Source organism: Solea solea, chromosome 9 (genome assembly GCF_958295425.1).
Source record: "Solea solea chromosome 9, fSolSol10.1, whole genome shotgun sequence".
Classification (NCBI taxonomy): Eukaryota; Metazoa; Chordata; class Actinopteri; order Pleuronectiformes; family Soleidae; genus Solea; species Solea solea.
In genome coordinates this window covers 4,618,465-4,690,553 of record NC_081142.1, presented here as the reverse complement: position 1 = coordinate 4,690,553, position 72,089 = coordinate 4,618,465, and the positions used below count along the sequence as shown (strand labels likewise).

At 37.9% G+C, this 72,089-nt stretch overlaps 2 protein-coding genes across 2 annotated transcripts in view; both read right to left on the bottom strand.

The window, feature by feature from the left end:
* Positions 1–14,663: 14,663 nt before the first annotated feature.
* hcn2b (hyperpolarization activated cyclic nucleotide-gated potassium channel 2b) lies at positions 14,664–66,468 on the bottom strand. The gene is made up of 8 exons (XM_058639155.1): positions 65,603–66,468; positions 63,369–63,792; positions 58,247–58,408; positions 44,856–45,074; positions 29,796–29,942; positions 29,049–29,289; positions 24,706–24,870; positions 14,664–19,647 (listed from the first exon to the last, which is right to left on the bottom strand). The coding sequence occupies exons 1-8, from the start codon at positions 66,424–66,426 to the stop codon at positions 18,677–18,679; spliced, it is 3,153 nt and encodes a 1,050-aa protein (XP_058495138.1). The 5' UTR covers positions 66,427–66,468; the 3' UTR covers positions 14,664–18,676.
* A 2,594-nt stretch (positions 66,469–69,062) lies between these two features.
* The window catches only part of bsg (basigin), a 13,415-nt gene continuing 10,388 nt past the window's right edge, over positions 69,063–72,089 (bottom strand). Inside the window, exons 6-8 of the mRNA XM_058637786.1 lie at positions 70,559–70,583; positions 70,400–70,472; positions 69,063–70,194 (exon numbers count right to left, since the gene is read on the bottom strand). Of these exons, the coding sequence (XP_058493769.1) occupies positions 70,412–70,472; positions 70,559–70,583 (86 nt within the window). The 3' untranslated portion in view covers positions 69,063–70,194; positions 70,400–70,411. The remainder of the gene's footprint in view (positions 70,195–70,399; positions 70,473–70,558; positions 70,584–72,089) is intronic.

Here is a 72,089-nt window from a genome sequence, read left to right as displayed (position 1 = left end):
TTTTTGACCGATTTAGGACGACAAACTATACTATGACTTTTTTGACCAATTTTGGACGACATACTATACTATGACTTTTTTGACTGATATTGGACGACATACTATACTATGACTTTTTTGACTGATTTGGACGACATACTATACTATGACTTTTTTGACTGATATTGGACGACATACTATACTATGACTTTTTTATCTCATTTTGTATGACATACTATACTATGACTTTTTTGACCGATTTTGGACGACATACTATACTATTACTTTTTCATCTCATTTTGGACGACATACTATACTATGATTTTTTAAGACAAAATTTGGACGACATACTATACTATGACTTTTTTGACCGATTTAGGACGACATACTATACTATGACTTTTTTGTCTCATTTTGGAAGACATACTATACTATGACTTTTTTGACCGATTTTGGACGACATACTATACTATGACTTTTTTGACCGATTTAGGACGACATACTATACTATGACTTTTTTGACCAATTTTGGACGACATACTATACTGTGACTTTTTTGACTGATATTGGACGACATACTATACTGTGACTTTTTTGACTGATATTGGACGACATACTATACTATGACTTTTTTGACTGATATTGGACGACATACTATACTATGACTTTTTTGACCGATTTAGGACGACATACTATACTATGACTTTTTCATCTCATTTTGGACGACATACTAAACTATGACTTTTTTGTCTCATTTTGGACGACATACTATACTATGATTTTTTAAGACAAAATTTAGACGACATACTATACTATGACTTTTTTGACCGATTTAGGACGACATACTATACTATGACTTTTTTGTCTCATTTTGGACGACATACTATACTATGACTTTTTTGTCACATTTTGGACGACATACTAAACTATGACTTTTTTGTCTCATTTTGGACGACATACTATACTATGACTTTTTTAGACAAAATTTGGACGACATACTATACTATGACTTTTTTGACTGATATTGGACGACATACTATACTATGACTTTTTTGACCGATTTAGGACGACATACTATACTATGACTTTTTTGACCAATTTTGGACGACATACTATACTATGACTTTTTTGACTGATATTGGACGACATACTATACTATGACTTTTTTGACTGATATTGGACGACATACTATACTATGACTTTTTTGTCTCATTTTGGACGACATACTATACTATGACTTTTTTGACCGATTTTGGACTATATACTATACTATGATTTTTTAGACAAAATTTGGACGACATACTATACTATGACTTTTTCGACTGATATTGGACGACATACTATACTATGACTTTTTTGTCTCATTTTGGATGACATACTATACTATGACTTTTTTGTCTCATTTTGGACGACATACTAAACTATGACTTTTTTGACCGATTTTGGACAACATACTATACTATGACTTTTTTGTCTCATTTTGGACGACATACTATACTATGACTTTTTTGACCGATTTAGGACGACATACTATACTATGACTTTTTTGACCAATTTTGGACGACATACTATACTATGACTTTTTTGACTGATATTGGACGACATACTATACTATGACTTTTTTGACTGATTTGGACGACATACTATACTATGACTTTTTTGACTGATATTGGACGACATACTATACTATGACTTTTTTATCTTATTTTGTATGACATACTATACTATGACTTTTTTGACCGATTTTGGACGACATACTATACTATTACTTTTTCATCTCATTTTGGACGACATACTATACTATGATTTTTTAAGACAAAATTTGGACGACATACTATACTATGACTTTTTTGACCGATTTAGGACGACATACTATACTATGACTTTTTTGACCGATTTTGGACGACATACTATACTATGACTTTTTTGACCGATTTAGGACGACATACTATACTATGACTTTTTTGACCAATTTTGAACGACATACTATACTGTGACTTTTTTGACTGATATTGGACGACATACTATACTGTGACTTTTTTGACTGATATTGGACGACATACTATACTATGACTTTTTTGACTGATATTGGACGACATACTATACTATGACTTTTTTGACCGATTTAGGACGACATACTATACTATGACTTTTTTGTCTCATTTTGGACGACATACTATACTATGACTTTTTTGTCACATTTTGGACGACATACTAAACTATGACTTTTTTGTCTCATTTTGGACGACATACTATACTATGACTTTTTTGACTGATATTGGACGACATACTATACTATGACTTTTTTGACCGATTTAGGACGACATACTATACTATGACTTTTTTGACCAATTTTGGACGACATACTATACTATGACTTTTTTGACTGATATTGGACGACATACTATACTATGACTTTTTTGACTGATATTGGACGACATACTATACTATGACTTTTTTGTCTCATTTTGGACGACATACTATACTATGACTTTTTTGACCGATTTTGGACTATATACTATACTATGATTTTTTAGACAAAATTTGGACGACATACTATACTATGACTTTTTCGACTGATATTGGACGACATACTATACTATGACTTTTTTGTCTCATTTTGGATGACATACTATACTATGACTTTTTTGTCTCATTTTGGACGACATACTAAACTATGACTTTTTTGACCGATTTTGGACAACATACTATACTATGACTTTTTTGTCTCATTTTGGACGACATACTATACTATGACTTTTTCATCTCATTTTGGACGACATACTATACTATGACTTTTTTGACCGATTTTGGACGACATACTATACTATGACTTTTTCATCTCATTTTGGACGACATACTAAACTATGACTTTTTTGACCGATTTTGGACGACATACTATACTATGACTTTTTTGACTGATATTGGACGACATACTATACTATGACTTTTTTGACTAATATTGGACGACATACTATACTATGACTTTTTTGACTGATATTGGACGACATACTATACTATGACTTTTTTGTCTCATTTTGGACGACATACTATACTACGACATACTATACTATGACTTTTTTTTGTCTCATTTTGGACGACATCCTATACTATGACTTTTTCATCTAATTTTGGACGACATACTATACTATGACTTTTTTGACCGATTTTGGACGACATACTATACTATGACTTTTTTGACCGATTTTGGACGACATACTATACTATGACTTTTTTGTCTCATTTTGGATGACATACTATACTACGACATACTATACTATGACTTTTTTTTGTCTCATTTTGGACGACATCCTATACTATGACTTTTTCATCTAATTTTGGACGACATACTATACTATGACTTTTTTGACCGATTTTGGACGACATACTATACTATGACTTTTTTGACCGATTTTGGACGACATACTATACTATTACTTTTTCATCTCATTTTGGACGACATACTATACTATGACTTTTTCATCTGATTTTGGACGACAAACTTTACTATGACTTTATTTTGACTTCTCTTTCTATCACCAGGTGGCTTCTATACTCAGAGAGTGCCCTACAATGGGCAAAGGCGATGCATAGGATGACGTCACCTACTCTAAAAGGCCAGAGTTGTTCAGAGATTCAGCTGTAACACACTCTCAAGTAAACTGAAGTGCTTGATCTGATGCTTGACCTGTGACAAATAAAATCCTCTTTATTCGGTATGCAAGCCCTTTGTCTGTGGAGTTTCTTTCTGCACCATCATCTCACCACCATGTTGTTCTTTAAAGATGGAAGCCTGACTAAAAGACAAAAGTCATGCTATAATATGTCGTTCAAAATCGGTCAAAAAAGTCATAGTATAGTATGTTGTCCAAAATCGGTCAAAAAGTCATCGCATGTATGTCGTCCAAATTTTGACATGAAAGTCATAGTATAGTATGTCGTCCAGATTTTGATAAAAAAGTCATAGTATAGTATGTCATCCAAATTTTGCAAAAAAGTCATAGTGTAGTATGTCGTCCAAAATCGGTCAAAAAAGTCATAGTATAGTATGTCTTCCAAATTTTGACAAAAAAGTCATAGTATAGTATGTCATTCAAAATGAGACAAAAAAAGTCATAGTATAGTATGTCGTCCAAAATCGGTCAAAAAAGTCATAGTATAGAATGTCGTCCAGATTTTGATAAAAAAGTCATAGTATAGTATGTCGTCCAAAATCGGTCAAAAAAGTCATAGTATAGAATGTCGTCCAGATTTTGATAAAAAAAGTCATAGTATAGTATGTCGTCCAAAATTGGTCAAAAAAGTCATAGTATAGTATGTCGTCCAAAATTGGTCAAAAAAGTCATAGTATAGTATGTCTTCCAAATTTTGAAAAAAAAGTCATAGTATAGTATGTCGTCCAAAATGAGACAAAAAAGTCATAGTTAAGTATGTCGTCCAAAATGAGATGAAAAAGTCATAGTATAGTATGTCGTCCAAAATCGGTCAAAATAGTCATAGTATAGTATGTCATCCAAAATGAGATAAAAAAAGTCATAGTATAGTATGTCGTCCAATATCAGTCAAAAAAGTCATAGTATAGTATGTCGTCCAATATCAGTCAAAAAAGTCATTGTATAGTATGTCGTCCAATATCGGTCAAAAAAGTCATAGTATAGTATGTCGTCCAAAATGAGACAAAAAAGTCATAGTATAGTATGTCATTCAAAATGAGACAAAAAAAGTCATAGTATAGTATGTCGTCCAAAATCGGTCAAAAAAGTCATAGTATAGAATGTCGTCCAGATTTTGATAAAAAAGTCATAGTATAGTATGTCGTCCAAAATCGGTCAAAAAAGTCATAGTATAGAATGTCGTCCAGATTTTGATAAAAAAGTCATAGTATAGTATGTCGTCCAAAATTGGTCAAAAAAGTCATAGTATAGTATGTCGTCCAAAATTGGTCAAAAAAGTCATAGTATAGTATGTCTTCCAAATTTTGAAAAAAAAGTCATAGTATAGTATGTCGTCCAAAATGAGACGAAAAAGTCATAGTTAAGTATGTCGTCCAAAATGAGATGAAAAAGTCATAGTATAGTATGTCGTCCAAAATCGGTCAAAATAGTCATAGTATAGTATGTCATCCAAAATGAGATAAAAAAAGTCATAGTATAGTATGTCGTCCAATATCAGTCAAAAAAGTCATAGTATAGTATGTCGTCCAATATCAGTCAAAAAAGTCATTGTATAGTATGTCGTCCAATATCGGTCAAAAAAGTCATAGTATAGTATGTCGTCCAATATCAGTCAAAAACGTCATAGTATAGTATGTCGTCCAAAATCGGTCAAAAAAGTCATAGTTTAGTATGTCGTCCAAATTTTGTCTAAAAAATCATAGTATAGTATGTAGTCCAAAATCGGTCAAAAAAGTCATAGTATAGTATGTCGTCCAAAATGAGAAAAAAAAGTCATAGTTTAGTATGTCGTCCAAAATGAGATGAAAAAGTCATAGTATAGTATGTCGTCCAAAATCGGTCAAAATAGTCATAGTATAGTATGTCATCCAAAATGAGATAAAAAAAGTCATAGTATAGTATGTCGTCCAATATCAGTCAAAAAAGTCATAGTATAGTATGTCGTCCAATATCAGTCAAAAAAGTCATTGTATAGTATGTCGTCCAATATCGGTCAAAAAAGTCATAGTATAGTATGTCGTCCAAAATGAGACAAAAAAGTCATAGGTATGTCGTCCAAAATCACATAAAAAAGTCATAGTATAGTATGTCGTCCAAAATCGGTCAAAAAAGTCATAGTATAGTATGTCGTCCAAAATGAGACAAAAAAGTTATACTATAGTTTATCGTCCTAAATCGGTCAAAAAACTCATAGTATAGTATGTCTTCCAAATATTGACAAAAAAGTCATAGTATAGTATGTCGTCCAAAATCACTCAAAAAAGTCATAGTATAGTATGTCGTCCAAAATCGGTCAAAAAAGTCATAGTATAGTATGTCGTCCAAAATCGGTCAAAAAAGTCATAGTATAGTATGTCGTCCAAAATGAGACAAAAAAGTTATACTATAGTTTATCGTCCAAAATCGGTCAAAAAACTCATAGTATAGTATGTCTTCCAAATTTGACAAAAAATTCATAGTATAGTATGTCGTCCAAATTTTGCAAAAAAAGTCATAGTATAGTATGTCGTCCAAAATCGGTCAAAAAAGTCATAGTATAGTATGTCTTCCAAATTTTGACAAAAAGGTCATAGTATAGTATGTCATTCAAAATGAGACAAAAAAAGTCATAGTGTAGTATGTTGTCCAAATTTTGAAAAAAAAGTCATACTATAGTATGTCATCCAAAATGAGACAAAAAAGTCATAGTATAGTATGTCGTCCAAAATGAGACAAAAAAGTCATAGTATAGTATGTCATCCAAAGTGAGACAAAAAAGTCATAGTATAGTATGTCATCCAAAATGAGACAAAAAAGTCATAGTATAGTATGTCGTATAAAATCGGTAAAAATAGTCATAGTATAGTATCTCGTCCAAATTTTGACAAAAAATTCATAGTAAAGTATGTCGTCCAAAATGAGACGAAAAAGTCATAGTATAGTATGTCGTCCAAAATGAGACAAAAAAGTCATAGTATAGTATGTCGTCCAAAATCACTCAAAAAAGTCATAGTATAGTATGTCGTCCAAAATCACTCAAAAAAGTCATAGTATAGTATGTCGTCCAAAATCGGTCAAAAAAGTCATAGTATAGTATGTCGTCCAAATTGTGACAAAAAAGTCATAGTATAGTATGTCGTCCAAAATTGGTCAAAAAAGTCATAGTATAGTATGTCGTCCAATATCACTCAAAAAAGTCATAGTATAGTATGTCGTCCAAAATCGGTCAAAAAAGTCATAGTATAGTATGTCGTCCAAAATCGGTCAAAAAAGTCATAGTATAGTATGTCGTCCAAAATGAGACAAAAAAGTTATACTATAGTTTATCGTCCAAAATCGGTCAAAAAAAACATAGTATAGTATGTCGTCCAAAAGGAGACAAAAAAATCATAGCATAGTATGTCGTACACAATCGGTTAAAAAAAGTCATAGTATAGTATGTCGTCCAAAATCGGTCAAAAAAGTCATAGTATAGTATGTCGTCCAAAATGAGACAAAAAAGTCGTAGTATAGTATGTCGTCCAAAATGTGACAAAAAAGTCATAGTATAGTATGTTGTCCAAAATGAGACAAAAAAGTCATAGTATAGTATGTCGTCCAAAATCGGTCAAAAAAGTCATAGTATAGTATCTCGTCCAAATTTTGACAAAAAATTCATAGTAAAGTATGTCGTCCAAAATGAGACAAAAAAGTCATAGTAAAGTATGTCGTCCAAAAGGAGACAAAAAAGTCATAGTATAGTTTGTCATGCAAAATGAGACAAAACAAGTCATAGTATAGTATGTCGTCCAAATTTTGAAAAAAAAGTCATAGTATAGTATGTCGTCCAAAAGGAGACAAAAAAAATCATCGTATAGTATGTCGTACACAATCAGTAAAAAAAGTCATAGTATAGTATGTCGTCCAAAATGAGACAAAAAAGTCATAGTATAGTATGTCGTCCAAAATCGGTCAAAAAAGTCATAGTATAGTATGTCGTCCAAAATCGGTCAAAAAAGTCATAGTATAGTATGTCGTCCAAAATGAGACAAAAAAGTTATACTATAGTTTATCGTCCAAAATCGGTCAAAAAACTCATAGTATAGTATGTCTTCCAAATTTTGACAAAAAAGTCATAGTATAGTATGTCGTACACAATCGGTAAAAAAAGTCATAGTATAGTATGTCGTCCAGATTTTAATAAAAAAGTCATAGTATAGTATCTCGTCCAAAATGAGACAAAAAAGTCATAGTATAGTATGTCGTCCAAAATGAGACAAAAAAGTCATAGTATAGTATGTCGTCCAAAATCGGTCAAAAAAGTCATAGTATAGTATGTCGTACAAAATCGGTAAAAAAAGTCATAGTATAGTATCTCGTCCAAATTTTGACAAAAAATTCATAGTAAAGTATGTCGTCCAAAATGAGACAAAAAAGTCATAGTAAAGTATGTCGTCCAAAAGGAGACAAAAAAGTCATAGTATAGTATGTCGTCCAAAATCGGTCAAAAAAGTCATAGTATAGTATCTCGTCCAAATTTTGACAAAAAATTCATAGTAAAGTATGTCGTCCAAAATGAGACAAAAAAGTCATAGTAAAGTATGTCGTCCAAAAGGAGACAAAAAAGTCATAGTATAGTTTGTCATGCAAAATGAGACAAAACAAGTCATAGTATAGTATGTCGTCCAAATTTTGAAAAAAAAGTCATAGTATAGTATGTCGTCCAAAAGGAGACAAAAAAAATCATCGTATAGTATGTCGTACACAATCGGTAAAAAAAGTCATAGTATAGTATGTCGTCCAAAATGAGACAAAAAAGTCATAGTATAGTATGTCGTCCAAAATCGGTCAAAAAAGTCATAGTATAGTATGTCGTCCAAAATCGGTCAAAAAAGTCATAGTATAGTATGTCGTCCAAAATGAGACAAAAAAGTTATACTATAGTTTATCGTCCAAAATCGGTCAAAAAACTCATAGTATAGTATGTCTTCCAAATTTTGACAAAAAAGTCATAGTATAGTATGTCGTACACAATCGGTAAAAAAAGTCATAGTATAGTATGTCGTCCAGATTTTAATAAAAAAGTCATAGTATAGTATCTCGTCCAAAATGAGACAAAAAAGTCATAGTATAGTATGTCGTCCAAAATGAGACAAAAAAGTCATAGTATAGTATGTCGTCCAAAATCGGTCAAAAAAGTCATAGTATAGTATGTCGTACAAAATCGGTAAAAAAAGTCATAGTATAGTATCTCGTCCAAATTTTGACAAAAAATTCATAGTAAAGTATGTCGTCCAAAATGAGACAAAAAAGTCATAGTAAAGTATGTCGTCCAAAAGGAGACAAAAAAGTCATAGTATAGTATGTTGTACAAAATCAGTCAAAAAAGTCATAGTATAGTATGTCCTCCAAAATCCGTCAAAAAAGTCATAGTATAGTATGTCGTCCAAATTGTGACAAAAAAGTCATAGTATAGTATGTCGTCCAAAATGAGACAAAAAAGTCATAGTATAGTATGTCGTCCAAAATGAGACAAAAAAGTCAAAGTATAGTATGTCGTCCAAAATGAGACAAAAAAGTCATAGTATAGTATGTCGTCCAAAATCACTCAAAAAAGTCATAGTATAGTATGTCGTCCAAAATCGGTCAAAAAAGTCATAGTATAGTATGTCGTCCAAAATGAGACAAAAAAGTTATACCATAGTTTATCGTCCAAAATCAGTCAAAAAACTCATAGTATAGTATGTCTTCCAAATTTTGACAAAAAAGTCATAGTATAGTATGTCGTCCAAAATGAGACAAAAAAGTCATAGTATAGTATGTCGTCCAAAATGAGACAAAAAAAGTCATAGTATAGTATGTCATTCAAAATGAGACAAAAAAAGTCATAGCATAGTATGTCGTCCAATTTTTGAAAAAAAAGTCATAGTATAGTATGTCGTCCAAAATGAGACAAAAAAGTCATAGTATAGTATGTCGTACACAATCGGTAAAAAAGGTCATAGTATAGTATGTCGTCCAAAATCGGTCAAAAAAGTCATAGTATAGTATGTCGTCCAGATTTTGATAAAAAAGTCATAGTATAGTATGTCGTCCAAAATTGGTCAAAAAAGTCATAGTATAGTATGTCGTCCAAAATCGGTCAAAAAAGTCATAGTATAGTATGTCTTCCAAATTTTGAAAAAAAAGTCATAGTATAGTATGTCATGCAAAATGAGACAAAACAAGTCATAGTGTAGTATGTCATCCAAATTTTGAAAAAAAAGTCATAGTATAGTATGTCGTCCAAAATGAGACAAAAAAAATCATAGTATAGTATGTTGTACACAATCAGTCAAAAAAGTCATAGTATAGTATGTCGTCCAAAATCACTCACAAAAGTCATAGTATAGTATGTCGTCCAAAATCGGTCAAAAAAGTCATAGTATAGTATGTCGTCCAAAATCGGTCAAAAAAGTCATAGTATAGTATGTCGTCCAAAATGAGACAAAAAAGTTATAGTATAGTATATTGTCCAAAATCGGTCAAAAAACACATAATATAGTATGACGTGCACAATTTGACAAAAAGTCATAGTATAGTATGTCGTCCAAAATCGGTCAAAAGTCATAGTATAGTATGTCGTCCAAATTTTGCAAAAAAAGTCATAGTATAGTATGTCGTCCAAAATGAGACAAAAAAGTCATAGTAAAGTATGTCGTCCAAAAGGAGACAAAAAAGTCATAGTATAGTATGTTGTACAAAATCAGTCAAAAAAGTCATAGTATAGTATGTCCTCCAAAATCCGTCAAAAAAGTCATAGTATAGTATGTCGTCCAAATTGTGACAAAAAAGTCATAGTATAGTATGTCGTCCAAAATGAGACAAAAAAGTCATAGTATAGTATGTCGTCCAAAATGAGACAAAAAAGTCAAAGTATAGTATGTCGTCCAAAATGAGACAAAAAAGTCATAGTATAGTATGTCGTCCAAAATCACTCAAAAAAGTCATAGTATAGTATGTCGTCCAAAATCGGTCAAAAAAGTCATAGTATAGTATGTCGTCCAAAATGAGACAAAAAAGTTATACCATAGTTTATCGTCCAAAATCAGTCAAAAAACTCATAGTATAGTATGTCTTCCAAATTTTGACAAAAAAGTCATAGTATAGTATGTCGTCCAAAATGAGACAAAAAAGTCATAGTATAGTATGTCGTCCAAAATGAGACAAAAAAAGTCATAGTATAGTATGTCATTCAAAATGAGACAAAAAAAGTCATAGCATAGTATGTCGTCCAATTTTTGAAAAAAAAGTCATAGTATAGTATGTCGTCCAAAATGAGACAAAAAAGTCATAGTATAGTATGTCGTACACAATCGGTAAAAAAGGTCATAGTATAGTATGTCGTCCAAAATCGGTCAAAAAAGTCATAGTATAGTATGTCGTCCAGATTTTGATAAAAAAGTCATAGTATAGTATGTCGTCCAAAATTGGTCAAAAAAGTCATAGTATAGTATGTCGTCCAAAATCGGTCAAAAAAGTCATAGTATAGTATGTCTTCCAAATTTTGAAAAAAAAGTCATAGTATAGTATGTCATGCAAAATGAGACAAAACAAGTCATAGTGTAGTATGTCATCCAAATTTTGAAAAAAAAGTCATAGTATAGTATGTCGTCCAAAATGAGACAAAAAAAATCATAGTATAGTATGTTGTACACAATCAGTCAAAAAAGTCATAGTATAGTATGTCGTCCAAAATCACTCACAAAAGTCATAGTATAGTATGTCGTCCAAAATCGGTCAAAAAAGTCATAGTATAGTATGTCGTCCAAAATCGGTCAAAAAAGTCATAGTATAGTATGTCGTCCAAAATGAGACAAAAAAGTTATAGTATAGTATATTGTCCAAAATCGGTCAAAAAACACATAATATAGTATGACGTGCACAATTTGACAAAAAGTCATAGTATAGTATGTCGTCCAAAATCGGTCAAAAGTCATAGTATAGTATGTCGTCCAAATTTTGCAAAAAAAGTCATAGTATAGTATGTCGTCCACATTTTGACAAAGATGTCATAGTAAAGTATGTCGTACAAAATCGGTCAAAAAAGTCATAGTATAGTATGTCGTCCAATATCAGTCAAAAAGTCATAGTATAGTATGTCATCCAAAATGAGACAAAAAAGTCATAGTATAGTATGTCGTCCAAAATCGGTCAAAAAACACATAATATAGTATGACGTGCACAATTTGACAAAAAAGTCATAGTACAGTATGTCGTCCAAAATGACACAAAAATGTCCTAGTATAGTATGTCGTCCACAATGAGACAAAAAAGTCATAGTATAGTATGTAGTCCAAAATCGGTCAAAAAAGTCATAGTATAGTATGTCGTCCAAAATCGGTCCAAAAAGTCATAGTATAGTATGTCGTCCATATTTTGACAAAAAAGTCATAGCATAGTGTGTCGTACAAAATCGGTCAAAAAAGTCAAAGTATGTCGTCCTAAATCGGTCAAAAAAGTCATAGTATAGTATGTCGTCCAAAATCAGTCAAAAAAGTCATAGTATAGTATGTCATCAAAATCGGTCAAAAAAACACAAAGTTTAGTATATTGTCCAAAAAGTCAACGTGGGGTTAAGTGTCCAGTTACATGTTATTGGATCTTGACTCTACATAGAGTAGGTAAACTTACTCAGCATTCAGATCCAATGACAAGAGACAGAACTAAACAGAACTGTAAAATCCCAAAGTGCAGGACGACATTCGGAAAATCAGCTTCAGTTCAGTGTGACAGTAAAACTTTGTAGCAGAAATGTGAACATAAATGACCATACCACACATCACACATGACAACACCTTAACTCACCATTTAACCTCTGTTTTATTGTATTTATGTTATTGTTTCCATGTATTCTATGTTTTATTCATGCAAAATCCTGGCCAGGGACAAAGAGCTGAAGCTAGACGTCTTGTACACCCATCACGTTTCGCCACTTTGTGGCAGTGTAAGATGTATTGACACTGCTAAATGAACAATAAATACAGAAATTCATTATTTCAGAGGAGACATTTTTTGCAATAGTTTACTGTATTTATTTTTCTTAAACGTAAATAATGAAATTCTACTAAATCAGTAAGTTTGTAAACACCTTGAAAAGCAGAGACAGTCAACATCACGTGCCTTAAGAAGTTCTGCTTCAGTGAAAATGATGTTTTTGTGCTTTTCCAAACATGCAAACCCAAACTAAACTACATACAAAATGAAAGGAGTGGAATCATGCTGTATTCAAATACAGTTTATTGGTTTTCCTTATTATTATTTTTTTACACGTATTGCAGTGGGATATAACCAACAATGATGTTTGCATTGTGAGGAGCTTGCATTTATTTTTTACAACCACACACAGAGAATATAGTACATGTATGTGAAGTCTACAATATATGCTATAGGCACTAGGTATGCACAGTACATTGTAACAGCATGTGACGACTGAAGTGGCCCATTAAAAGAAAATCAGGTCCCAATATGGAAACACTTGACCAAGAGTGGCTTCCTGTGATCACCTTGCTTGCTTGTAGGGCGTCATGGTTACTGATGAAGGTTAGCTGATTAGCTGCTGTGTTAAAGGTCCAGTGTGTAAGATTTAGGTGAAATTATTTTTCATTTGGCAGAAAAAGAAAAGAAAATATTTATACTTGAGGGTGAGGTGAGGGATATTCAGCTGCAACTTCATCAATAAATGTATATTTTACACAGTACCTTTAAGGTACTGACACACTTGGGATGTAAAGGAATTAAATCAATGCTGACTGATGTTGGTACAAATGATGCAGTATTATATTATGTAAAATACTACGAGAATAAACTCGTAATATTACAAAAAGTCTTAAAAACGAAATATAGTCGTAATATTACGAGAATAAAGTCGTAACATTATGAGAATAAGTCGTAACATTACGAGAATAAAGTCGTAACATTATGAGAATAAGTCGTAACATTACGTGAATTAAGTCGTAACATTACGAGAATAAAGTAGTACTATTAGGAGAATAAAAATGTAATTTTATGAGAATAAAGTTGTAATTTTATGAGAATAAAGTTGTAATATTATGAGAATAAAGTCATAATTTTAAAGAATAAAGTCGTAATATTATGAGATTCTTTTTTATCATGATCTAACGTATTATTAATAAGTAGCAGCAGCACACAGATGTAACCAGTGATAGCCTGCAGTTGACCAGCCATTTCCTCCTCCGGTCCACACAAGAAATTGAAGTCTCTGTGATTCTTTTTTTCCAAACAGACTCAGTTTCGTTCACAATATAAGTCCTGATGCTAAATAAGTTCTAAAATTAAGTATTTCTTTATATGTGAAGCCCCAATCAAAATTTCTAATCTTGACGCAGATTGCAGCTCTTCATCTGAGATTTTGCTTGAATAATAATTACGACTTTATTCTCATAAATATTACAACTATCGCTATTTGCGAAAGATGTAAAAAAATCAAATTCTTCAGTTTGGCCCAAATACACTATACTTTGTATACTGTTTTCACATTGTTTAGTCATTATGGGTCAGTAAGAGATCTGAACCTATGAACATTAATGTACACGTGTGACTTAGAGAGACACAAAAGTCCATTCATATGTTCTCGCTCGATTCAAATGAACAGCCCTTGTAAATAAACATTTTAAAACACGCAGTATCTCCACCACCACGTTTCACTGTCGCTGATGATGAACCCAGAGACACCATCGAGGACACACACACACACACACACACACACACACAAGTCTTGAAAGCAGACAGATTGGCTGACACAGATGCTTGTGTTGATCTTGTGTGTGTGGCACAGATTCCATCCTTACCAAACAGCTGAGTTCTAACATTTACATGACACTAAATGTGTTTGTAAAGGAGGAAAAAAAGAAGAGGGGAAATGCTTCTACAGAGTCCTGTGCAACATGCTTTTACTTAGCCAAAGTAATGCTAGAGAAAAACAATGAACCGACAAGCAGCAATGGTCAAAGTTGTGAGAATGCAAATAGTTTTGTTCTGCTTTACTAAGTCATATCAGTTCATATCGTGTGATAATATGCATTATGTCTAACATTAAAAAGACGTTTTCTTTTTTTACCAACCTATTATTTTTGTGTCCACATTTAGAGTAATCTATATATAAGCCTAATAACTAACTAACTAACTAAATAAATACATAAATAAGTAGTCTGGTTTACAAGATGCACACTACATTTACACATAAAGACATTAACCAATCATGTGTTTAAATCTGCTAATGTCTGCTTATATTATTCTTCCATTAAGAGACTTTAAAGGAAATCAGATGTGAAATATTGCATCTCCATTAACACAGAACAGAACATCATTTGCATATAGTCACCACTCTTTTCAGTTATTGCTTTGTATGACAAACTTCGCTTTCTGACAACATTAAGTCATGAACACGCGTGTTTTGTTGTGTCGTTGTTCTCTGATTTGTACATTTAGCCAGAGTGAATGGTTCAGTCTGAATTATGTCTGGTTTGGATTTGATAAAAAAAAAAATATCCGTGGCCTTGAAACTTTTTGGTTTTACTCTTCATTCAGGGTTGATTTGTGTCATTAAAATAAAAATGTGACAACAAAAACAAACTCCTGTTGTGAAGCTTCAAGACTCATGACCTGACTGCCACTAATTCACAGACGTCACCTGTAACCAAGCACCTGTTGAACAGCTGTCACTCACACTGGTGTCCACTCATGTACTTTATCACTTTATCGTCTCTTTTTCTCTAAAGGGAACATTATTTACCAAATTAACATCATGTTCTATTGATGAAGACCTGAAACTAGTGATTGAGAAGATTAACTTGATTAAAAGATTACAAGATTATTAATCAAACAAATACATAGGCTCATTTTCCCATAGACATCTATCCATTCATTATTTTAAACCTTTCAATTATTTATTTTCAATTTAGAGTGTCCAATTTGCCTAATCCCGGAAAAGAACTAAATATAAAAAACAGATATAGTCTCCTGAAGCCAACCAGGAAATAAGACTATATTGAATAGCCACTAAGGGACATGAAAAGAACTATGTTTGAATGGAAGTATAAATCTAACGGTGATTTAAAATGTCAGCAAACATTTTCCTGTGAAGTTAATGGGTCTCAGTCGGTAGCTTCAGGTCTTCTTCAATAGCACATGATGTCAGTGTTGTAAACTATGTTCCCACTGAGAGGAAAACAGACAATAAAGTGGACACCAGTGTGATTGACACCTATGGGTATTTCCCATAGGTGCCTGATTGCAGCTGATGAATTTCAGTTTGCAAAACATCAACAATGCACCAGTCAAATTTTAATTATGGAGGCTTCATAAGGGGAGTTAATACTCTTTAGCACGACGTCACGGCCGGTTGCCACTTGTCTAACGCCTGATTTTTTAAATTAAATGCACTCGTCCAAAGACGGTGCCTCCAGGACACCGTGCAGAACACAACTCTCACTGCAGGCCTCTGTATTAATTTATGTTTAAGCAGCCGAGATAGATTGCACAGGGAGTCTTTTTTTATTTTATACTATATAAAAATACTTATAAACCTTCACCTTTGTCTCAAGCTAAATGACAACAACAGAGGGACTGAAACTAAACAAAATGAAACTGCAAAATGACCATACTGTATGCCAAGAACTCATTATTGGGACTGTATAATGGAATCCAATTGAAGAAGAATAGTTACAGCTCCAAACAGACCCGAGGGATTCCAATTTCCACTCTCATTATGGAGTAATGGTTCAGACATTAGTGAAATGAGGTGAATAGAATGTCAGGTTAGGAGAAAGGGTTCCCTTCTGAATGCTTCTGGACACAAATCATGAACTCTTATTGGGGCAGTAATGACAGAGACACACTAAAATATACTGTACATCCTGCACAGTATCTGCACTCTCCTTGGCTGTTGGTCAAAATACATTTTTATTTAGCATTATTAAGCTTGAGCTGCGCCAGGAGTTTCATTATCCCTATGAATTGACTTTGGCATAGTGATTGCCCAAACTGCTGCTGTATGAAGCTTCGGAGTTCGAAAAAGGATGGATTTACATTTTGATTGTGTGCATTTGAATGGTTTTACATAAATCTTTGTAATTAACTGGCAGTGAATTATAATTTCTACTATATAATACTTTCACAAAGTGTGGATAATTACTACTCACTTAATAAAATACCATACACCCAATACTTTAGAAATCAAATCTGTGGTTTAAAGTGTCATATATTCCATTGATTTCTTTCTTCATATACATATAATGTTGGGGACATATATCTGTTGAGTCATTTTGCTACTACATTTTTTAAGGAAATGTACAGGAACAAACCAAATCATTAACCATCAGCTTCAGACCACACAATGGTCAGTGTTTACATTAATTTAACTGTTGTGTGCAAGCTAAAGAGCAACAGCTGACATTTGCATTTATGGTGAGATCTGTCATCAATACCAATTTGTTTTTGTTTTTTTTGTTTTTTTAAAGGTTCAATGTGTAAATAAACATAAAATATTATATTAAGACATAAAATGAGCAGGATGTGTCACCAGAGATGGAGGCAACAACCATTAAATTAAATACTGGCTTCACGCATGGTGCTGCCATTGTATTCAGAAAATACATTTTCATTACATGTGTAAGGGGTTTGTCTGTAACTGAATTGCAGATATCAGGTTAGGTTTGGTATAGTAAGGTTACATACCTATACTTTTCCCATTAGGAATAGTGCCAAAATAATCAGCCCCTACCATTTTTTTGGCACCCTTCCCCTAGGGAACCAGAGTAAAATGGTATGGTAAGGTCACGGTATAGTCAGCTGAGTGACAGAAAAACGTCATTCCCTTGTGACTGGTGTAAATATCTCATGGAGGTTAAGGCAATTTTAAATAGCACTCTACCACTAAGAAGAAGAAAAAGAAGTGTTGTGTGATTCACATGATGACTCATTATTTCCGAGGTGTTGTGGGAGGATGGAGGAAATATTTAAAAGCTCTGCTGGTGGAGTAATTGTGGATCTTATCACCAAAACAATGAGTACTAGAGGATACAATTGTCCATTTACAAAATAAATGAGTAATCATTCTGGGCAGGTTCATTCCGGTTGCATTGCATGTAGTAGCATTTGATTCACTGTTGATTTAAAAATTATTGACGAATGCAGCTTTAAATAAAAAAATGTTCCTGTAGAAATCAATGGCGTGGCTGGAACAAAGTCATTTGTCCCACAGATGTAATTTCAGTTTGAAGGATATTCATCGTATGTTATCTGAGGATTCTACAACCTCACACATTTATCTGTAGGGAGGCTGGGAAGACTTACAAAAGAGGCAAACTAGATCCTACTAACAACACACTCTTGTTAATAACGTCATATCAGTGATCTCACAGAAATATGGCTTAAACCACTGGAGTCTCTCTTTTTTAAAAATTGTTAAATTTTGTGCTTACAAATTTGGTCTAATGAGCTACTTGAATAAATATTTAAAACTGTGAAAACCAACACCAATTAGCATTCAAACATTATGCAATCACAATAATTATGCATCTGTGAGGAAAGGAAAGGCGGCCAGAATGAAAAATATGGTAGAAGCGGTGGTTAAAATTAAAGTGCTAACTTCTGATATCTGAAGGAGGTCCCTGATTTTCCTTTAGTCCAATCTGACCCAGAATCACATGAGTTCAATGAAAGGGTAAGTGAAGCAGGTATGCCCATCTGTTGCTAACTATGTTGTGAAATACAATTAATAAAGAGATGGCAGATGCTACTTTACTGTATAACCACTGTTCTGTGCATCTTCTATGTCTGAGTAGAAACATATCAATGCTGCAGCTTCCAAAGTCATACAGACTTTATGATCTTAAAACAGTTAAATTATCCTTTCTGCCACTCACTCAACATTCATACATTCGTATAGTCAAACTGGAACAGGTAGAGTGACGAGGAACTGTAGAAAGGAGAACAGAAATCCTCCCTGTGATCCTGCAGTGAAGCCCCCATTGAGTCACTCCCTCCCAAGAGTCTAATTAAGATCACAAGTTTGAGGATAACCTGGATCTAACTTTGATGTGGTCAGTCTCAGGAAGGCTCACTATAGAGTCCTTTTTGGGTTGTCCTGAGTCTCCATGACCTGTTCCCATCCCCCCTACTGACAGCCCAGCAACGGCCCCAAAACTCTGTCCAGAACCGGGCAGTGATGCTAAGGGGAATGCCCCCATAGACATTTGATGCGGCAGAACCACCCTCTGTGGTATACCACTCCGAACGGTTGTGTGACCTGATGGGGTCTGAGGGGGTCCGATGGACGAAGAAGAGACTCGTGTAGACTGTGGTGGACTGGGGGCAGCTGGTTGCACCCCGTCATGAGGCAGTGAGGGCTGAGAGGCAGACAGGGCCCTGGCGTCTTGGCTCAAACTGCCCATTTGCAAGGAATGGGTGCTCTTGAATGTGCTGGGCCGGTGTGCAGGGCTGTATAAGTGCTGCTGGACTAGAGAAAGCTGGGAGCCTGAGGTGGGACCTGCCATGGAACTGGACCCATACTGGAACGATCGTCCTCCAGCTACAAGTGGGCTCTGGACTGGAGGGCTGGACAGGACTGGAGCAAAGGCACCAGAAGCAAGGAGCTGAGACTGCATGGGAGAGGCTGCCACAGGACTGGATACGCTTTGCACCACCGGGAATCTCCTCACCATCCTTGGAGACTGCATATTCCCCGCTCCCAATGAGTTCCCTTGCATCGGGGGACAAAAGTTCATGGCTAAGGCCTGCTGCAAAGTGCCAACCGCTGAATTTTGAGGCTGGGTGGAGGAACCCATAGTAGTGAAGATCCCACCATGAAGAGAAGGTGTCAGGGACATGGCTCGTGGTCGTGGTACATCCACCTGTTGAACCATCTCTCTATCGTACTTCACTATCTCCTGGATCATCTCATTCTCACGGTTGTTGAAAACACCCGAGTTTAGGTCATGTTGAACTTTGTGCAACAGGGTTGAATTCTTCTTGCCTGCAATGACACAGAGACACAGTTGGTTGAAACAAAGGTAGAGATAATTACTTCATCATATATAATTGTTAGCCTCATGAAGAAAGTTATGTTTTGGCTTTGTTTGTCTTTATGTTTGAGAGCAGCATAACGTAACGCGGGTTTGGTCTCTCTGAATTCTCTCTCTAGCCATCTGTCAAGTCTCATTATTGCTTAAACTCAATGGAGTGACTTTTACTTCAGAAGTGTATTAGCAACTTATTAAGTACTGAAGAAGTACTGAGAGGTCATCTGTCTTCAGCTGGTTGCCTATATTTAAACTCCTGAAGACCAGATCATCAGTTGTGTGGGGTCATGGATCAGCTATTTGCCTCTCAGTTTCCTTAACCCTAATGCATTTATAATAAGCAATTATAGAACCACATAGTCCCTCAATATCCAAATAAAAACAAAAATAATAATAATCCTCATTCAATTTGGCACTTCATGGTATACTGCTGTGCCCTCCCAAGCATTTTCACACCAGTTCACACTTGAATTCGTGTGACTTCTCTCTCTCTATCTCATGGCAGCCACATCAGCTTAACAACACAAGTGACCTCAGCAACTCTCATGTGGCACCAAGCTGTGAATGATGGCTGGGAGATGTATGTGACTGTGACTTCTCACCCAGTGAGAAAAACAAGAGGAGGAGATTTGCCCTTGAATGCAGATGACATGTCATTGAATTGCAGCATACCGCTTCACCCTGAGGGAAACAGTCTGCACACCTACAGCCAAGCGGAGATAAGAGCCTGAAACCAGATGCACATTTGAGCAAAAAAAAGTTTCAACTTATCCCCAGTTACACTTTCAGAATCAGAAAACAGCTTTCTTGACGCATAAAAATGGTCACAGGGAGAAACGTAGTGGGAGCTCATGAACCATTATTAACAAAACACATTGCTGCACTGTCTCATCTCCACAGTAAAGCCCACAGAAGTGAGATAAGGGAAGATAAGGTGGGGAAGGAGTCTTCACAGCTGTCCTTACATGGTTTATTACTGACCAAAGTGCTTGTGTGTGTGTGTTGAGTTTCAAACTCACTGCAGAGTCAGTGCTGTCAGGTAAGAACGACAAGATCTCACATCTCTTCAGATACTGTTGTGTCCTAAACCTGCTGAGAGTTGAATTTACGAGATCCTACTCACTGACATCATAAACAAGCAGATGGAGGATGTAAACAGAAACATACGTCTTCTCGATATACACACAGGAAAGGCCTTTTCGGTAGGAGAAATTCTATCAAATTCTATTCTATCTTCTACTATCTTAACAAGTGAATTTCTTGCTTTGACATGTGAAGAAAGTCAACTCATGATTTCTTGAACACCTTCTTATATCGGGTCCTTGCGTGGCCTTCAACAAGATAGATGAAGTGACCACCTTACTTATCTGGAGAGGGTGCACACTGATGAAGATATTGATGCTAAAAGCCAGTCACAGGGTCACTATCTGTTGAACAATTGCTGCTGAGGAAAAAAAATGTAATCCTGGGTTTAAATGGGTTTTTCTCGAGTTAGAAAGTGCGTCATCGACATTCACTGATAGTACAAGCAAGGCCCAAGCGAATACTCTAATTTCTTTTCCCCCTGCTTCATTTTTGGCAGTGATCGATTTCCTCAATCGCATCAACTGCGAGATTGATTGAAAGAGAGACCGAAGTTTATGACAAAAAAAATATGGTCACTGAGCTACATGATGGTTTTTGGGTCTGATACATCACAAATTCACACTGGGCAAAGGAGTAGATTAAATGTTAACCCCCTTTTTTTAATGCAGCTTCATCCAGGTTCAAAATTCTGGGTAGACCTGCTCATTTTTTAATGTGGGAGAGGCTTTAGAGACAAACTGGGACACATGAGAGATGGAAACGTACAGAAGACTGTGAGGGCAGCTGAAGTAGTTCGATGTATGTCTCCTGCACAAACTCTGGCAGTAAACTTGATTCACTGAAGCAGCAGGTGGGCTACAGAGCTGGCAACAAAAGCAAGGCTATTATTCAGCTGGAGTGATACCTACATAACAAAGAGGTAAGGAAAAACTGGTCATCACTTTGTCCGATAAGCATATTCAATTATTTGGTATGGAAGAAAATGGAGGCTGTTGACCATGAAGAAAAGAAAATTAGTGAGGCGGTAAAAGGAAAATGTCACACAGTTTTGTTTTTTTCTTTTAGGTTGCTTTACAGCAGTGGTCTCAAACTCATGGCCCGTGGGCTGCACGTGGTCTCCCAATTGATTTCATGTGGCCCTCCAAACGATGATATAACATAATAAGTCATGTCTGTTTTCTTTTAAATTAATAGATTAATTTTGCAGCATAAATGCATGTTTTAGTGTGAACTAAATATTGTTACATATTAAAACAGAGACTTTTATTTTAAAATTCTCCAATCCAGGCTCACTTTATTTGTGAAGCACTTTGGACAGAAGTGTACAGAATAATATATAAAAGCCGCAGAAGCTCATACGAGGCAATAGAATACATGTAAAAAAAGGAATAAAATAAATATAAAACATAAATATAACAATAAAACAATGAACATGTCTATGAAACAGTCACAAATATTGTTATTTTAATATCAGAATGGCATATTGTTATATTATTCAAGCTCATATCGTCCACGCCTAATGAACAGTTGCTTTCTCTCCAATGTCCAAAGCTGCAAATTTTAGATTTTAGAATAGACAAACATTAATAATCCAAGCTCCAGTGGTTCAAAGGATGTGAAACTATTTTGACATTGCATGCTCAGGGACTCTTGGAGAAACATTGAACATAACTGGATGTATTAAGGTTATGAAAATGTGTAGGGAATGCAGCAAGCTTTGTTCAATTAAGGTCTGATGGTCTGTCAGCACCAGGTTTTGTCAGGGAAGATGGTTGTAGAGGAATCCATCAAGTTCATTCCAACCACTACTCTTTACACTGAACATGAACGCAGTGACTGTTGATGAAGCCAAACAAAAGAAGCCATTATTACTGATTAATATGCATTGAGTAAACATGGAGTCCAGTGAGAATATCTAGATGGTGCTTAGGTCTTGAAGCAGACAGGTCAGCTTCCCTCCAAATATGTGAGCCGACAGACAGATTCATGTGAGGAATGTGGCTGCTATGGCAACCACTGTAAGATGCAGGGCTTTAAAAAAACATGTGAAGTGTAGTCATGTGACAGCGGGATGTGACATCAGCCGCACTGCTGACCTTGGGGGGCATGACAGCAGCGAACATGTTTTGTTTACTCCCTAACAATGAGCTCCCAAGGCTTGGCTCAGAAGAAGCAGCAGCAGTGTCTGAGTGTGTATGTGATGCTCAGACGCTCATGTTCAGACAGAGTCACTGCTGAGTAATCGCTTTGAAAAATCACTACATTAATCTAGTGAGAGAGATTATAGAAATACAAAAGTAAGGTGAGCTTGCTCAGCAGGTCTGTCATATTTTTCAGGTGTCACATTCAGTTAAATTTGTATTTATTCTTTATTTTAAGTGTGATGCAGGAAAGTGATTAACCCTCATAGGTGAATAAGACACCAAAAAAATTACATTTGCAGTTAGGGATGCACGTTATTGGATTGTTTGCCGATAAACAATATAGCGGCAGTTTTGGCTGCTGGCAAATACAGTCTTTCTGTCCTGAATCCAACTTTATTTATAAAGCACTTTTTATACAAAAAATGTAGTATACAATGTGCTGTACGTAATAAAAACAGGATCGCCACCCCTCAGATGCATGGACCACGCCATGCAGCCACCATTTTAGATTTTTAGAGAATCTAAAATAGAAAATTTAAAACAAGATAAAAAAGGAACATTAGTTAAAAGCCAAATTAAAAAGCTGGGTCTTGAGCTGTTCCATAAACGTGGGGCGTAATGCTGGAAGGCTGCCTCACCGTGGGTTATAGGCAATAGGAATGGTTAAATGGCCTTTTTTTTTTTCGTTTTATGTTTTTTATTATAATCTAACCAAAAATAAATGAGCACACAAAAAGGTAATTTCACTAAAAAGCACATCCCTTGTGTCGTTCTCAATTTCTCACAGTCTATGTTGCTCTGGAGTAACATTACACCTGCCAGTCTCCAGGGACGATGTACAGTTCCTGAACAGAGAGATCTTTGTCTCTTATTGAAATTATATGAGACAAAATGATATCACTATTCTTCGTAGTATAGTAGTAGTAGTACACTATATGTGACTAAACTCCTGATCATCACAAAATAACTTGTTCTGAAAAGCAAAAGATAAATTGTTCAAGGACTGTATCTCATTAGCCCTGGGATGACCATGTGAAACATGAAATAATAATTTCCTACAGTGGCACCTACCCTCAGGAAAGGAAATGTTTGATTTCAGTTACACAAACCTTTTGCGACTGAACATAATCTGTGATTCACAGCCCTGAGTACATTTTCACCCTCAGTTAATTTTCTCCACCCCTGCACATCCTCCCTGTCAGCATTGTCTATGCGCTCTGTCACAGCTGTCAGATATCGCACAGTGTTTTGACAAAGACGTGGTGTAAAGGAATGAATATATGCTTCATTTTCTTCCTATGAATGACACCAAACTTCATTTTCCAAGACCCCAAGGTGTGGAGAGAGAGACTCATTCATTTTAATTTCATATTTTGTTCTTAAAAACTGCAGTGCATGAGAAGGAATGTAACATTATTTGTACACGCTTCCTGTCAAGCAATACTATCAGACCTGAGTATAAACACACAATTTTAAGATACGATAAAGACTTTCAAAATAAAAGCCTTGTAGACACATGTACAAATGTTTACTGGACAATGATATGATGACTCGTCATTCTGTGTAAATTAAATTTAACCCATCCGTTTAAATTATATCTGACATTATGCTTGATGGGCAAAACATATTTAAAGTAATGACATAATTGCCTGAAAATGACATCAATTATATTATAATTCTGCACCCTTGTTTGAAAGATGCTGCTCGCTTCAGCTTAAAAAACACACAACAAAAAGCTCATTAAACCAAAGTTATCATGATCAGTTTTCTGTGGATCCATACCTATTCTGTCCAATCTGTCAATGGCGACCGTCTCAAAGGCCCTCCTCATCATGGGATACTCCTCCAGCACCTCGTTGAAATTGTCCACAGAAAGAGAGTAGAGGCGACAGTAGGTGTCCGCTCGCACGCTGGCCGTCCGTCTACCTCGGGTCAGTAGACAGATCTCTGGTGTGTGAGAAAGAACCCACAAGAGAGACGGTCACATCAACAAACCACAAACTCATTGACTTCATGTTGTAAAACAGTGACAGCGTTTCTGTAAGGGAGATTTGTTCTCCAACAAAATAAAATCCGATCAGAGTGGAGATGTTTCATGCAACATTTGCTGTGAGAAGTCAGTAACAATGAGAATATCCTCCACAAGTGGCACAGCACTGACAGCTGTGAGAAGGAAACACACTATATTTGGAGATGTGCAAGTAAGCTTCATTTCATTCAGACATTACTTGTCTTTGCCTGCACCTTCTCTCTGACTTCATTTTTCAATAGGTTGGGGCTGTGCTGTTGTCTTGGCAACCATATGCCCTGCTTTCCCCTCACCTGAAAGGTTGACCTCTCAGGCGATGCTGCAGTGTGCACGGCCACCGGGCTGATGGAAATTTCAAGGATGGGTGGATGGCACCCTGGGCAACAGCCGATATGGCCTTGGCCATGATGAAGGTTTTTGGTAAATAATTACCTAGGTTTTTTCTAGTTTGTATGCAAAGATTAGTTAACTTCATACAAGATACAAGAGTGTGTTTATAATTGATTTACAAATAAAGGAACTAGGCATCTCATAAACAATTGCAAATGATCCCTTCCAACAACATATGTTTGTACATAGCCTTTACAGCAGGTTGCTCCACAGTAACCATGGAGTGTAAAATTGAACAACCCCGTCTTGCACTTGAGGATTGTGGGTAGTCTAGTATTTCTCCTTGACCACACAGTTAGGCTTGTACATAATTGGTTGTGGAGAGTCTACCTTGTATTTATACAGTATAATGGCTGATCATTACATGTTCTATTCAGAAAATTAACTGGATTATTAACTTGAGTTTGAAGTATTATGAATAAAATGTCAAATTGCTTAGTATTCTCAAATAGCCTGGGTGAACCCAGTCGAGAACCCAGGGAGATTTGTTCTTGTTGGCTGTTGGCTACGGAGATCTCCCAAAAGTCACTCCAGATAGTAATCGTTCCTGGAAAACTACAACAAGCACGTTTGTTGACACATTTTTCGTCACTGAATACATCATACGGATCCTTGGTTTGATTGGTTGTAGGTCGATTCATTTCGCAAACAAAGACATTTTGATCTATGTCCGTTGGTCACGCCTCTTGGAAGTGGGAGGTCACTCCACCCTTTTCCAGTCTCAAAGTCAATCTCAGTCTGACCTTGCTATTAACACATGTATAGTCACTTCACTATCGATGCATATTGGATGAACAGCACGTTCAGTTAAACCGTGACCACGTTTTCCGTCCATCTGACAGCAGACTTGCATTTGCTCGGTATATTAATGATTAATAGGTCACACAGATAGACGTCTCTCTGTTTGTTGTACATGTGAATTGGCTGCTCATGGTCAACTGTTGTAATGGAAGTCAAAGCGGTAGTGCAAACAGTACAATCTGTCTATTGATGAACACATTCATTACAATTCATTTCATATACTCTGGTGAAAACATCTAAAATGTGAGCGGGTGGAAAGACAGCTTCACAGCTCTTACCAGTTTTGTGGTAAAACTCTCCACAAAACGCTAAAGATGTCCTCTCATAAAGTGTCTCTTGGGTTTTCCTGGTTATACATAACACAAGCATTTGCATATTTCTAGCATCATTACTGTGGAATGTGTAAGTGCTGGGAATTGATAATAATCTGAAGGAAACAACTGCGGCTACATTAAAAAGCTGATCAGCTTGGAATAGGGAAACTGTCACTCTCACATATCATGAAAAATACATAGAAAAGCTCAATGGGATTAATGAAATTTCAGCATCTATTTGAATATTCTGAGCACTGCTCGGGGAAACATGACTGTGTTAACCTTTTGCTTTATCCTGGGATGGCACTGTTTAATATATAATATCCAAAATCTTTAGAGGTTTATTGCATGACCTGTTCACAGGGGTTTTCTCATGATGAGAAAAAAGCAACTCCATCAGTCAAAACAGCTGCGGTGCATCCTCTGTGGCTTCAAACAAGTCCGAAAAAACAAACCCTGATGACGTCATCAGGGTCACCACATCATGTGGGTAATAGCTGAGCATCTGCTACCCACAGGGGTCTAATAACTAGACATTTACTTTTATGAAAATCAATGGCATCTTTAGTTAGACTCTACTCAAAGATGCCATTGAGATTCATAATTGGAACGAGCGTTCTTTTAGGTTAAATTACAGTTCAACCAAAATCTCTGTATATTACATCCTGTGCTGCTTTAAATTGGATGATTATTTTCTTGTGGAGGATCAACGTGTATTTTCACATCACATTACTCATGACTTGGGCCACAGGATCAACTTATGACAACCATATTAGTGACAACATGAAATATATGTGGAATATGTGTCTTTTCTGTTGTGGAAAAGAGAGCAGAAATGTCTTTTCACCATTTCTGTTGATTTTGCAGCACTGTCTCAAGTGAATCTTTGCTCAAGGTCAAGTATTTCAGTTTGACAATGAAATGGTGCTGGGTCATACAGTCATACGGCGAAGTCAAACGCACTAGATAGAGATGACAATGTGATGTATGCTGTAAAGTAGAATGTTGTTCTTGTTCTTTTTGTGGCAAAACCAGAAACTACATAGTGCCAATGCAGGCAATGCAGAGTCGACATTCACCCTGTTGTAAGTTTATCCATCCATCCATTTTCTACCACTTTATCCTCCACAGGAGGGTCGACAGGCGGAGCACACCCAGGGACACGTACGGTCATTTTAGAGTGTCCAATTTTACCTAATCCCCATACTGCATGTTTTTGGACTGTGGGAGGAAACTGGAGAAAAAACATGCAGATTTGGGGTTTAGGAAAATTGGACACTCTAAATTGACCTTGAGTGTAAGAGTGGATGGTTGTTTGTCTCTGTGTGGGTGTGCCCTGCCATTTGCCCTATGTCAGCTGGGATTGGCACCAGCACCCCCCGCGACCCTCAAGTGGTAGAAGATGGATAAATGAATGGAACCTCAACTGATTGCAAAAGCTTTCGCAGTTTGGGGAAAATTACAAGAGGCTTCACCACAAACCTAAGCAGACTACAAAGTATTGTGATGGCTGTCGCAGGAGAAAAGGGTGCATTGTTCTGCCAGACAGTGATTTTGAATGGTCAAAAGGCTAAATTGCAGACACTGCTGCATTCACTGTCCTGAAAATAGACAGAGAAGACTCTGTCATTTTCTAAATGTAGTAATACAATAACAAAGTCAGTCCAGGCAACTTTTGAGAAATGTGTGCAGAGATGTGGAATGACGTGACCATAACATTGACCGAGAAATAAAAGGATTTAAGGAGTTAATGCTTGTTGAAGAACTTGAGGTAAGTCCAAGTCTAAAACCACTCATGTAAAAACTGTTAAGTCAGATAAAAACTAATCATGTCTGGCTCGACATCACTATTTCCTGCTATTTACTAATTTAGAGATTTAACCACAAATACACAGTTGTGCAGAGGGTAAAACCCACCAGTTTCCCTCCAGTCCAAGTGCACTGCAGTGCTTGGTTTGTGTATAGACGGAGAGAGAGACCTATAATTCGCTCCCGGGTGGCAGGGACAGCTTCCAACAATCTGCACTTGACATTAGCAGTGGCCCTGGCCTCACTGTTCTGCTGTGCTAATTAGCTGTTATTAATTGGATGTGTGTATGTGTGATGTGTGTGTCGTGCACCACTCCGACAGCTCCCTGGGCTGCTGGCACATCAGCATTGCTGCCAGTGAACGATGGTCAGCTGCAGGGTATCGGAAATGCACAAGACTTTAGTGTGGGTGTGTGTGTGTGTGTGTGTGTGAACCGTGTTTCTGAACAACCACAGAAGAACAGCAGCCTGGGAAAGTGGGACATAAGTGGCTGTAAGGCAAAACCTGTATGACAAGTAAAAGTAACGTGTCAGGTGCTGTTAGTTTTTTCTTTATACCTTTCTTATTATAATTGCTTAGTTTGAAATAAAATAAATTGGTTTTCATTACCTTAAGGTCATAAAAAGCATACATCAGATGTTTTTTTTCATGCAATTTATGCACACCTGCAGTTATTAGAATTTGCAGTCTCACCATAAGATGCCACAAAGTCTTTCACACTGGACCTTTAAGGGAAATCTTAGATAAAATTAAAGTTTATTGTAGAGTGACAGTGACAAACCTCCAAAATAGGAGCCGTCCAACAGCTTCATGCCCATGTTTCCTTTGGTCAGGACGCTGACCACCCCATGCTGGATGAAGTACATCTTCTTGCCGATGGTGCCCTCTCTGATGATGTAGTCTCTGGGCTGAAAGACTTCGAATCTCAATTTGGTGAGCATAGCCGTCACAAAGTTGGGATCAGCGTTGGCGAACAGCGGCATGGATGCGACCAGCTTACGGCAGTTGAAGTTGACGATTTCCTGAAAGTGTCAACAGGCAGCAGGGTTTGGTCAGGATGATTTTGCATATGAGGCAGCTACAATTTGCACGTTTATTTTTTAATGTTTTTAAAAAAAGAAGAATGCACTTATTCAACAGAAGAAAGATTTTCAGAAAAAAAAGTGCAGTTTTATCGTTTTACCTTGTAGCTTGTGGATTCAGTTTTTTTTTTTGTTCCAAGTTTCTGTTACATTAAGTGCACTCTGAGCTGCACTTAAGGAAAAGACTGTCTCATGCAGACAATTACTTTAAAACAAATGCAAACTCAGGACACATGGGACTCTGAAGTCCACTCCATGAGACAATTCCTTTAAAACAATCTCATACTTTTATGAGATTAACTGAATGATAAAACTGAATTATTTTTCAAGCAATGGAAAAAGCTTGGTTGAAAATGTTGTGGAGTTGGAATTTATTCCACTCCACTTACTCTGAACGAAAGTTATGCAAGAGTAAGTGACTGAACACATCAAAGTAGTCGTCGTACCTCGCGCAGAGGCTCATTAAGCTCCTCCAGGATGCTCTCTTCATCAAACATCTTGCCCTGGTATCTGTGCTCGTAGTAGTCATGGATTTTCTGTCGGAAGTCAGCTGGTAGTTTGTGGAAAGACATGTACTGCTCCACTTGTTTGTACTAAAAGATGGAGAAAAGCAAAAAAAAAGAAAAGAGAGGCATAGTTAGTGTAGAAGAGGAAAAAAGCACACAGTAGGATTTAGCAACTCCTTTGTTGCAACAAGAAATAAATCTCCATCATAGACCCCTTTTACTCAATCTCATTCTAAATGTGTCACAGGAATGACATTCTGAGGTGGTTTGTGGATGCATGTGGCCATTCACACCTGAGCAAATCCAAATGCAATCTGTCCTAAGGATGAATAATAAACTGCCATTAACTTACGCCCTCTGATCCACATCACTGCCCAAATATCACCACCACAATATCAACACTGATCACCACAAGATTTCTATTTTTAGTTTTAATAGTTAAAACTGATTTCATGTCACAGCAGAATAAAACTTTGTTCTTACAAACAGTCCTGACTTCAAGTGTAGTTGACTAAAATGTATGGGACGCCATATCTGATCAAATGTGGTCACAGGAGACACAGCCAGGATACATTTTACTGCCAAAAGTCAATCAAAATATCTAGTGAGCTGGCTTCCCTGATATCTAAGGGTTCCAAAGTTTAGGGGCGTAAGTAACAAAGGAGGCATCCCCAATTTTCTTTCGACTGTTACGTCCAATAAACCAGCAGCAGACAATCGCAGTGTTCTTTGCAGTCCATACCTAACAAGGGAGTTGGCAATGTAGCTTGGTCCTAGCCCGTGAAGTGCTTTGTATACAAGGAGGAGGAGGAGCTTAAAGTCAACTCTAAATGCTTTTATATACACAATATAGCTTGGTTATTCCTGCAGCATCATGGTTGCACAGTTCTCTCAGCAAACGGGAAAGAACCTCTGACCCCTTTAAGTCTAGTGAAGCTGTTAAGGAAACATGAGAGCGTTGCAAATCTCCTGAGGATTCATCATGTTCTGCTGTGTTTACAAAGGAAAATGCTTCTGTTGTATTTTAAACCACAACAAGTCTCTCTCTCTCTCTCTCTCTCTCTCTCTCTCTCTCTCTCTCTCTCGCTGTCAGGCTTTACGCGTGGAAGAGATATGATCTCTAAAATCACATGAAGAAAAAAGGGGATGGGTAAATAATTAAATAAAGCCAGTCATGGGCATTCACGTACTCCAGTTGCTATTCTGAGAAAGGGAGATGTTTGCTATTTATGTTGGAATTGATGAATAAGTAACTATGAAGTTACAAGTAAGAGCTGAGAGTCGATGTCGGCTGCAGCTCGAGAGATTCACACCATCGCGTACTGTATATTCATCACGGATCAACATATATCTGCATCGAGTGCAGCCTGAAGGTTCTGCTTTCCCACCTCGTTTCTCACCACCTAGGATGCTCATAACACATCTCATGCCTGGTTTCCCCGTGAAAATAGTGGATCTAACCACGACAAGTGGCAACAGCACGCCAACGAAACGTCTCCTATTCACTGGACACAAATGGCTTTTGGGTTTGCTTTGTTTACTCTGGGATGTGGTTTCACACATCATCATCTTTCTGTAAACAAACAAATAAAAGAAAAGAAAAAAAAGAAGGGTGCGATCGCAGCCACATGACAAGATAGCCTCTGAACTAGGTTAGCTCTTCACCTCCTTCACATAGTATCAAAAAACTATGTTTGTGTTTGCATGTTAAGCAATTCAATTCACAGTCAAGGCAGAAGGCAAGGCCTTCCCTTGTCCTTACTTGGGGATTTGAAGATCCGTCTCAAATCTTACACAGAGACTTCAAATATGTTTGGGTGGCAGGTATACATTATGCATTTCTAAACAGACATAAATAATAAATACTTTAAATCTGCACCGTGTCAGTGACAGACAGTGAAAAATAAATTGCACCATGTCAAGGACATTTATCATCGCTTAGGTACAGCTGTTTACGGCTTTCATTGTTTCATGAGACTTCAACTAAGATTATTGATTTGATAATTTAGTTTACCTAAGTGAGTCTAAATTAGTCTCTTAAATACAAAGGGTTTAATGAGATTAGATAATATAGGGTCAAGACATGATTACATTTCAATTTGCAGTTCGATTTTCTTGAAAACCTATTGAGAGAATAATAATGTTTTTGTTTCGCTCGCTGTCCATGGTCCTGAATCGGTCAAGGCTCTGCCTTCCACTATCACTTAAATAGAACATTAAGCATTTTTTATACCTTAATTTTCTCAAATAACGACAGATTTTAAAGAGTATTTCATGTTCATCCGTCCTGCTTATCCTTTCAGGTTCAGACTGGAAGCTGAAACCCACCGATCCTTGTCACGAGACTGGATGACTGACACAAATGCTGGAAATATAAAAACGTCTTCTGACTTTTGGACCTCACTCAACATTCAAGGAAACCTGATGCTTTAATCATCTAAAGTGCTGATGGGAGTTCATCTTTTGACCAGAAAGATCACAATTTATGATCCGATGTGCCGCGTACACGCAGGAACAGCAGAGGAGTTTGACAACGACCTTGCTTGAAACAATTGAAAGCAGGCGTGGTGTAGAGAAATTACATTTTGTCACACAGTAAGGTGACATATGGGTGAGAGAGGAAAATGGAGGCTTGACCCTAATGGCTTGACTCACACAGCAAATCACAATAACCTTAATACAGCACATGCTGGCTGTCATAGTAGGATTATTCATTTTGATTCTATACAGGGGGATTTCCTCTCTGTGTATAAGGTGCTGAGTGGTTCTTAGGAGAGAGAAAAGCATGGGTTTATGTAAAACTTGTAACAATGAACCAAAAAGGTGACATTTGTATCTACATTTTAGGGACAAGACATAAAGGTATTTCTTTTGATTTTAATTTCTATTTACATTAATCAATATATTTCCTGGGTGTGCATACATATGCACCACAGCTATCCTGTGGTTGAAGACATGGGCTGGGTTGATATGAAAGGCAATAAAAAAGATATTTACGTGGGATAAAGAAGTAAATGGCTCATGGCCCACGGATGTGTGCACATTATTCAAGTATAGGTTTAATAATTAATATTTGTAAGTTCAGATAACTGGTGTTTACTCTATATGGTGCAGTCTGGACTAAACCAAAACTGTGTGTGGATTATAAATAAATAAATAAACAAATAAATACATAAATAAAATATACTGTATGGTGTTGAAATGTTGTGTGCTGTTTAAGGTGATGTGTCACTGACAACTTTATCTTATCACATTAGAGCAGAATTACATTTTTGTAAATATGGACCAAGAACAAAAACTGAGTCGTTATTTACAAAAATAATCTGTAAAAAAAATACTGTAAACATGTTGCAGTTATGTTTTACTTTAGTCAAATTCACTTTAGTAAAAGAGTGTATGTTGTAATCACATGTATGATGAGCTAGAAAACTAAAAATGATCATAAGTCTACATCTTTTAATTGTCTACTCTTCCTGTTTTTATTTCAAAATGACCTCACACTTATGCACACTGTTCTCCAGCCCGACGTACAGTCCAGCATGACCTTATACGTGACGCAACATGATAATCAGACTCGATCACTTACTTCAATTGACCACATAATGAAATTACATCAGCAAAAACAATTGACTGCATCATTTTCTTTCTTGCATAAACCAAATTTAATCTCAGTCTCTTTCACGCTTAATGAATTCCCTCAGGTCATGGTTCATTTAGCATGAACAGCCATGGCAGCACTGAATGATAACCATCGTTTCAGATTTCTATCACATCTTTAAAGTAAATACATATAACTCATACACCAATGTGTATGTCCCTTGTACATTATAGAGACATAGTTATTGAGGATATTTAAATGGTGTCCCACAAATGCTGTGTCAAAAAACACAAAACAAAAAACTTTAAAGAACTCTCACTTATGTAAGAAAACAACCCCCCCACCACCACCACCACCACTCGCTGTGTGTGAGTAACAATGAAGATGCAGCTGACTTCCACAGTATCCTGCTCATTCAATCAGGGATAAACTGGGAGGATCCTATTAAGTGTTTCCTGCCTCAGGGTACAGCGTGTGACAGTCTCAATTAAACTTGAATGACATCTCGCTTACACTCTTTCTCCCCCCCCACCCCATTCTCTGTTAAAGGAGTTTTTGACTCCCTTATTTTTTACGGCAGTAGACTTAGATTAGTGGCCATGTCACTCAAGGTTAGTGGAGTGGGAAGTGAGTCAGAAAATTGTCTCTTGCTCAAAATGTAAATTACAATAAGACGATAATCCGCAGACTGTGAGACAGAGTTGTCGTACGTAAAAGTTGGTTTGGGCATAAATAATAACACACAAACGCACCTAAAAAGCATTTATTGTTTGAGAATCAAAAAGAGCGATGTTGAAATTCATTCCCATTATGTCCCAAAATTTATTTTCTACTATTATGAATGGATTTTGCTCAGCGATTATTATTATTCTCAATGTCAAAGTTAATATCATATTGTTACTGGACTGTAATGTAAAGTGAAACCCAGTTAAATTGCAGCATTTGTGATTTGCAAATTGCATTTCTCCAAAGTGCAATTTCCATTTGGATACAACACGTTTTCTCAGCCCTACATTGAAAACTCAAAAACCACATCAGCACCTTGAACTAATTCCATTTATTTTAGTTTTTAAAAATAAGCAAATCCATTGGCATCTGTTATGTGGATGAATAACGCAAGGTCCGTCTTGAATTTGTATGAAACTAACAAATTTACTAAACTTGCAAAATCTATTCCCTTTTAGCCAGTGGATTTAGTCAACAGAGAGGTTTTTTTATAGGACATAAAGCCCGGAGTTTGTGGCTCGTGCACACGACGCATCGCTGTCAGTGTAAGCTGCTACAGAGGGAAGAGCGAGATTGAATTGGCCCTCCTATTAATGGGCTGTGTCAGGATGTGACAAGTCACAAGTTACAGTATCTCTGTGTGTGTGTGTGTGTGTGTGTGTGTGTGTGTGTGTGTGTGTGTGTCCTTTTCAGTGAATAAGTTGACATCGACAGCAGCGGAAGCTTTGGTTCTCCGACTGAAGAGCGGAGGCAGGGACGTAAACACGTGCAAACAAAGATGCACTCACACATTTATGTCCCACATTTAATAATGCATGACTCCTACAGCAGAGACGAGAAAAGTTCACGTCATCTGTACGTTATGAAACGCGGGACGTAGATCAGCTTTACCTTGGATCGTGTTGTCAGTATCTGTGTCTTACATGTTATCACCTCCTTATTTGCATCAAGCACTAATGACATAAATCCAGTCAAATAAAAAGTCATCATCACATATTTTGTTTAACCATTACAAACACATCCTAGCAGGGATATACAGTAGCATGGTTAGAGAAAGAGAAGTGTTCATATAGTGGTGCTCAACTTTGTAATTCAAGGTCGGTTTACTCATGGGAAAACAACACACACACACACACACACACACACACACACGCACACACACGTCATACACATTCTTGACCTTGGAGAATTTTTAACAGAGCCAAAATTATAAACTCAGGGCATGGAAGAATAAAATATGTGCGCATCTGGCAGCAGAGACAGTCGATTATAATACGGCATCAAATAATAAAAATTGGTATTAGTAGAACTGTATGATTTCTAAATGTCTTGGCCTCGGCTTCATCACTTTTAACAATTCATAAGTGATTTTCTAGATCTCTGAATGACATGGATAGATAGAAAATGTATGTATTTAAAATGATAATAATATATAGACTTGATATATCCTACATGAATGAATGAATGAATGAATGATTCCATAAAATATCAGAAAACTTAAAAAAATGTTGATCGGTGTTTGTCAAACCTGGAAATGATTTCTTTGTTATCCAGAGCAAAGAAATGATGAAAATACTCACATTTAAGAAGCTTAAACCATCGTAATTTTGTTTTAATCATGAAAAAAGCTTTGAATCAATTATCAAAATAGTTGACGATTAATTTAACAATCGATTAATAATCAATTAATCGATTCATTGTTTCAGCTCTAAAACACATGCGGTCACTTTGAATCTGTCTTTAATCATCTGACATTTATTGTGATAATTATGAATTTAGACTAATTTGAAAATGTCCATATCATGATAACCTCTTTTAGCCGTGTCGTCCGACACTAATTCAAATTAATTTCAGCTGAAATAGCTTTTTTATACCCTGGAATGAGCAGTCCCTCCAGTTGCTGTTTGATGTGTCAAGGCTCAGTAAATCCGCGCTCATCAGTGAAGGCTCCGGGTCACGTCTCGCTTTTCTAACGTCCATCTAACACACACACGATTACCCGATTGCTCTTGAGGGGACAAGACATGGCAGTTACATAATGGCTAATGTGTGGTGTATATGTATATATATATATATATATATATATATATATATATATATATATATATATATATGTATGTGTATATATATATATATATATATATATATATATATATATATATATATATATATACACATTTATATGTGTGTGTGTATATAGTACATACAGTTTAATCCCAGACATATCAAATAATGTTGAGCTCAGGGATCTGTGTGGGCCATACCATCACTCCCAGAACTCCTTGTTTTTCTTTAAAATTGAAGATAGTTCTTAATGACTTTGGCTGTATGTTTTGGGTCATTGTCCTGCTGCAGAATAAATTTGGGGCCAATCAGACGCCTCCCTGATGGTACTGCATGATGAATAAGTACCAGCTTGTATTTCTCAGCGTTATGGACAACATTAATCTGGACCAAATCCCCAACGCCATTTGCAGAAATGCAGCTCCAAACTTACAAGGCAGCTCCACTATGCGTCACTGACGGTATTGTACTCCAGCGCAGCGGACGCCCTTCGATGAACAGCCACATACCGCATATTTTCAAATTTTGACTCATCAGTCCTGTGAATAGTTGAAGAGTCACTTGGCCTTGTTTCCATGTCAGAGGTATGACTATGTTAGAGGAAGAAGCTTTTTGGCCGCATTTCTTCCTTGAAGACAACCGCGAGTCAGATTTCTCCAGACAGTAGATGGGTGAATCTGACGTGATGTGTCTTTCATCTGCTGTCTACGGTCCTCAACATTGCCCATTGTGTTTCTTTGTGCTTCTTCAAAGGAGCGTGGACAGCACATCTTAAAAACCCCTGTCTCTTAGTCTTGCCTGGGGAGATCTTGCTGATGTAGTTTAACTACCCTGTGCCTTGTTTCTGCACATGCTGTGCATGTGACCTGTGAAACGAAACTCACCTCGGTAGCAGAGTCTCACTCAGTTTTCAGCCTCATACACAGCTTTTTCTGTTTCAGTTAATGACTGTGTTTCAACCTACATGCAAATGATGATCATTAGCGCCTGTTTGGTATAAGTGGTTAATCATATACTTGACTAAAGGCCTACATAATTCCTGACTGTGTGCAAGTGTACCTATTAGAATTGATGCTGGTTTGACAGCAAAAAAATCTTGATTTGATTTAAGTTTTTCTTCTCTTAGCTGACTTTGTAAATAGATAGAATTAAACATTTGTGAAAGCATTCTTACTTTATTTCACACATGCCTAACACAGTAGATTGGAGCACCTTTCTTCTTTGTGAGGAGAGAGGACATTTTGGCTGGTCCTCACGTTCTGTAACCCATGGAAAGCACTTTTTGAGGTTTAAGATCTGGTTTTAGCGAATTGAGTTTAGGTTAAGGTTAGGGTAAGTGGTCAGGGAATGCATTATATCTGTGAGTGTCCTCGCTATGAATGCTGTGCAAACGTGTGTGTGTGTGTGTGTGTGCTGTGTGCTGTGTGTGTGTTCCTAACCTTGCTAAACACACAGCTAACCAAACAACATGAATCAATTCTGATAAGGCAGAAAAACCACAGCGTGCTCAACCTAACTCTTAAACCAGCAGTAAACAGTTTGATTCCACATCTCTCTTTGGTCAGCCGGGTCTCTGCAATCCTTCCCTGGAGACGATGCTGAGCCGCAGAGCTATTATGACATTTCTGTCTCAACACTGAGCACAATGCTGACTGTTTACTCTGTGTTATGTCAATAAAGGTTCATGCTGTCGCGAGCATTTATACAATGAATCTGTTTTGTCAGTGAGGCAAGTTCCAACCCATGTCTCTGTCTCCAGCCTCTTATCTGATGGTCCTGCTGCAGACTGCAGTGCAGCACGGTTCAGTTCATTGTTAATGATGAACAAATGCTCATGGGTACTGAACGGGGATGGGACGTTGGATCTGTTGTCTTATTCAGGCCTATAGTGATCATTATTTCACTGATGTGCGTTGTGGAAGGAAAACAGAGTGAGAGCAAGAGCAGGAAGTGCTGGCTCCAGACGTCACATCACTGGCAAAGTACAGCAACATGGTAACTGACACAAAACAGAGACTCCAGCATGAAGTCAGCAGATCATTTGTCCAAGACAACGCCCTTTAGGCTTATGGTTTTAATGCTATGTACCAACTTTGGAAGGGCCTATTAATATCTGTGGGAGGAGCTTCAAGAAACAGATCTTGTGACTTGATGATTCAATATTGGACCAAATAAAAATGAATTTTGATTGTAAAAACAATATCCTAATCCAATGTTGATGTGACATTTATAGGTTTGCTCAATGATTACGCATGGTTTACCAGAGATCCTTTGATATTGTATCCACTCTCTTATGTGTTTACCATGCTCATTAATCTGACACACACGGCTATAAACTCAACATTATCATGTCAGCTGATATTATGATTCAGAAAATAAAGCAAGACGATCACTTTATCTCTCCAGTGTGAAGAGTCAGCGGGTTACCGAAATAAAACAATGCCCTGAAGATGAATATCTGTTAATAATCTGTTCACATTTTAGTGCAAAAAACGATCCATGCATGAGCGTGTCTGCATGCATGTGTATGACTGATACAGCAGACAGCACACGACATCTCCACATCAGCCAGGATCTAAGAACGCTAACCAGACACAGAGCAGTAATGACATCATGGCCCTAAAAAGCAGGGGTGTGTTCCCTGGCTGACAGACAGACACCCAAAGCTTTGATGTACTGTTGTACAGAGAAGACCGACTGGCTGAGCCGCGGCGAGCTGCTGCCATGCATGTCGAGCTAATAGAACAGATGCTCTTCTAATCAAAGTGTGTTTGAATCAAATGTGAAAACCCTCTCTGTTCCTATCAGGTGTGATCACCCTATGGAAACTAAACTAGTATCCCATGGTGTCTCCTTTAGTGACATCTTGTCATGCTCTAGTCTAGACAATGGGACCATCTGGGTAACAGTGATGTAGTACTTTATCTAACACCCTGATTTAAGGCTCCAGCCCCAATGAGGAGCACATGGATTGAGCACTCAAAGATACTACACTGTAAAACGCTACAGCCCCTTTTAGTTATGTCAAATTAATACTTCTATTTAACTCAAAGAGCTCTGACAAGTTTTGGATTTTAAACTTAAGTTTGCACGTTTTCTGAATTTAAACTTTAAGTTCTATGTTGTGTTGACAATTGATGATCTTGATGTGTTCACTTAACTAGAATTTCTGAGTTATGATTAAATTGTGCGTGGGTGGTGAAAAGGGCGGGCTTTCATTGAGCAGGGGTGAGGGGGGATGGCAGGTGGCAAGATGGAAAAAAAAAGCAGCTATTACTTTTAATCTTGAAAGAAAATCGTCTTTAAACCATGGCAAAGTTTAAAGGTATATAAAATGACCTGTCTGTACATACAGCTAAGTTTTGTGTTCACAATTATGAATCTATAATCTATAAATATAGAAAAAAGTGGTAAACAAAAGAGGACTACTTTCCATGGCGGATGGATAATATGCAGCGCTACCTGATAACAACCTGTGAATAGTGGCGGACTAATTTTCTCATCGAGTTGGAGCAGCAGGACCCCTAAAGGAGAGGAACTTTCCTACTGATTTACCTTACCGAAGGTGAGTTTTTATATATATCTTTTGATTAAGTATGTGTAAATCAATCTTAATGTTGTTTAAAATGATGTTTGAATGTAGATTTTAGTTTTTAACTGTAGCTGAAAACTTAATTGAAGTCGATAATAAGCTAACTACCGTGACCTTGTTAGACTCATTGTGGGCAAATTTCCTTAACCGCGCCTTTTCTAAAAAAGTACATAATTCAAAAACATTAACCAATTAGGTCCGTTTTTATATATATTTAATATGTCTTGTTTTTAGCTAGACGGAGAGATGAGACCTTCATTTGCGTCAGACCTTCGTTTAATTTTAATTTTTTTTTTCCAATGTAAACCTGTGTTGTCAGTTAAACACGTAATTAGCGGCGTAAAAGCAAACCTCATTTTAACGGCGGCAATTTTTTTTATCGCGAGATCAACGTTCCTTTTGGCCGAGCAAAATTTGTAGTTTTTTCACATACTGTTGCAACAACTAGTAACGTTAAAAAAACTACAACACCACACCGGATATAGCTAGACCGGAAAGAGTAGTAGGTGAACGTTACGTTTTGAGTGGATGACAGCGCTCCTCCGTCTCCAAGCGGGCTCTGCGTATCCAACACAGCCTGGATCATTTCTCGTCGCACTCCCTACATCCAAGTAATGATGTATGCAGTGTTATCAACTAAGCTGGCTGACCCCCCCAAACCGTAGTAAGGATACGTCCAAAGACCGCTAGCTCCTTTAGCTCGGGTTAGCTCGTTACGGCAACAACACACTAAATCACGGGACTTTGTCTGCGTTGAAGAACTGCACTTTATTCACAGCACTGCAGGGTGATACACAGCCTCTCTTATTATTGTGCGGCTCGCACAATAAGAGGAATAACTCAAAAATATGCAGGGTGACAGAGATATTCACCTGCGGCTGGCTAATGTATGTCTGATATCATGTATGTATATATGCTATGTAATGTCTCTTCGTAGAATAAGATGTGTAATAATAATTAATCTAAAATAATATTTTGGCTTGAACAAATATTGCGTCTCCTGCAATTTGAAATTGCAGTAAGCTGTATTGCTATTTCAATAACATTTGTATTAATTGTTCAGCCCTACACTACAGTATATGCCAATATTGTTTAAAATAAAAAAAACATTTGCAGAAAGTAAGCTGATCCACTTTTCTATGTTGATAAGAGCTTTGAAATGAGAAAAATAATGGGACAAAAATAAATCAAGGGACATTTAGAATAGATAAAAAATGTGTGATTAATTGCGAGTTAACGATGACATTAATGTGATTAATCGCAATTAAATATTTTTATTTTGACAACACTAGTAATCACCTGATGTTTCCGTCAGTCACTATTGAATTAAAACGAATGTTGCTGTAGACTAAACTGGTTCCGTCTGTTGACGTGTGTCTTAGCCAGCAGAAAAAGGGTGTATGAGGAGGGTCAGTGATGCTGTGGGACTGGTAGTCACACTCATGATATAGTTAAGGATTTTACATTACATTTTAATTTAAATCAGTCTATTGTCTCCGTCACCAACAGCAACACTGCATAAAACAAAAGTAAATGTGTTGATAATGTTGTGTAATATGCCTACAGATAAACAATTAATATACTGTATGTTTTTCCCAATTTTCAGATATCTGCAAGAATGGGCATTTAATCAAGTGGAAATGTAAGTTTTGTCCATTCTTCAGTGCGCAAGGAGCCTTTAGTGTATTTTCATTGTCTTTATAAAGCTTTATGCAGCTCCAATTTCTTTCTCTCATGCCCCCTTTTCTGTATTTTGTCATTTGTTTCAGCTGAGTGCTGAGTTCGACAGAGTTGTCACCAAAAACCTGCTGGAGTCATTTCTGGAAGGACTAGATGCCACAATGGCAAGTCTGTTGGAGCTCTACAAAGCTGGGGTGGCATCAAAGAGGAGGTCAAACCTGAGCAGTGTTCTACAGTGTCTTCAACAGGAGGTATGGACTGTTCAGGAAAACAAATCTAATTTCTTATAAGTATGTACCAAAATAAGATGATTATAGAGGATTCTATTGCATTTACATACTCTTGCCTTTTTTGTGTAGGACACAAACCAACACAAAAGAACAGCTGCCTTACTTGATCTGGCTGAGGATTCGTCAGATGTAATCAGGATGTGTGATGTAAGTCAATGTATTTACTAGAGCTGGAGAAATTACTCGATTAATAAATTAATCTTCATCTACTTTGATAATTGATTAATCGGTTTGAGTATTTTTCTTTAAATAAGAAAAAATAAGTTTTCTGATTGTTCAGCTTCTTAAATGTGAATATTCACTGGGAATATAATTTCCAGGTTTGAAGAACACTGATCAACATTTTCAATGTTTACTGACATTTTATTGATGAAACAACGATTAATCAAGAATTTTGAAAATAGTTGTTATTTGCAGCCCTAGTCTTTTATACAGATTTTTTTTTGCCATAATTAAAATATATACAATATTCCAACTACCAAGGACTAATCTGAAACTGTCAGTCTTTAACATATTTAACAAAATCTTCTACACAGAATTTACAGTAATAAAATGGAGGACTAGCCTGGCTAATGTCAGACTGTATCTCAATCTTATTTGAGATTGAGTATTAGTGCAGACCTTGTCAGAATAAAGGTTCAACCACTGTTCAGCATCAGTACATGTTATACAAAACAGTACAATTTAAGAAAGATGCAGCAACCTGGCCCTCAATAGGCTGTATTAAAGGGGGTTATGTCTGTAAAATTTTTAAGTATTGATAAAATAATGAGATGTCACAACTGTTCTATCAGTATATTTTGACGTTCATAAAAATAAAAAAAAACATGTTTTCCTTTTATGATAATTTAATTGTCTTTATCTTCGTCATCAGGCTCATGGAGAAACCCTTGATGAGAGGAATGCAGGTTGGACTGTTAATTGGACATGAGGAATCTCGGCACGGTGCATTTGCTCTCAAAATCTTCAACGTGGCTGTGGTGGTATAAGAGACAATCATTCTTCATGACCTACAGGATGTGCCCACAGGCTTCGCCATGCTGATGGGAGCAGCATACTGCCTGAACCTCCAGTACCCACACCACATTGGGCCAAATTATAATGTGGAAATGTATGATACTTAACAACTTGTCTTTGGTGTGGTTTAGACATTTTGGCTGGTTTTGTTAGCACAGCTGTTTTTTAAGCTGCTGTTTAACGTGGTTCAAATAAATGACTGCAAGAGCTGCAAGAGTCGATTGTGATTATTTCAAATCATTAAGCTTGATAGCATCAGTCAAAATAAAATAGACATTCAAATTAAAACAAATATGAAATTAAAATTTTCTTAACTTGATAGGACAAGTTGTGTCAATATAAAATAGTTGTATCAACTTGAAATTGTAATTTATTATAATGCAGAAAGTGACTTTTAAATCTCTGTAAATACAGGATATTTATTTGTTTGAACTTGCTGTAACGAGTTGAACCACAAAGCGATTGAAAGTTGAATCAACTTTATAACTAATAGAAGAATGTTGAGATAACTATACCACTGCACTTTACTCAACTTTATTAACTTGAGTTTATTAGTCAAAACAAGGATAATGCTTAAGTTGAGTTGAATTGCAATTCTAAGGCAGCAGGTGAACTTCCGTTTGCAAGTTGAACAGACTAAAAATGTCTTACAGTGTAAAAGTAACTTTTGGGATAGTTTTGCAGTGGTTAAAGCTCAAAAACAAGCTGCGGGAAGTAAAAACTAACATGAACTGAACTGTGACTCGGTTCAATTAGGGGTTGTAACATTCAGCCGGTCCGAGTTTGCTTTCACACTGCACTTCAGTGAAAGGAAACAAACCTTTTGAATAACATATTCCCCTCCTCGCCTGAGGTGGCGCTGCATCGAGAATTACTGAAGGAGAAAACAAGGCAAATAATGAACAGGAAAACTCGCTCATCTGTTGATTAATGCAGGGCAACTTCTGTTTCCTCCACATAAGAGCAAAACATGGAGCTGCATCAAATCCTATCAGTCTTGGTCTTTTTAAATTGTGTTTTATGTGAACATATGACACTTACACACTGCTCCCCCATTTCTCCTGGCTACCGTTCTACACACGTGTATGTTTTGCTTGTGTTTACCAACAATGCCCTGCCTTGTAGTCCACTACCTGCATTTGGTTCACTTGAAGCGAAACAAGACTTTTGTTTTTAGGCGGACCAGAGTTTGCTTCTATGGTCAGAGTTCGGTTGTACATTCACACCTTCCCAAACGAACCGGACTTTCCGAGCAAAATAATTTGGGTTCAATTAAGAAGGTCTGGTGTGAATGCACCCTTAGAAGACATTTTTTACTGTTATTTGTTGGCACTTTCAGCCACAGCAACAGACTTTCTCCACTCCTCTGGTGAGCCTGCAGAGCTTTCTGCAAGGATGACTCTCGGCCCATATTCCAACCGTTCGCTGCTTTCTCCTTTTATGAGCTTGGCCTTATGCTCCCGCCTTCCCTCCATCAGTCATGATGTAAAATTAATCACACACTGTGCAGCATAGGAATGCTGCAGCGTTACACAATGCAAAACATGCTATTCTGAGGAACACTTAGGGAGTTGATTTGATGATGGTTTGAATGTAACTGAGATTAGTTTAGATTGAAAAGTAACAGGCTATAGCTTTAAAGGTCCAGTGTGCAAGAATGAATGACATCTGATGCTGAGACGAGACTGTAACAAACAGGACTCCCCCTTCTCTCCCCTCCAGTTCCCAAGTGCATCAAATAACTAAAATGGCCTTCACCAGAAAGGATGTCATTGTTCTTTATTTGAACAAATTCCAGTCTTTTCACAGCGCCACCCTAGCACCCATGTCCAGTCTTTATGGACTGAGAGCAGTATTAATCTTCTCATCCAAGTCTCAGCAAGAAAGTGGTTTCCACACACCGGTGTTGATAACGTGCCAAAACCTCCGAAACAGAAACAACAATATGTTTTTGTCCTTATCTTGCAGACTTTATCCCCAAAATAATCCTCTGTATTTCATGGTAGTAAACCCACAACGAGACAAATATTCACCTTTTCCTGGTACTGGCGTCTAGACGAGTCCAGAGACTGGATAAGTGCAGTTGCGTGGCCGATGAACATGGCGTAGCAGGTGGCTCCTACGATCATACTCAGCATGGTCAGCCAGATGTCCGACATGCTCTCTGGGGCTTGTCTTCCATATCCAATGCACAGCATGTGGCTCATGGCCTTGAAGAGTGCGAAGGAGTAGAGTTCGCTCCATGAGTCATTCTGTAGGAGACATGGGAAAACAAAGGGGGATCAGAGAGTGACATTGTTTTGTTGTGTGAGGTAACAAAACATAAAGAGATAGAAAGAAATGAAAGAAACTAAGTTTTTCCATTTTCCTTTAACTAAGAGTTGAAGGAAAATGCCTCATGTGGAGGATGAAGCGGTAGAAGATGGATCTTTATTCTGGCATCAGCTCCTCAACAGACATGCCATGTGTGACATGTGACATAATTGGCTCAGCCATGTGGTTGGAAAAAGTACAATTTGTCTAAATCGTACTGTGACAATAAAAGATCCGATCACCTACTTCTCCCTAACTCCTTTCTTTTGTATTTTTACTTTTATGCTCCAGTGGTTTTGACCCGATGACCTGAGCCTGTCATCTCTGACAAAGATGTACTGCTGAGGCCCATTCCTGTGGACATGTATGTCAGATTGTTAAAGAAGAGAGAATAGAGAGTGCTATTCAAAGAATAAAAGTGCAAACGAGTAAGACATTCCTGAAAAGTGTGCGTCTGTGTGTCTGGAGATTGTGGTGGTGGTTTGGTGGAGAGCCTAATCATCATCACTGAGCAGTTTCACCTTGTCTTGGCCAAGCAGAAGGAGATGAGGGGGGGAAAAAGGGGGGGGAGTGTTAATGAGGAGCCTGCGCATCTGCCTTCTTCAGTCTGCCTTTGATTGGTGCTCAAGCACTCAGTCAATTCTAATTCTCTCATGTAAGAGTCATTAAAAGCTCCTTGACGCGCACCAATGAACCTCACATCATGTCCTCAAACAGGTGTGGCTCACACACACTGTCCAACCCGTGTGTTTGTGAGTGTCCCGGCTTGGGTTGAGTGGTGTCCTCAGCCACTGATTGACTGCTGGGGCTCTTCTCTGATTTGTATATCTTCCCAGGGACATTTGCATTTCATTTGAGATTCAAATGTGGTTGGAGGTGAAAGAGGTTCCCATCAGGTCTTATCATCAGGTGAAAATAAGTGTTTGATAGGTGATTTGAAGAACCACAGGAAAATGAGATGAGAATTCTAAACATCAGAATAACTAGAAAGTTATTATGAGTCCACTTAGCTCCAACCCAAACCATGACTTCAATTTTCATATGTTTGTTTGTGTGCCATAACTTGTTGCCACAACTCTGTGTCCACATTCAGTGCAGTCTTTCACATCAGAGATGCAATTTTAAGGCTTTTATGTGACTGATTTTTTTTTTCTTCCAACAGTTACATATCTAACTCATCACAGTGTGACATTCAAAATAGTAATTATAAACTTTATTTGTATAGCACCTTTCATACAAGGATTGCAGCGCAAAGTGCTTCACAATAAAAGGAAAATAAAAATTTAAAAAGCAAATACAACAATAAAACACAACACAGAAAATGTAAAGTCTAAAGTCAAAAAGTAAAAACCCCTGTTTTAACTTTGAAATAAAACAAAATATGCAAATAAAACAGTAAGATACAACACGGGGTAATAGGAAAAGACTAGAGTCAAAAGGTTAAAACTCTGTTTTAACTTTTAAAACACAACAGAGGGTGGAATAAAAAAGGATCTAGTTGAAGGCTCGAGTAAAATAACAAGTTTTAAGTCTTCTTTTAAAAATCTAATTAACCAAATATGTACAACAGTGACTATGTGACAAACCATGCCTTCTGATAGACATCCTTGAGTACTTTCTGTTGTGTTAAGTGGTAAGAGTTTACTCTCCTCACTTCGCCTCAGAATTACTCACAATTGTTTATTCACATTGCCAGTGAAAACCTTCAAGGCCGTGTCCAATAAACTCAGAGATTATTCTATTAACTATTCTGTAAATAGTGATTGAGAATATGTGGAAAAAAAAAGGTGAGTAAAGAATTATGGAGTAAAGACTGAAAACAAATTCTGACCAGTTTTCTTACTTATTTTTTTAGAGTGTGTCTAAAATATGGCTCGATGATGCCCAGGAGCCATAGTTAACATAACTCCTCCTCAAACACTATAATGACATAAAACCCCTCAGTGAGGGATTTTAAGTGGAGAAATCACAAGTGGTGATGGCTTATGAACCGAACTAGTCTCACAACAACAGTGAGCTTTGGACGGGTCAATAGGACACCGTTAACCTTTGACAACTGGTAACTCTTCCCAGTCTTTAGTCAGCAGACAACCAGAAACTCACATACAATGAGCCAGTAAGTGGTATTGACCTTATTAAGTGCCTGTTAATGCAGGAATGAGAGCATACTTCATGCCGGATTTTGTATGTGATTGTATGAGCAGGAGAAGCAACACTGCCCAGCTCGAACCACTCTGTAGGAGTTTAAGATAATTATGAGATGATAAAAGCTGACATAGTGTACAGCTGTCTCCTACTAGTGAAAATGTCAACTTCCATAGTAACACAGTAAACTAATTCTGCAGACATACCACCCTAAGATGGGGGTGGGGGTACGGAACAAATGAAATTAGCTCTTGTTTTCATTTCATTTGCCATTGGACTTCACTGGGCACTGTGGAACATGGCTAATTACATTTAGGGAGGAACACACAGGGAGAATGGGACGATCCATGATGCACAATGGCATAATTATAGAATTTGAGTGTGCATGCTAGCACAGCCTTCTGGGCATACATGGTGTTGGACTCGCAGCGTGTATTTGATGTAGGTAGGTTTGATTTTTGCCAGTCATGCTGCTCAGCATCTCTCTGAGGTGTGTGCAAGTCTTTCTTAAACTGAGACTCCAACATCTATATATATATATATACATATATAGATGTTGGAATATATATATATATATATTATTTTAATATATCAAATGTAAAGTAAAGTAAATTGCCATAACATTGCTTGTTGTCAATGGTAGGATTCATTATTTAGAACCAGTGGGATTGTGTTTGCATTCATTATTTCAAACCAAGTACAGGGGGTTGCAAGATGCTTCGGTGTATAATTACTTTACAATGAAAACATAGAGACTTTGGGGCAGAGGGTGGAGAGTTGGGGACAATTCCCTTGCTTAGAAAGTGAATTTTCAAGCAGAATAATGGACTGATGAGCATGTCGAGGCATGTTGTTAGCTATGCTTTCAAAGATAAATGCGTGTTACAGGTTTAGAACCATAGCTGGAAATGGAACATTCAATATGTTTCTCTTTGTCTACAGGAAACTCGATATTAGCTTTAGGTCGAAAAGGTTTGCTGGTTCTCTGAATATAAGTAACAGTATATACTTATATACAATTAAATATTTTACCCAAATCATTCATATGTGTCTCCAGTGACAAACTGCTGTGTACTTTTAATGGGCTCTTTGCACAGCAGTCATTTTAAAGCAGCACAAGCTCAAGTTACATTGCTCATTAAGCAACAGTTGTGGTCAGTTTATGTCAAGGAAGTGTGACAAAAAAACAGTATGCACCCTGACACGGAGGAATCTAAATGTCATTATTAATTTGTGATTTTGACGGTTGCTGTGCAAAAGGCCAATTAACTCTATCAGATCCAAAGTTGACGCAGAATTTGACTCAGTGGATCTTGGTTTACTGCTCAAATTAACTGATGTTTATTTGAGTTTAACTCTTCTTCCACCTGCACAACATGAGACAAATCAGATCAGAAAAAATCCTGTCAATAAAGGATGCTGAAAAGCTTGTTCATGCCTTTATTACATCTAGACTAGACTACTGTAACTCATTATCATCAGGATGCTCTAAAAAGTCTCGGAGGAGTCCAGCAGCACTGGTACTGACAGGAACCAGCTCTTTACACTTGCTCCTTGTAAAATTAAAACATTTAAAATCCTCCTCCTTGCATGTAAAGCACTCAGTGATCAGGCCCTGTCATATCTCAAAGATACGATTATTCCTTACCCCACAAATAGACCACTCCGCTCTGAAAATGGAGGCTGGAGGCCTGCTTGTTGTTCCCAGAGTCTCTAAGAGTAGAATGGGAAGCAGAGCTTTCAGCCACCAAGCTCATCTCCTGTGGAACAGACTCCCACACTCTCCCTGCATTTAAAGTTCAAATTAAAACTTTCCTCTTTAATAAAGCTTAGTTAGGGCTGGTTCAAGTGAACTCTGAACCATCGCTTAGTCATGCTGCCTTATGCCTGGACTGCTGGGGGAACAGGCATTATGCAGCGAGCACTCTCCGTTCCTCCTCTTATTTGTTCTTATTTTACAGGTATTCCTGCTTCCAGAGCTTCAATGCTACAGCTCTAATATACTATAAAAATACCCATTATTATATATTATATAGCTACTCATTACTGCTAATGTTAATATTATCCTCTTTTCTTGGGGTCACATTGAGGAGGAGCTGGAACAAATCCCAGATGGCGTTGTGGCGAGAGGCATGATGTTACACCCTGGACGAGACGATGATAATGATGACGATAAAGGTTATTAATGTAATTGATTTTTGAAATGTTCCCGCTCTCTATTTCTCCTCTATCTTCCTCCCTCCTTTCCATTCTTCTTTTCACCCACTAACCCTCTCCCCTTCCTCCTCCGTTCTCTCCTCTCTCGTACCCCAACCGGTCGAGGTAGTTGTTCGTACATTCTGAGTCTGGCTCTGTCAAGTGCATGCTCATTGTGTTCCTCTGTAATAATTGTAATGTAAACAATCACATAATGTACAGTATACATACAATGTGCAGTATTTTTGTATTTTTTCATATTTAAATCTGCCTCCTGTCGACTCCAAGCCCTGTGGCTATTTGCAGAGGAGAAGCAGGTTCATGCCCTCTGAGGGTCACATCATCATGGAGTGTGTCCATCACAGGGTCGAGCCTCTGCTTTGGGACACAGCTGTACATTTCAGACTGCTGTTGATGTGCATCCATGTGCATCCAGACAGTATGCCTCGAAGATGATGCAAGCTGTGGTCATATAGCTCCAATTGCAAGCATCCGTTCTGAGATGACTGTTTAAATTATAGAATGCAATATTTAAAGAAAATATTATCAGTACATTTATTTGCTAACAATTGCTAAATCATTCTGTTGATGCACAGATGTTCACGTCTCTCTCATGAGCTATGATTACTCTGATAATCCTGTGATATTTACGTTAGCAGCAGCATCAGGTTTAAACTAAGCAAAGCTAACACGAGTCCCTTTTCCACCACAAGCACTTCTCTCATTTACCTGGGATTTTGAAAAACCTCTGTGCGTTTCCACCTAAATTACCCAGGGAAAACCTTACCTCGACTCTAAGCTATGACAAGGGATTTTTCAGATTACCAGGAACTCTGGAGGGGCGAAGCTGTGTGCTGAAGAATGCTGATTGGTGGAAAACACATTGTGCAGCTGTTTCAGTGATGCCAATTTACTCAGTGAGTATTCAGAGCCCTGTAGTGACAAAAAAACGACTTTTTGAGAAACTGACGTGGAAGTACGCATTGTTCAAAAGGTCAATTCAGAACTATTTTGAGGCTCGATTTACAAACACCATTCCACTGAAGCTCTTTTGCAACCTCGCTCCACACTTCTTGTAATTGTTTTATAGTTTTTTGTTTTTTTTTATCGAACCTTCAGGTGCAGTGGAAACACAATCCACACAGATTACTGGGAATTATTTTCCCCAAGTAAATAAATTCCTGGTAATTAAAGTTCCTGGAAATGTTGGTGGAAACGTGGCTGTTAACATCAGCCTCAACTGTCCTTTTTTTTATTTCTATCATGAGTGGAGAGAAAACATGAATATTTACTTAGTGTTGCATCTATGAATGAATGCTTTATCCTTGGAATCTCGTGGCCCAGGAAGATCAGTAATCAAGACCCACTAAGAACAGGCCAGGAACTGGTGGAAGTCACCATTAGAAGAAGGAAACGGAGCTGGATAGGCCACACCCTATGAAAGCCTCCTGCATCCATCACTAGATCTGCCCTTGAGTGGAATCCTCAAGGGAAGAGAGGAGAGGTGTCAACAAGGACTTATCCAAAACCAACACCTCGTGGCAAGAGGTGAGGAAGACCGCGTGTGACCGGAAGCGCTGGAGACACTTCACTGAGGCCCTATGCTCCCGGACGGGTGAAGAGGATTAAGTCAAGTCAAGCATCTATGAGCATGATAGCACGTTAACGTTAGCATTTAGCTAAATCGCCGCTACATAACCACTAAAAGGGACTTCTTATAAGTGAAAGAGTCTGTTTGGAAACATATTAACATCATTGTTGTTCCTATTTATTCTACTCATAGACAAACTTGCATTCATAAGTCCACCAAGCTATGAGATGAATGATGACTTTTCTTCTTAAAATGGGGTTGGTTTCACAGGGAAAAGTTGACCCACAAAAACAGCAGTTTCAATGAGGCTGTAACAGTGTTCCATTTTATAAACAATTTATTCATTTTAATCTAAGGCTTCAGATTGGATCCGACTGGAGCATTTCCTCTTTGACTAAATGCGTGTGTGTGTGTGTGTATATGGCTAACCTCAAAGCTGACTTATTTTTTCCAGAATTTAATAATTCACGAGGAACATGGACATGAAATTACTATAAGTTTCACGTAACTGCAATAAATTGACCATGAAGCAGCACAAAACGTCCTTTCCCTGGACCCAAACAGGTCTGATTCATGAGCAGTTTCACATAACAGAGACACAAATACCCTCAAACAATCTGAATAAATCCAAGGATTCAATCCGTTTCCATGAGTTTTCCATTGCTGTTGTGGTCACTTTTATAAAAATGATAATTCAATGAATAGGCTGTTGGATACTAAACACTAGATGATGAAAATCTTCAGTAAATAAAACATACCAGAAGATGTTTGGGATGTTCACAACATCCATTCATTTACATATTCAGTCTCTATTAAAGTTAGATTATCATTAACATTTCCAACAATGATTTAAACGTCAAGCACACAGTCTATTTCATTTGGTGTCCTGTTATTATGCTGTTCCTCCAGGACTCAAATGTGGCAATAAGTCTGTGAGTATAACTAAACATTAATGAGAATTTTAATAGACATTGTTCTTCTTTCTGACAGTGGATCATCTGCCAAAACCATAGACACTAGAAACAAACACTAGTCTCTCGTGAGAACGGGGGATCATCACGTAGTAGGAGTCATAAAATATATTTGGAGAATATTTGCCAGCTTTTTACCTAATATCTCTGAGCCACATGAGCTTGTTCACTTCTTTTAGCACAGTCACATTTTATCTGTAGAGCACGTTTAAAACAACCGTGGTTGACCAAATTGCTGTACAGAACCACATCGATAAAAATAATACAGTGCATAATAGCAGCGAACAATCGAAATACTATATTACACTGCACCACTTGCTTTACACAACACAAGAACACAAGAAACAAAACACTTGATATCTGTCACAATAGCTGCCAGCTGCAATAAATGGATACTCGGCTCATTAAAAACGGTCCAGCAAACATAAATCTCTTGGAAATGTCTTTCCAAATAATATCAGGTGTTACAGTAATAGGAGTAAAAATGGCCAGAAATGTTATGTCACGATTCATATTGTGAATTGGGTTGAAAATTATTTTTCATCTTGAAAAAGTGGATTATAAGAAACTACAGGGAACACTGACTCCGATCGTTTTGGTTATTAATGTCCCTATTGATGTCGACTATGTTTGTGTGTTGATACAATGCACGTGGGTTGATAACAAAGCGACATTGGTGTACACTGACATCAGCCGAGATAACATTTTACAAAAGATTCAGAGTTCAAACTAAAGCACAGAGAAGAGAGAGGCTTTGCTCGGATGCCATTGATCCAACAGCCAATCAGCCTGAAGGAGGCGGGAAGAGGCCATGATTATCTGGTCTCTCGTGACCAGTGTGCTGCAGAAGCCTGATTATTGGACTTGTAGGGGTTCTCCGCTGTCAGCTTCATGTATATTCTCTACTAGTTACAGATATTGTCTTTGAGTGACAGCTGAATGCATTACAGAAAGGAAGAAAGTTACTCACCAGCCACTATATTAGGTACACAGGACTCCTAATAAAGTGGCAGCTGGTGTGGTTTTCCTGCTGCTGTAGCCCATCTGCTTCAATTATGGTCTTTTGTATACTTTGCTTATGATGGGTTACTGCTGTGTGTTGCTGTCGCCTTCCTATCATCTCAAACCAGTCTGGTCATTTTAAGCTCTGTAAACCCGAGAGATGGTTGTGACTGAAAATCCCAGTTTCTTAAATACAGCCACAAACAATAGAGAGTGAGTTACATAAAATAAAGTTGGTTTGATAAACAATAAATTATCTCTGAATATAGAGATAAAACTGCATTTATTATATTCTCAAGCTGCCAAGTTAAAAACCAAGGAGAAATAACGCTGAACAACGTTAAAAAATAATCTCATATAAATAATATTAAAACAAAAAAGCATACATCTAGATACACTTTAAATAAAAACTAGTCTATGATGTGATGTATTGTTTTCTCTAAATGCCTTATATAAGGGATTGTACTGAAGTTTGTGCACTTTGAAATTTATGTTTAAAATAAAGGAATGACCTTCTGCCACAGAGAATAAAGAAGAGTCAGAGAGAGTCAATACTGACTTGGAGGAAATGAACTGTTTCAATAAAACAGTATTTAGGACAGATATCAAGAACAACTGTGGGTCTGTGGAACAGCTGCAAAGAGGAATTACAATTAACTACTTCACTTTTCCAACTTAAAAAAGCCATTTTAAAACTATCAATAGATATATGAAAACAGAGATAAATGTATTTTTCTTGTTTTGATCATAATGGTTTTTGTTTTATAAATCACATGCTGACAGGTAACAGAAGTACTTAGGGTAGGCAAAATAAGCTTGAGCTTCAGCCTGCACCTTTTCAGTCTATTTCTTTATGTGCAGAATGCTGCTATTTAATTTATAAGAATGTGTGTTTAACATGTGTCAACACAAATGAATAAAACTAACTACTCTTAAATCTCTTAAATTCTTCCTCATTCTGATTTTCAGTTTAAAATTCTGGTTGCAGGTCTATTTGACCATGTCTTTATGCCTAAATGCACTGACTTGCATATGATAATTTGATAGCTCGATATGTACAGTACATTAACCAGCAGCTGAACAGTTGCAGCTAATAATATACGAGCAAGCAGGTATACAAATACAATGCCTCTCAACGAGTCAATGAACCACGTGTTGTTTCTATATAAAGCCAACCTGCCTGTATTTCCATTTCCTAAGTACAGTGATGATGCAAAATGGTAAACAGAGTGAGCTCCGCCCAGTGCAGACCGACAGTGAGTCAGCCTGAAGTGGAGCTTGAGGAGGAGGATCACTTAATGCCATGCTCTCATTCACAGCCACTCTAAAATGATCCCTGACTGTGATTACACTAAGATGGCAGCGGCGCAGCATGCCAAGTGGCCACGCCCACAAAGGCGCACACACGCCTCTGTGACAATTATTCTGGAAAATGGCACCAAACACAAATGTCTGAGAAACGTGGAACGTAAAACATGGGGAGGACGCAGAAGAGGCAAGGTATTGAATGAACTAGGGAGAGTGGAAGGGCAGGAAAATGTCATCAACAGAACCAGTAGTTTAATGGCACAAAGAGACATTATATTACATTACATGTCATTTAGCAGACGCTTTTATCCAAAGCGACTTACAATGGAATCAAGTACAATTAGCCAGGGGTGGAATCGAACTTGCGACCATGATGTCTTTCGTACATAAGGTAGGGTCTTAACCACTGAGCCACTCCACCCCACACAGACAATATGGAAGTAAATCTGTGCCATCTATGTTTGAATTCAAATTTCTAACACCACATTTTTTTGCATAGGAATTAGACTTTGATTTAAAAAAAAACATCAAATTTCAAGCACTGATTTTTTTTTTTTTTGCTTTTGTTTTTTTTTCAAAGTTGAAATAAATTCAGTTGCAAAAAATTCAACGTCTTAAAAAATTCAGTTGCAAAAAATTCAACGTCTTAAAAAATTCAGTTGCAAAAAATTCGATGTCTCAAAAAATTAAGTCGCAAAAAATTCAGTCGCAAATACGTTAGTCAATATCCGGGTCACCGCTTGTGGTCGTTTCATTAAGTAATATATATTAGTCGACACGTTGCACATTAACATGATTTATTGAACAATATCTACACTGAACTTTTAATGAGGGGGCGTTCGTGAAAATTGTGTTAGCTAGATTTGTGAGCATGGTTTACTCTCGCGAACATTACTTACAGTTCTGAGGCAGAGAACTGTAGTTCAGTGTAGATATTGTTCAATAAATCATGTTAATGTGCAACGTGTCGACTAATATATTTTACTTAATGAAACGACCACAAACGGTGACCCGGATATTGACTGACGTATTTGCAACTGAATATTTTGAGACATTGAATTTTTTGCAACTGAATATTTTGAGACATCAAATTTTTTGCATATGATTTTTTTGAGACGTTGAATTTTTTGCAACTGAATTTATTTCAACTTTGAAAAAAAATCAAAGGCAAAAAAAAAACAGTGCTTGAAATTTGATGGTTTTTAAAATTCGAAGTCCAATTTCGATGCAAAAAAATTCAGTGTTAGAAATTTGAATTTAAACTCCAGATGGCACAGATTTACTTCCATAAGACAATCAACACATTTATTTTTGTAACTGTGAACTGAGCAAACAACTCCTGATAACCTGGCAGGAGGCATGTTTGAGCAGAGGAAAGAGAGGGTCAGTCACTGTGAGCTGCAACCACTAAAAATCTCAACTTTTAAGACATTTATGATGTTTCCTTCACCTTAGTCAGAAGTGACATCTACTGACAAAGAAAAGACATGAGTGTTTCTAGGGTGACGGAGAGCGAGAAAAAAACTAATATGGCCTGAGATGAAACACAAAATGGAAGGAGAGAGAGAAGAAAGCGTGTTGTCCCCCAGGGTCAGTGGGTGTGAGATCCATCTGTTCCTGGAGATCACACACAACACCCTGGCACACACACACACACACACACACGCCACATCAGCGAGTCACAGGACACAGTGTTATCAGAGTACTATTTTCAAGGCCTTGAATTTCACAAATCTATGTGCCAAAATTAGAAAGTTCACTCTCAGCATGTGAGACTTATTTAGCGACAGCAGCATTCGGCGGTTTCAGGAGAAACAGGCTGCGCGTGACAAGAGCACAAAGACAGAATTACTCAGTCTGCTGAACTTCCTTACACACACACGACAATCGGGATGTTTCTTCCAAAAAAAAAATATATATATATAGTTAGAGCAATCACGAGTTGGAATTGTTTGCACCTACACTGAAGTTACTGTCAATCAAGAAAGTGCATTTTCCACAGTTATGACAATTATTCAACAATTTTTTCCACATAATTGCAAGTATTATTCTTTCTTTAATGTATCCAATAATTGCAATTCCCTGCATTTACACCCCAATTATTTCAACTCTGTATTAATTCCACCTTTTCCCCAAAGGCTAACCTAATAATAACTTATTTTAAATGCACCCCCTACTGTATATTATGTATGGGTCACAGCCCTTCATAAAGTTCTTAACAGCTCTACCGACAAAAACTCACATGCACCGTCAATTAAAAGATATAAAATGATGCATCCAGCTCCAGAGCCTGACAGGTCTGCATTTGAATATAATTATCATAAATAATTTGCACAGCTAGTCTCTCTTGGTTAAGTGAGGCCACTACATTATCAGCCTTCTAAAGAGTGAGAGACGTTTCCACGTGCCCGCATAAACATACTGCATGTGTATAAAATACAGAGAGAGTACTGAGCATACATGTTCCTCTTCCTCAGTCTTTTATCTCCGATAGAAGACGATGAGAGTCAGGCAGGATGGAAGAGTTAAAGTCCAAAACAATAAACACCCAAACAGGGTACGACGTTAATGTCAATGCACCTCTGTATCTTTGTGTGGCTAAATGATTCACTGTTTTCAACTGAAAATGATGCTATTTATTTTAATGTCACAATCTATCCAAAGGTCCTCATTCAAATGCAGAGCGCAGAGGAGGTGAAGAAACAAACCTCTGCATCACAGTCATGATATTTGTGTGATCCCCAACAGGATGTTGTTTAAATGATGTCCACAGAAACGGAAAGCATCTAGTTTCTGTCTGATACAATGGTGTAAATGAAGTTTGATAAAACAATAAATGACTTATTAAAGCCACTTTTTTTGTTATATATCAATCTTTTGATCTGCCACAATAATGTAACAATGAATTTAATTGAAAATACCTCAAGTTAAAGGGCTTTTCTCGGTCATTTTTAGGTGAGATTCAAAAATAGATTCATTAGATCAACTAATTACAGATCATAATTAATTAATCTCTCCATTTTTTTAATCTCTTGACAGCACTAGTATTGAATGAACTGAAATTACAACTTTTGAAAAGACAGAATCAGAAAAAATAATCCTCATCATTATTTAGTACTACCAGATGAGTACAGGCTGATTTGTGTGCTTCATACAGAACTGGTGGCGTGAGGAAATCTCTTCATGCAACGTTAGACGTTTTCCCTTTCTTTAGGTTACTCTACAATGTAGGCTATTGTTGCCAATGCTGGAATTTGAATCTTTCCACCAAACTGATCTAAAAATGAAGCACAGTGTTCCTGTTTTTCTAAATTCTTGCTGAGCAGCTAAGTCTACAAGTCCAAAATGAACCTGCTTTAAATACTGATTATTTTGTCAAGTATTTGTTACATAACTGGTTATTTTGGCTCTTGAACACTGCTGCCACTTTCTCTCCAGAGAGTTGGTCCTTTCAAGTACACAATAATGTGGGAGAAAACCTCTGCTATAATGGTTGGTCTATCAGCAGATGGCCAGAAGCTACCTGCCAGATCCAAGGAAGGAAAGAAAGACGTCAGAGTGGAGAAATAAACGAGGGAGATCAAGATAAGACCAAGAGAAAACAAGCTCTTGTTGTCGTCCTTCACTCCACTAGCAAGTCTCCTGGGTTTAACTAGAGATGGTTTAATTGAGGCCATTTTTGTGTGTGCGTGTGAGCGTGTGCGCAGACTCAACTTTAAATAAATCCCATTTCCCCATCGGCTTTCAACACACCTTTGATCGTTCGTGTGTTGGTTCACATACACACGCATGTCCATCATGTGATTATTGTGTTCATGTGACCTAATGTCTGTGTACAACACGCACATGCATATTATGCAAACACTCAAAACCCCACTGAGCAAGTACTGTAGCTTACCACCATCTTGTTGAGGGAGACCCAGCAGTCCGACGGAAAGTCCTGCAGCATGGGCACCAGGAACTGGAGACAGCCGTCCCAGTGACACAGCAGCAGCATCATACCAATCAGGTTGATTATTCGCATCACAGCGCTGGCCAGGTCATAGGTCATGTGGAAGATCTGTCAGGAGGAGAAGAGACCGGTAGACGGGGGGGGGGTTACAGACGTGGAGACAAAAGAAGGCAAGGACAGATGTGTGAAGAAATCATTTCACAGTTTTAGTCAAAGCAGAACTTCAATTATCACTTAAATGTCTTTACTATAATTGATATTTAATGAAATAAGTGCAAAAGGTGGTGATTTGACCGGTGCTACGTTGATGTATTGGACGTTCACTGCAGCCAGGCTCCTATTGGACGATACCAGCTGTCAATCACCCCGCGGTGCACTCACATATGTGCTGTGATTCATCCTCTCTTTTCCCCGAAAAATAATTTGCAAAATTGACATCAAGTGAAACTAGCAATTGAGACCATTAACTCCTAAGGAAGATGTTTAATGGTATTATTATTATTATTACATATTATATTGGAATCGCCCTCTTATGGTCATTCAGGAAAATACAGGGTTCAGGCACTTCCACATTGGCTTCACAGATTAAATCCATCACACACAGTCTGTGCTTATGGCTGCTCGTTAAATCTAAGAGAAATTGTAGTCTAGTGATTTAGTATTATTCTTATCATGCATTCGTTTTACACCACCAGAAGTTACGGTGTAAGGGTTGTACAGCTTTAAATAAATAATCATCCTGGGAGAATAAAATGCAGTTCAAACTCAATCAAACTTTACTAAAAGCAGAGGTCAGGCTGAGGCTCTGAATTGTAACTAGGTGTGGAAAATGAACAAGCAGAGTCTGTGGTCTGCATTCCATCTTGATACAATCTCACGCAGACCCTGAAGAAGCTTTGATCAACAGGCGGGCAGGTTCGGCCGCTCTCGCCTTAGGTAAGAAGGCTTATTTGTGTGGAGATGGTGTTGTGGTCACAGCCTTGTAAACACCACTCAGTGTGGCTTTGCTGGCCACTGGCCAGGCCTTTTTTTTACCATTCCGTGCCTGTGTATTGCTCAACTGAACTTAATACCGAGGGGAGTAGACCAGATGTTTGTGTTTGCCTATAGAATATCAATGTATTTGATATTTGATAGTTTCTTGTATCAAAAACAACAGCTCATTTTTCACAGGAGACTTTTGTCCTACATGTGAAGTAGGCCAGACTCTCTGTGTGTCTGTCTGGAGACATGAAAGAGATGCCTCTGTTGTGATTTCACCGATTCGGGAGCAGACGGGTCGGGACGTTTGTGACTCATCCTGTCACCTCGGAGGCCGCGCGATGCTCAACACACAGCTCACTTGAATGTCAAAGCCTGCACTCCTCTTAAATTTCTGCGTGCAAATTCCTCCTGTGTGTTCCAGTGCCAACACAACGAGGCTGACCAGTGTAACATCATTCTCCATCGCACCTGACAATCACTCGGATTATAATTCCACCTTTTTAAGTTCTGTGTCAATGAGACACTGATTTCTCTCCTACAATGGCCTTTGATCGTCTGGAGAAGGGGAAACCACACAGTGAGTCCCTGGTCTGATTAGGAAGAATTCCCATCATGATTAATGAGGCTCCAGGACTAATGTTACCCCCGACACCAGACCAGCACCTGGCCATGTGTCACTGTCAGACCACAATCTGGGTCAGGGCACATTACCACGACCACAACTCACCGTGCAAGAACACACACAGCTGAGACACTTTTCTACTCCTGTCTGCCACACAAGTCGATCGGGAAGATTCAGATTTAGATTTAGTGACTCATGATGAAATTTTACCCTCAGTTCAAGTCTCCACCCTTGTGCAAACACTTTCAACCATTCACTATCATCATCTGACTCGCGTAAAAGGCACGTCAGACAGAGAGGGAGACATGCTTCCTGCCTCAGGAAATTGCTCTGGTTATTCCTGACAACTCTTATCTCTGCTGCTGTGTCGGCACAACAAACAAACGCGTGCACACACACACACACACACACAAACATTTGCATAGCATTCATAGTGAGGACACTGAGACATAATGCATTCCCTAGCCCCCTAACCTTAACCACCACACCTAAATGCCTAAATCTAAGTCTAACCCTCAAAAAAGCCTTTTCAAGAGGTGACAGAACATGAGGACCAGCCAAAATGGTTGGTTTTTTTGTCCTTGCAAAGATACCTATACAAGAACACACACACACACACACACACACACACACACACACACACACACACACACACACACACACACACACACACACACACACACACACACACACACACACACACACACACACACACACACACACACACACACACACACACACACACACACACACACACACACACACACACACACACACACACACACACCATCATCATCATCATCTATTCAAGTACATGCTGTTAAACAGCATCATTTTGAGAGATGTCCACTGTTCTCTTCTCTGCTGACTTAGAGCTGGGTTAAACAGTGAAAATCATCACAACTTGCATCTAAGCTGAGCTGAGCTAAACTGGGCTGAGCTAAACTGAGCTGAGCTAAACTGAGCTGAGCCAAGTCGAGACAAACAGAGCTTAGTTCATCAGCAGCTGATCAGGATAAGGAGGTTCAGTCTTAGTTAAAGCAAAGGAGAATTTGGTTGTGTGTGTGTGTGTGTGTGTGTGTGTGTGTGTGTGCTAGAGTCAGTAATTATGGTGCACAACAGGCTCAAATTACGCTGCTGTAATCAGAAGAGCAGTGGTTATTTTCAGAGTGAGAGAACACACATTTGATTCATACACTAGATGCCTGGTTGGGCCAAAATAGAATCATTTGTTTATATACAGTACAGAGAGCTTACAGGTCATCCTGCAGGAGGACGTCCTTTTGTCTCCCTGCTCTCGGGGTAGATGCTGCTGCTGCTGCTGCTCGTCAGTGACTCGCCACTTTATTAGGTACCCCCGACAAACTGGGGTTTAACAAGAATGGTCCAGAAGAGAAACTTGGCAAAAATGCAGCATTGATGCCAGAGGAGAATTATGTAGAAAACCTCTGCTCTGAATAGAAGACCACATGGGGTCTCCTGCCAGTTTATTAGGTGTCTTGTAAATGGTAAATAGTTTGTATTTATATAACACTTTTCTAGTCTTGATGACCACTCCAAGAAGCTTTACACTACAGTTTTGACATTCACTCATTCACACCCTTTCACTCACACTTTCACACAGTGCATTTTCTTTCATTCCTCTCATTCATATCTCATTCAGACCATGTCAGGCCACGCCCATTCACACGCTGCCGTCACAGCCGTCAGGAGCAATGTGGGCTTAGGCGTCTTGCCTTATTATTATTATTTTAAATATTATAATAACAAGAACAATAATAATAATAATAATAATGACAACAACAACAATAACAATAATAATAATAATAATACATCTTGTTTTTAGGGACATTGGTCTTGGATGCATTAGAATTTTAATTTTATCTTGTTTTATATGTTGTCCATGTGTGTTCTTAATTGTGTTGTTTGATTTTGACAAATATATATATATATATATATATATATACATATACAGCAATTATATAAATAAAATTATACCTAATAGCACAGGAGTGCTTAATGGATGACGAAGCATAGCAGCGCATTACTTTATTTCCTGCAGTGTAATGTAATTAGTGAAGCTGGTGCTCTTTTATTAGCCACTCTCTGCCACTTCTTTAATGCGTATTGGTTGAAATGCCATATTCAATCAGCTTTAGAAAAGTGTGCTCACATTACAGTGAAAATAAAAGATAGAAAAGATAGTCTTGATACTCTCTGTTTCCTTGGGAAATCCCTTTACGGTTTCCCACTGATGAGCACAAATTAATTTTTCATGAATTCTTCACTGCATCACAACATTGACTCACTAATGAGCTATCAGATTAATTGTGATAGAATTATTATTTATTTATTATTAATTACACCAAACATTGCATGGATCCAAAAATAGCTTGACTTTTGATATATATATATATATGTATATATTTATTTATATACCACTGTGGTCGAATCCAGTATTGCATTATTAATGAAAGAACAATAAAACCACTTTCTTTTTCTTTTTTGACATCAGCGCAACAACGGTGATGTTTATACAAATTTTGTTAGATCTTAAAATCCATGAAAAGGTTCCGTTTATAATTAAATAAATACATTCTTCTCTTTTTAAGTAACTTTCTATGAGCTGTACTCTGCCTATCACCAATGTCAGCTGAGAATAGCTTCAGCTCCTCCCTACTCTCACTCAGGAGGTGAGAAACATGAATAACCTGAGGCCAAGGTTTATGGAAAATTCACTTTTAAATCCAGTGTGCAGAAAAGAAACATGACTTTATATGTGCTTAAAGGACCAGAATGTAAGAATTAGTGATGTTGTATATTGTGTTTTCCTCACATATCACTATATGGATTGTTTCTCATATTCTTTAAAGTGTAACTAAACCCCTACAACACATTTTTCAGGTGAAAGTCAGTGTATATCTAATGTTATTTGTTGATCCATGATCCAAGTATTGTGTGTCTGCTACCTCTCTCTGGTCAAACACCAGCTACTGCATTCTAATTTGCCATTGGTTGTTTTTGAACCTTGCTTACATCACTGGTACACTCTTACATCACTCTCCTATCTAATCTAATCAGCATGAGGCTCATTGTTCCAGACTGTTGCTCTGTCACCTTTCTCTCTCTCCATCATTTGAAGTGCGATCTGAGCGGCTCAGTGTCAGGTTTCACTGCCACAGACCACGCCCCCTAACTAGTCTGCACTCTCTCTCCCTCCGCCTCTCCCTCACTCAGGGCTCAGCCCACTTCTTTTGGCATTTTTCAAATAAGGCGTTGGGTGGAGTTAACTACAGTAGAGGGGGTTTAGTTATACTTTAACATGTGGATTACGCTCACAAGATTCTACACATGATCTGTTGTAATCATAAAAATATTTCAATATCAACCTTTAGTGGCTGAAGTAGAGTAAACCCAAAGACCTCCTTTTACCCACAGCATTGCACAGTAGACTCCACCTACCTCCTCCCACTGGTGGATGTAACGGATGAGTCTGGAGAGCCTCAGCAAACGCAGCAGACTGAGAATCTTAGTGAAGCGGACGATGCGGAGTGCCCGGGCCGTCTTGTACATCTCCGAGTCAATCCCTTTCTCCACGATGAGGAAGATATAATCCACAGGTATGGAGGAGACAAAGTCCACCACAAACCAGCTCTTGAGGTACTTCTCCTTGATCTTCTTGGGGTCGAGGATGATCTCCGTATTGTCCTCAAACACAATACCAGTCCTGAAGTTGAGAACCAGGTCTATGAGGAAGAAGGTGTCGGAGAAGACGTTGAAGATGATCCAAGGTGTGGTGGTCTCCTCCTTGAAGAAGGTGATGCCCACGGGGATAATGATCAGGTTGCCCACCATGAACATCAGCATGGTGAAGTCCCAGTAGAACCTGACAGAGAAGAGACGTGGGGAGAAGGTGTTTCATGAAAAAGACAACACACACAGGAATAACAGTGTACAATCTGAGCCAATAAAATACTGATGTCAAAACTGCTTCATTTATTTCATGTCTTTGGACATGTGGGAGGAAACCGGAGAACCCGGAGAGAGAAACTCCACACAGAAAGTCCCAGACCAAATGCCTGCTTCGTTCCCACCATGTGATCTGTATCTGCTCCCGGTGAGAGAACCTACATCATCTGACACACAACAAGGTCAGGCCAAGGACAAGCAGAGAGACAAGAATATTACAGGAAAGTCCAACTGGGTGTCGAGTTCCTTTTAAAATCCAAGGACAAAGACACAGAGACCTGAGTGGTATTCATAGCCACCGATTTATACTCCATCACACGTATCCACCGGTTGGTGTCGGTGACATTTACTTGTCTAAACGGAGTGTGGCACAAAAGTCAATCTTGACAAACAGCTGACCTGTGGTTTGGAATTTAAAGCACTGGTTTATGACGGGCAACTCCTGTGTTTTTAGAGACGAGACGATTAAATGATAAAGTCATTAGCTGAGCAAGAAAATTAACTTCATTGTTTATAGTTAATCAAATTGTGAGCATGTGATAGTTAACTGGATTGTCTATAGGTTTAAAGCTGTTGGTCAAATAACGCATGACATTTGAAGGCCCCACTTTTTGCTTGTACATACGGGTGATGGTGGGAAAATTATGGACCGAACCAGATAATCAAGAAAGTTACTGGAAGAAGACTAACTGAGCGTTCAGAGTACACTGTTGCCTGATCAAGGGAAATGGGAGACTGCAAACGCAGAGGGAGGAATTTGAGATGGCTTTGCTGAGTCATGGGTGTCCTAATTAATTCATTAATGATAGTTAATAATTCAATCACAAATCGATATTTATTCATTCATCGTCTACCACATGAGGGTCGCAGGGCTGCTGGTGCCACGGTACATCCTGGACAGGTTGTATCACAGGGCCAAGATATAGACAAGAACAAGCATTCACTCACACCTATGGGGCAACCTCTGCGTGATTTTGGATACTGGAGAACCCAGAGAAAAACACACACACACACACACACACACACACACACACACACACACACACAGGGAAAAGACGCAAACTCAGAGGCCCAGACCGGGACACAAACCAGCAGCCTTCCTGCTGTGAGGCAACAGTGCAAGCCACATACACCACTATGTGGCCACAAATCAATATTTCTGTTTGAAAATTTGAAAACATTTGGGTCAAACCTCAGTCATTTTACAAATGAGATCATTTGGGGGAACTGTCCTTGGTGCTGAAACTTATCACAAAACATCATTAAAAAAACGAGTTTAAAATCAGTTGATATTGATATTATTCTAATAAATGGTCAGGTATTTAAAGACTTTGAAGAAGTTGAAGAAACCAGTTCATTGTTGCTTTTAAATGTCTTAATACAAATAAATACTGAAGAACATTATAAAGCAACACACTGTATATTGTTATTTAATTATCGCCCAGCCTGACATTCAAAGTTTGCAGAAAACCACAACAGTACAGGAGCAAATGAGCTCCAGCAGCAGAAAAAACACACTTGTGCCACTACTGACACTTTATCAGGAGTCGGGTGTACCTAATAAAGTGGCCGGTGAGTGTGTGTATGTGTGGATTTTTCATATTAGTTTGTAAAATACGTGGAGTAGGGTTTCTGTTATGGCTAAATGGAGGACCATTATCTCTTAATCCTTCACGCAGAGCCACGCAGATTACACTGTTATGAACTTTACTCAGTGGGACTCTCACCTGAAGTCGCTGTACGGATGAATAATCCAGTTCCCCGCAGACTTAACTCGCTCCTGCTCTTTCTCCACTGCCTTTTGGCTGCCGAACATGCGCAGGGAGAATTTGTTGACTCCTGGCTGAAGCATGGAGCTGAACTGCCGCTGCATGTAAGTCTGATTGCCCCTGGAGTCTCCATCGTCCGGCACGATCTGAGAGCCGTCCTCAGCTTTAGTGAATGTCACAGAACTTCTCGACTGCAGACTCGGGGTCTGTCCTTTACTAGTCGGGGCATAGGAGAAGGAAACTCTGGAGTCCTTTTTCTCCATCGCTGCCACGGCCCCGGGCCCCTGGTTGAGGGGCCCCGGTGAATTAATGGAGCCGTCCATACACGCAGCCAGCCCCTCTGACGCTGCTGCCGCCGCTGCTCCTACTCCATCTGGCTGCTTCTCCTGTCTTGAGATGAGAGAGGAGAGGCTCCCTGAACTGGTCGGGTCCCTTCTACAATCTCCGTTTTTATTGCATATCATTCCGATGGCTGTCTCTCCTACCGCTGTCTCCTCTGAGCTTGTGTCTCCTGCGCGCCTGTGCTCGCGCTCTGAGCCAGCAGCATCTCTGTGGCGCGACAGATCGGAGGAAGTGAGGGGTGCGCACTCCTCGTCTCTGAAGAGCCACAGCTCATTGTTGTTGGAGCTTTTACGCGCACCGGACGCGGCTCCGCCTCCTGGCACACATTTCTTCATCTTGGTTCCTCCGCTGCTCCCGTGGCCCTCGCAACCGCCCCAGCTGATTAGTTGATGTGGTGGCGGCAGATGCAGGAATTTGGGCTCCTCCTCGCCATCGTCCATCACCAGCAGACACGATACAAGGGCAAGACACGCGCACCTGCAAACTGGTGAGACCGGGCAGCGGCGGCGGACGAGGAGGAGGAAGGTGTGGAGATCAAAGCCACAGCAGCTTCCTCCTGCTTTCCATTCACTTTAGAAGAGGAGCGCCCCGTTGCTATGGCTGCAACCTGGCTTCTGTTATTTCATGCCCTGTGAGCGTGAGTGTGTGTGTGTGTGTGTGTAAACACTATTGTGACCTCTTTAAGACCCTTTCAGGCACAAACAACACTGTGACCTTGGCAGAACCAGGGGTCTGCAGATCTGACTGAAGTTAGGGTTCAGGTTAATGCTTTGTTGTGGTTGTTAAAATGAAGTGCACATGTCTCTTTTAGCCTGAGGAAAAATGTAGGTTCAAACTAGGGCTGCATTTTATTAATTGATTACTCAATTAATCAACTATTTGATAATCGGTTTGAGTTTTCTGATTTTTTTTTTTGCTTCATATAACAAATAAATAATTCTAACTGAATGATTTCGGTTTCAGGACAAAACAAGACCATTTGACAGCATCATCATTTTCAGGTCTGGTGAACATTTTTCACCATTTGCTGACATTTTTCAGAAAGATGAATCGATTATTAAAACAAGTGTTAGTTGCAGCCCTAGTTCAATGTGACGACATTTGGTCATCAAAACTTGAAGTGGATTTTTCAGGGTCATGATTCTGTTGGAGGGAGAGGGGGGAGAGAGAGAGGGGGAGAGAGGGAGAGAGAGAGAGAGAGAGAGAGCAAACACATGTGAACAAAAGCCAAAACAGGACACACACAAACAGTGTTATTAGACTGAAAATTCTTACAGATATCTCATAAATAGACACATGGATAATATATTAATAAACATTAATCAAACTCACCTTAGAGGAACATCCGGACTAAAGGTGACAAATGAAGGTCACACCACCATCTTTTGCTAAACACCACTGAGCACGAGAACTGAAAATGGCTGATTAGCCAATAATCAGTGGTGCCATGTCCAGGTAATCAATAACAATACAGCTTTTACTGTAACCGGCCAGGGCGCCTGCATCATCAGCGTCTGCCTGTTGCTTTGTGTTACCTTGTAATCTGCTGGAACAGGTCAGGGCTCCTTCTCTTGCGGTCAACAAGCACCACCTTGTGGTAAAAGTCACACATTACACTGGAAGCTTGAGAATTTGTAAACATGAACTTTTTCTTTTCAGACTTAAGCAGTACAAAGTATGTACAAAATCACACATTGCCATTATTGAGTACAATGTGTTATTATGTTAATCTGCTTTGTACACACAGCATCTATTACAGGTTTGTCCATCCTGAAAGAAGAATCAATTCTCTCTGGCTCTTTATGAGGTATCTTACTTTGTTAAATTTTAGTTTTTGGGGGGTAATTTTTCAGAGGATTGAGGCCCCTAAAAATAGGCAAAACATATTATAAAATACTTCAGTAAACACATAACTTTGAAATAGAATTACTGTATGTATTTTTTTTTTCTTAAATGTGTGTGTGTGTATATATATATACACATATACACACATATACATATACATTTACACACACACATACATTTAAGAAAAAAATTAATTATCACTGTATATACTGTTCTAGGCTCAGGGGCAACTTTGAAAGAAACAAACCTTTACTGACGGAACAATACAATGTTAAGTTATTATTTACCTATGACAAAGCTAAATATAATATAAAATGAACCTGATCCCAGTACTTGCTTGTATCTTAATACAGAACAATCAGTGTTTTCTTCTAGCTCTCAGCCCTCCATCCCAATTTACGGCACCATTGCTTTACATTTTTTTAAAAAATGTATTCAAATGCCTTTTTCACATTAAGGAAGATACAGGGGAAACAAATCCAAAATGCATTCATAAAAAAGGGGATGCAGCCGATGTTTACTGTTCTATCAGTGCGGTTGGAAGAGTGTAGAGTTCTGCTATGACTTTTTCACTTCTGTCTGTACTGTTGTTTTGGGGGTTTTTTTTCTCCATAAGAGACAGGCTTACTTTTTTTCACATTTGATTTAAAGCTCCAGCATGAAACTTCTGCAACAAAACACTTCTAGTGTTGTTTACCCCCTTGAGACTTACCCCGAAATCGTCAGGCGAGCCTGCAAAGCTTTCTGAAAGGACGACTACAGTTGGTCCTTATTCCAAATATTATATTATATTATATATCTCACAATTTCACTCGTGTTTCAGATTACTGGGGTTAAAACCTTCACTTAAAGCTCCCTTTCAACATTTGTTTCACCTCACAAATGTTTTAAAAGAACAGGAGATATTTCCTCAACCTAAAATTCACTGCAATTTCACTTTATTTGCATAGCTGCTTCCACTATCCTCTGTTAATTTTGATGTAAAACGTATCAGTGTGAGCAGATAACAAAACAAAACACTGAGAACTTATCCTTCTTTGGAAGAAAACCCTTCTATTCACTGTATTAAGTTCAGCTTTTTGCTGGACTTTCACTCAGGAGCCCTCCCTTGTGTGGAGTGATGGATGATACTTGACCTGACACTTTCATTGTACCAAGTAGATTTTTGGGCATTTTATCCAATAAAAAGTCAACATTTGAGTAAAAAGATGAAGTAAAGTACATAAACATGTAAAATTAGTTACCTTTATTCAGTTTGTGCAACCTGTACAGAAGATGTTATTCCAGGTATTTGGAAGGTACAACAATCTACACAATTCTGGCTAGGTCTTATTCATTTATGCAAGTCTGAAATGTTAACATCCAATCACAGCACGACTCAGGTTAAATGAGCATATGGCTTTAAATAATCTACGCAGTGAAGGAACAGAGACAGTGGTCGGACGATCACACAAATGTTTCCTTTTGTCACATCACCGGTAAGTGAAAAAGAATAAAAACATACCTACTATTGAGCATTAACTGCCATTTCATACATCAGTAAAAATGATTATTTATGTTGCATCCAACAGAAGTATCAAAACTGGCATTTCCTGTACTTGGTCCTTAATTTTGTCTGTGGGTATGACATTGGCAAAAAGAGATTGTGACTTATACCTGAAAATTGAAATGTGTTTTTTGACTAAAAACTATTAATTTCTTATGGCAACAAAAAAACAAACAAAAAGAAAGTCTGAATTTAAGTCATTTCAGTATTTAACTTTAAATGTTGTATTTAAAAAGGAAATACAAAGAAAACAAGAGGATTGGCGCTTGTTATGGCAAAGTTTAAAACTCTGCGATGGTTTATGTTGGTGTGAGGATTGATAAAACATGTGAATACAAACACTCTAGTTGCTGCTCTTAAAATGTAAGTAAAGTTTCATGATCACTGTCCAGATCCTTGAAACAAAACTTGATCTGGATTTCAAAAGTCTCCATTCCAAACTATGTTACAAAAGAAAAGATCAAACAATTTGTGAGGTCAGTGAACGAAGCATCAGCAGAAACGGAAAATAACCTACTAACTACGCATTCCTCGCATGACCATACTAATGATTTTACAACAAACACACATTTCTCTAGAACAAGTATTTAAACTCATGCGATATTTGACCCATGCCGGGCCTCAAGCAGGAAGTATTTCACACAATGTTCTCTGGTTGCACAATGAGAGAATATAGCTGAAAAAAAATAAAAATAAAAAGAATATCCTTCAGTTTCTTAAAACATCAACACCCAAGCACAAAAAGATACTTAAAGTTGCAGGGTGCACAGTATAATGTGCCTCACAACAGATCCTGGACCGCCATCTGCTTGTCCATCTACAAAAAGAGTGAAGTACAATGACATTAACTGTTGACAAAGAACAGTCATTTCTAATTAACACATGCAAGGAGCAACATTTGGGTAAAGGGGAAAAAATCCCATAACATTTAATGTTATTCTTGATATTATTTATTATTAAACTATTGTACATATTTAATTGGGAACTCTCAAATGGAAAACTGCTCCCTTTAATATACACACCTCTTTCAGCTTCTAGTTAGAATTCCTTTGCCTCACATTCTTGTCTTTGTGGTTGGTGGTAGAATTGCTCTTCCTGTAGAACGGAGTCAAACAAATCAGTGACAGAAAGACGACAAATTCAGAGACAATCAAGGTGCTACACCGTTCACTGGTACTTACAGAGGAGCAGATCCTGAGTCGTCATCTATGAACAATCAGTGGAAAAAGACAAAACGGAAAAGAAAAAAAAGAACGTGAGAAAAATAGAAGGTTACATTTGTGAGAGTGAGTAACACATGCGCCCTCCCCACAGATGATGGAAGGACATGTTATAACATAACATCCTCTGTAACATGAGGTCCAATGAGGTTATGATCAACTCCAACTAAACATGAACCGAAGCATGCCCGCCTGTTTCTGGCAATGAATGATACAACAAAATCCTCACATTAGTTTAAAAGCACACAATCAATATTGTGTGTAGAATGACACTCGACACAGTATGGTGCGTGTGTTTTAGTAAATCTGCAGCAGCATTTGAAAAATTGCCATTCACAAACTGTCCAGATGCAACCCTTAGCATCACAGAGGCTCATGCAATACAAGCAAAAGGACACCAAAGAACACTGCAGTGGCCACATTAAGATCAAAACAGTACAAGTCTTAAAAACTGGCGGAGATAAAACACACAACTCGGGCATGAATAGGGTCTGTGGTGACACCAGAGCAACAGCATGTATTCACAAGGTAAGGCAGAGAAGCCCATCTTTGTGGCCAAATGGTGAATGAGACACATAGAAAATGGTAAACTGGTCTGGAGAAGAGGGCTGTCTCTCATTTATCATGCACAGATTACAAGATGCAGAAGGCATGCAGACAAAATAGTGAAACCTCTCACTTTTCAACCTTTTCAATTTCATGACAAACCATTCCACTAGTTTAGTTCAAGTGTCTCAAGTTGACTCTTTCATTGGCTCAAACATGAATTAAAAAAATAAAATAAAAAATGAGGCCACAAATAAAGTGGAGAGAAAACAGCTGAATCTTGCTCTGTCTTTTTTTTTTGCCAGGCCAGTGAAAGAGTGAGCAAATATTTGAGCAGATTCCTCTTGTGTCTCTGGTGAACAAGGAAGCAGCTCATTCAAGCTCCCATAGCGTATTCCACGCGGTAATCCCAGCTCAACCACTTCAGTCTGACATGCAGTTTTGTTCACTTACCAAAATGCAAAATCAGCAGCGAACAGAGAAGTAAAAATGTAAATAATAAAAAATAATAATGTCTATCACAAACTGTTTACACAGAGGCCAATGCTGATTCTTTTAAAATGTAAATTATGAAAAAACCAAAAAAACAAAACAATAACGATACATATTGAATGCATGCCACCACATTGCTTACATCTCCACCTAAAAAGCTTGAATAATCTCCATGTTAATCCTCTCAGCGCACACTACTTCTACAGTTTATGGGCCCCATTTAGCTGATCTAAAGCGCATTGAGGAGTGCCCAACTCAGATTGTTGTGTAACATTTAAGACGACTCGTATCCACAGCATTACGTGTAAGACACCTCCGTACTTGGACTGGCAGCTGAGAATCAGGAGCGTGACAATTTTATCATGGTGGAGAGACAGAAGTACTGTCGCAGTTTTCTGTGTGCTTTTACGTGTGTGCTAATGAGCACATGGTCCTTAGCCGGTGGACCCTCTGC

What these genes read in the sequence shown, in the direction of transcription:
- hcn2b (XM_058639155.1), bottom strand. Translation starts at nt 66,426, where the DNA reads ATGGACGATGGCGAGGAGGAGCCCAAATTCCTGCATCTGCCGCCACCA. An exon ending in CATCCGTACAGCGACTTCAG is followed by an intron (nt 63,793 to 65,602) that starts GTGAGAGTCCCA and finishes CTTCTCTGTCAG; the next exon opens with GTTCTACTGGGACTTCACCA. An exon ending in GGACGGCTCCTATTTTGGAG is followed by an intron (nt 24,871 to 29,048) that starts GTTTGTCACTGT and finishes CTCACACACCAG; the next exon opens with AGATCTGTCTACTGACCCGA.